Source organism: Cupressus sempervirens, chromosome 5 (assembly GCF_028749045.1).
Source record: "Cupressus sempervirens isolate cs-2001-9-10 chromosome 5, ASM2874904v1, whole genome shotgun sequence".
Classification (NCBI taxonomy): domain Eukaryota; kingdom Viridiplantae; phylum Streptophyta; class Pinopsida; order Cupressales; family Cupressaceae; genus Cupressus; species Cupressus sempervirens.
In genome coordinates, this window is record NC_143122.1 from 624819974 (window position 1) to 624892062 (window position 72089).

Here is a 72089-nt window from a genome sequence, read left to right on the forward strand (position 1 = left end):
TATGATTAGAAAATTAGAATATGCGATACATAGGAAACTTGACATTGCATTATTTGTAGGGATAGTTGCAAGATTCTCTATTAACCCTAGGGAAAATCATTTGATGGTTGTGAAAAGAATAATGAGATATCTAAAAGGAATAGAGGAGTTTGGTCTATACTATAAAAAAAATGAGAAATTTGAATTAAGAGCCTATACTGATGTTGATTGGGATGGAAACATTGATGACCAAAAGAGCACCAGTGGAGGAGCATTTTTCTTAAGCAATAGGCTAGTTACATGGACTAGCAAGAAACAAAATTGTACCTCACAATCTACTGCTAAAGCTGAATATGTTGCTACTGCTATAAATTGCACAAACATTGTATGGATCAAACAACTATTCAAAGGAATGAAGGAAGAGATCATAGAACCAGTGATACTTTATTATGATAATATAAGTTCTATCAATATATCAAATAATCTAATGATGCACACAAAAACTAAGCACATTGCAATCAAGTATCATTACTTGAAAGAGTTAGTTCAAGATAAAGAGGTGAAGATGGAATATGTTAACACTAAAGAGCAAATTGCTGATATCTTCAAAAAGGCATTATCTAAGGATGCTCATGAGTATCTAAGAGGAAAACTAGGGGTGATACCCCTATCAAAGGCTATCTAAGTAACAAGAGGAGTGCCTTACATCAAACAAGTTGATGTTCATATGTTACAAATTGATGTAGAGGATCTTACTTTAGGAGCTACTTAAAATAATCAAAGAGCTGAAACTTCAAATTAGTCACAAGCAAGGTGACAAAGGGAGAAACTGAAGAAACTAAAAAGCTTATATTTGCAGGATTGAAGATGATAAGCCTTTCCCATTATTGTCAAAGAGGGAGATAATATTCCTGATCAACAATATGATTGCTGATCAAAGAGATAATTGTTGAGATTTTTTTTCAGAGAAGAACACAAGTATGATGAGGGAGGCATAGAAATACAAGAAAGAGGGAGAAATCCTAATATCTACCTAGTAAGAGGCAGATATAGTTAAAGGGAGATATAAGATGAAACTTAGAGTGTGTTATAAAGAATTTTGTAACCTATTCAAGTTGTTGATAGACGGAGAGATTTCATTACAAGGAATTATTTTCTTTTTGGTATTGGTATTGTCTTACTATTTTAGCCTAGTCAGTTTGGTTGATCAAGGTGTTTACCATTTGGTTGATTTGGCTGATCAGTTTGTTTTTCCATCAATGCTCAAGAGGGAGATATGTTAGAATGGATTGAAAAAGCTAATCAAAGAGGGAGATTCCAAAGAGAGATTGTTGAGAACATATAAGTATTATCAATATGTGTAATGTCCTTGATTAGGACATTAGATTATAATTCCGATTCTGCATATATTTTCCATATTTTCTTTTGATATCTTCCTCTTACCTCCTTCATATTCTTTTCACATCCCCCTAAATGACATTTTCTCCCTAATACTTATATCCAATTTTCCATCAGTCGTGACTCTTCATAATTAATTGATTACATTGATTTTGTTTAATATACTCATTCATTAATACATTTTCACTTAATAAAGATTAGATTTATATTATATCAATTTATATATAGATGATATTTATTATAATTATTTGTATTGTATCCTTGTTTATTACTATTTTATATTTAAGTATATTATTATTATTTTAAACTTTATTAGGTTGATTGTTATTTTTTAGATCTCACTATATATTATTACTATATTAGTAATGTAGTGTTATCCATTAATAATATATTAGTATAATTTCATTTATTCATAATGAAATTGCAATATGACTTATATAGAGTCATTTACTCCAATAATAATTTAGTACATATTTATTAGAATATAGTTGAAATAATTTTGTATAAATTCATTAAATTAATTATTATAACTATTTTATTTTATTAACTTATTTATCTACATTATCATAATTAGGGGACATGACAGTCCACCCTTCCTTAGATTGCTTGTCCTCAAGCAATGATCATTTACACTAAACCTTTCTTGTGAAATCAATATACAAGTTATACACTAGGATGCAAGAATACATAAGGTATGCAATTAATGACATAATGCATGAAGTAAATATATGAGTACTTGCAGACACAAAGCATACACAAAGAAGACACATTAATGCATTAAGGCACGAAGTATACATGATGAAGACACACAATACACATGGTATGCAATTCTTTGATTGTGAACCTGCAACTACAAAATTGTTAATACACATTCATATACCTATACCAAGGAATACAATTAGTACATAAGTATACTTTCAAAGAAATTACTAGCTTTAATTACGAAAAAATAACTTCATTGTAATGTTCCTACTTCTAAGGGCTTATAATATTGTCCTATTTTTCCAAGGAATCAATTATTATATTATTCAATCAAAATAATTCTTCATATATGTTTATATTCATATCCTATCGATTACATTGTATGTATAGGCTAGGTCACCTGGGGATTGGATAAGCAAATCATATTAAAGACTTGACAAGACCTTGATCCTCGCCTTTCAAATGGATACCTTCCATCCCTCACCATGCCTAGATGTTATACCATACCATAGTTCTCGAAACATCATGGTGAGGTCCCATAGCTCGATAAACCTAAACCCAAGAGTTGGTATATACCCCTCTTGCCTTAGGACTCAGCCCTACCCTCTTACCCACCTAGTCTCTTACTATTTAATATAATCATCGTATCAATTTAGAATCATTACTTCTTAATGATTGCCTTGTTAGAGTACTCAGGTATTGTAGTGGGTTCCCATAGCTCGATAAGCCTAAACCCAAGAGTGGAATACATCCCTCTCTCGCCTTAGGGATCGGCCCTGCCCTCATACCTACCTAATCCTTTCCTCATTAACATGCATTTCCAATTTATCTTGAATCATTTTATTTATAATAATTGATAATTAATAAATAACTAAACATAATAAAATATAATTTCACTATATTAACATTTACATTCTATAGATCATTTTATTGTATCCTATATCACATTTACTTTCCTTTATTTAGTCCACTTAGGATCCCCTTTTAGTTTAATCCTTTTTGTCATGGAATGGTAGTTTGAAGACACCAAATAGTCCTTATCTCCATTTAATATTGTGTATTCAGTTTCTCTTTAACCATTTTATTTAGGATCATTAATAATTAATAATTTAACAAACAAATATTTCAATAAAATTATTGCACCTAATCTTAATATATAACTTCATTATTATTTTATTATTATTTATTCTTCCTTTGTATATTAACTATATATCTAAAATAAAATCTACCTTTCCTTGTTATTTAATTTTATTACATCTTTTATATCTATGTTTCCTTACAATATGAACCTCTCTATCTTATAAGATTCCACATTAATTGATTGATATATGAATAAATCATATATTTATTATACCTCTAATTCCTATGTTGAATTCCTTGTAGTAAAGGGAGTCCTTTTTAAAAATATTTATTCATATTACCTTATAAGATTACATACATAATAGGCATTATTTCTCATTTAAATATTTTCTTATAAGAATCCAATAAGGAAGCAAGACTAAGCATATGTACCTCTAATAGTATCTTCACCATCTCTCATAACTATGTCTGACTTCCTATGCCGAAATTATATGCTTGTCTTTTTCTTATTATCATCTTTTACGTGTCTTTCCTTCTATTCATTTTTTTGATGGGTTCATTTATGCTTTTCAATATATATATATATGCTAAATATTTTCGTTGCCAGGACACAAACCTGTATCTATTGGGTGAGAGCCGAGTAGAAGGAGATAAAGATAACTAAAAATGGAAATTAGAGTTTGGAGAAACACATACTGCCATTTAGAGAATATATCCAAACGTACATTTCTCCAACAATTCTGTTTTTCTGTTTTAATTTGGTAGGTTTGAGTCATGGTGTTAGAGAATCTGTGAAAACATGGGTGATGGAAAGAAGCAGATAAAAATATATGTAGTGAATATACATAAAATATAGGGATAAGGCACCCAATTGTATGTCTAACATTGTCTTTGCAATAACCATGATAATCTATATTTAATAGATTTACAACCAAGTTTAAACTCATTAGTGTGGTCAAATTAATATATCTGTTTGATCATTGTGAGGTATACACCTCTCTACATGATATGAACACCATTAACCATGACTTTTAAACCCATCTAATGCTCCACCATACCACATGTTTCTTCCAATTTGATTGATAGAAACTTAATGTATTATCAATTGTATTTTATATATTTTTCTATTCTATCATCAAAGTTCTTATATATTGCTCACTGGTTTTTTTTTAAAATGTGTATATGTATATGTGACATTTCTTTGCCTGATATATTTTAAATCATCCTTCCATAAATGATGATTTTCTTTATTGCTACTGTTCCACAGGCTAGTAGGAACATTCTCTGATACCACTGTAATGTCCCTGATTAGGACATTAGATTATAATTCTAACTCTGCATATATTTTCTATATTTTCTTTTGATATCTTCCTTTTATCTCCATATCCTTTTCATGTCCCCCTAAATGACATTTTCTCCCTAATACTTACATCTAATTTTCCATCAGTTATGACTCTTCATAATTAATCAATTACATTGATTTAGTAATTGATTTCATTTAATACACTCATTCATTAATACATTGTCTCTTAATATATATTAGATTTATATTATTTCAATTTATATATAGATGATATTTATTATAATTATTTGTATTGTATCCTTGTTTATTACTATTTTATATTTAAGTATATAATTATTATTTTTAACTTTATTAGGTTGATTTTTATTTTTTAGATCTCATTATATATTGTTACTATATCAGTAACATAATATTATCCATTAATAATATATTAGTATAATTTCATTTATTCATAATGAAATTACAATATGACTTATATATAGTTATTTACTCCAATAATAATTTAGTACATATTAATTAGAATATAGTTAAAATAATTTAGTATAAATTCATTAAAATAATTATTATAACTATTTTATTTTATTAACTTATTTATCTACATTATCATAATTAGGGGACATGACAGTATGCTTCAATCATTGTCTTGTCACTAATGTCAAACCTACTATTTGTTGGTAAGAAAATTGCTTATATGATTTAAGTACTATCACTTAGATGATTGATGAAGAGGATTTGATCAAAAGATGTAACAATAGCACCTAGAGGAAAGGTTGAGTTATGATTATGTAATGAAGTACAAGAATTAGTTAAGACAGTGATGACATGATGTATTGATAATCTACTTAAGGTTACAAAGGCTGGTTACACTAAGAAAGTTTAGAAGAACAAAAGTCACACAAAGTTTATCTACAAAGCTTGACTGAGTGGATAGTAGGTGCTAAGGAAAGTCAGTGCAAGCTGAGCAGAAAATTAGTTGGAGCCAAGTAAAAGTTCATTCTAGTGTATGTCGAGCAGAATAGTGGATGCCGAGTAAAGTTTAGTTGATGTTGAGCACTATTAAACTTTAGTTCATGCCAAGTAATTTCACAGTGGATGCCGAGAAACATAGTATGTGCTAACCATCAGAAGCAAGATAATGCCAAGCTACTGCATTATTCAAAAGATCATGAATTTGATGGATCTAAGCTGACAAGTTTGTTCTCTTGTAATCTGTGAGCTGGGTGGAAGATAAGGATGATGAGTTGGTGGCATAGACTTCAAGGTAAACCATTTTTAGGTGAATTCAAAGTGGATTCTATGAGAATTTTCTAAAAGAGATATGTAATGTGGGATAGATACATTGTATCCTACCTAATCCATCCTAACCCTAAATTGGACGATGGAGAATGAGTGGTAAAATATCTTAATTTCCTATTTATAGGAATGATTGGTCATGAAGCAAAGTTGTCATGTGCGAGAACCTAAGGAAGACAATGAATCAAGGGTTTTTCTTCATCAAGTGACCTAAGAGAAGATTGTATTGGCATGTTAGGAAAGAAGGCTTAAGGATATGTATGCTTGAAGGGTGAACAAGCTATCAAAACTGTAATGTATGAAGACCAAGCAAATTTGAAGACTGACTAGAGATCTATAATGTATAAATGAAGTTGTAAGTTGTATCAAATCAAGCCCTACTATTACTCTCTAACAATTGTATTAGTATAGGGTAAAATCCTTTGGATTAAGGTTGACCTAACAGTCATTTGTAAATTCTTTAACCAGGTGACATTCCAAGTGAATGGTCTAAAGTCCACTAACAAGGCTCACTCCTAAAAGGATGATTGAAATCCTTTTACAGGGTCACATTTAATAGTGTGTATTGTAACCTTTAACAAAGTTGGCCTTTCATAGGGCATCACTTCAGAAGAGTGAAAAGAGTAGCATGTTACTAGCGGTTTTTCTCAAATTGAGTTTCCACATAAATCATTATGTCAAGTGTGTTGATGAATCTGTTATGTTTCATGTTTTACATTTCTACAAGTTGAATAGACAATAACCTACAAGTTTTTAAGTGATTGCATAATCTTATGAATGCATGCATGATGAATAATGTTTTATGGGTTCACTAAGCTGTGAAAAGTTTTAGTTATATATCTAGACCTTGGGTAATCGATTCACCACCCCCCACCCCCTTTGTTATTCTAAAGTATTCCAAAATCCATGAGGGATGAGTGTTTGAAGTATGGATTAGATAACTATGGAGCACATATGATGGTTAGAAATAAATTGAAAAAGAATATGTATTTTGGCAAAAATGGCCAAAATCATACTCTCTAGGGTGGATTGCATGTGGGAAAAGATGGGCTTTTGTGGTTATGGTCAAAAATGTAGGTTGGGATGCATATGGATTTGTGCAAATGATGACTTTGGTGTTTAAACATGTGACCTTTTACCAAAATTGGGTTCTCTCAAGGTAGTTAGATGTAAAGTAATTTACATGTAATTGTCACTTGATGTAAACATGTAATTAGGTTCACATGATGTGATAAATGTAAGTGGGTTTGGAGGATGGAATTACATGTAAGTAAAAATAAATGCAATTGCATATATAGGAAAATGGACATAATATACATTGACATGTGTTGGTGAAAAGAGAAAGGATGTACAATATGCACTTGCATTCTTGGGAAAAATCCTTCAACTCTCTTCCAAAGAGGAAACCAAAACAACAAGCAAACAAAAAGAACAAATATACACAAAACAAAAACATACCTCTTGCTATTGACTTGGACATGACAAATACCAAGATGCTCTCTTACATGTAATTTCATTTTTGGAGTTTGGGGAAGTTTCAAGCACTTGAATAGAGAAGATCTCATCTCATTTAAAATAAAATTACAAAATATATGTCATGACTTTGAACAAATGGACAAAGATAATCCAAAATATTCAACAAAATATCAAAGTTAGTAAGAAAAGACAAGAAAGGTTGAAATCTTCTACTTACTTGGAGCTCAAAGAGCCAAATGTGAAAGATTAAGAAAATGTAATGAATGACTTTCCTCCTAATTTTAATTTACAAGCTTGCAAATATGATCCTCCAATATCAAATATATGTGTCATTTTTATATGTCGATGCAAAAACGTGATTCTTAAAACCTCTAAGTGTAAAACATTTTTGAGACATTCATGTATATGGGACAATTTTGGGTAAAAATGTGTCCTCTAGATGTATGAGTATGGTAGTTTTTGCATAAAAAGGTAAAAATATATATATCTAAAATGCATTAGTATGCATTAAAACTCAAAAATGTGCCCTCTAGATCCAAACACATGGGTTGGAAATACCATTTTCTAGGAGTTTTAAGCAAAAAAGTGCCCTAAAAATGCATATATATTGGTCATTTTTTACTTATGAATGTGAAAATGTCTTCCCTAAATGCCAAAACATGGATCCAAATACAAAAACATGGCTCCAAAATACAAAAATGTGGATGAAAACCTAATTTTCTGGGTATTTTTAGTGAAAATCTACCCTAAAAATGCATGTATTTGAGTTGTTTTTATCTTGGGATTAGAAAATCCTTATCTAGAATAGAATTTATATGTATTAAAATTCCCAAACACACTCAATGGAAGAATTTATAGGCTCAAAAAGTATACATTTGAAGGTTGGGAAAGAAAATCACACTCTAAAAGGGCAAACACATATTTGGAATGCATGTAAATGGAGTTGAAGGAGAAAATCACACTCTCCTAGCCCTATTGCATATTTTAAAATATACAATATGTAATATTCTTTGGGTCTTTTTGACTTGGAAGGAAAAATCGTGGACTTGGGATTCAATTACATGAGTTTTAAGTGCAAAATTGGATTCTCCAAGACACATTACATTTAAAGTTCATTGGTTAGAAGTGAATTTACATGAAAATGAACTCTTAGAAGTCTATTACATATTTCAAATATTCTTTACATGTTTAAAATAAGAATCTAAATATGCATTTTCATATTTACATGTTCTAGTGCAAATCACACTCTCAAGAAGCAAGCACATGTACAGGGTATTTTTCTACAAAGTGGACTCTAGGAAGTCCATTACATACATTTCTAGTGCAAATCACACTCTAGGAATGCATTTACATGTAAACATGTAATAGACATGTAAATTGAGTTTGCATAACTTAAAAGACCAATTAAGTACATGTTTAATTGATTTTTGAGTCAATATTACTTAATTGGGTCAAAATTTATATTTACACTATATAACTTATATAACACGTGTAGATATTATTCAAAAAATAATATTTAACTTAAATGTTTTAAAATAAAACATTAAGTATCTCTCAAAAATAAATTAAACTATATAGTTAATAAAGTCACTTAAGTAAAACTTTTAAAAGCAACTCAACATGAAAATATAACATAAAGTGCTCTATGGTCACTTAAGTGACAAAGTAACTTTAAAACATAACATAAAGTCAATTTCTATTATATTTTTCAAAAAGTGAATCTTAATATTAAAATATAACATGATATTTTAAATATGCGATCGGATCTAGAGAGTCCACCTTTTGGGCACTTAAATGACCATACCTTTTGACTTGTAAGTCAGATTAAGATCTAAGATATACCAAATCAAAGGGAAAATTGAAAGCAGGGAATTGAACAAAACCAAAAGACAAAGAAAATAAAAACACACTCAAAAACACAAAAATCACATTGAAGGCTTCAAAAAAAAAGTGTTCATTGATGGAAGTATAAACATGATAACAAGATATTGTGACGGGGCGGGGGGGGTGGGTGGTGAATCAAAATATTAAGCACTTTTACTTTTCAATAATTCATTCATACATTCACTAGTTTCCTTGTGCATGTAAAGCTTGTAAGAGTAAACTTGTTGTAATATGTAAATCTAATCTATCACATGTATAAAAATGAACACATAATACAATATTTGTTACCCAAAAACCCTCCAAGGTGAAGGTAAAACTGGGGTGGGAATGACATCCACAACTCTTCACTAATGTAGTAATAAAGTTAACATGATAGAATTACAATATTTGATCATAATATATGATCTACCCCATGAGGTGTCTACCCTATTAAAAGTGTTTGAGACTGCTAGGTCTTACCTTGTTAGAGAATTTAACACTTACAATAAAGTAAGGACTTTGTTAGGAGATTTACAAAGATCTATTAAGACCACTATGTTAAGAGATTTACCCTAATTCAAGTTGATTAAAAATGATTTAGTAATTGACTCTTGGTATGCTCTGTAAGATGATTTTGAGTCTTCTCTTTGCAAACTAATCCTCTCTTCTAATCTAATAAAACTTTTCTTCCCCTTTACTACTCTAATTAGGTCTCTTGCTCCACTAAAAGATAAAAAAACACTCCACTAACTTCTAATATGATCTTGATCCTTCAATTCACTATTCACATATTACTCCTTATCTAACATACTCTCTTCCTTTGATCTTGGCTCCTTACTACAATCTAGGTTAAAATATTCTCTGTCTAAGGAGTTTTGTAATGAGTTTTCTAGATGCTTCCATATCTTGCCTCTTCATCTGAATTGTTGATCACAAAACATAGGGATCTATGATCCACATCATAAACAAATAAAATTATTTGTAACAACCTCTACAAATATTAAATGTTCCTTCCATGTTGTCTTGAAAATGATTTAACTCAAAGTCTCTATCATTTCTAACTTTTATGTATACTTTGTATTGCTCGGCATTTACTATTTTTTGATACTCGACATTGTTGATGGTTGGTTTATATTGTACTTAACATGTACTACATAACTCAACACTCATATGCTTGATTTTCTCAATAGGTGTTGAGCTCAGCTTGTATAGAAAATACTTGGTGACCACACACTTACTCAGCTCCTATAGAGCTCGTTAGACATATACTTATGTACATGAATCAACCTACATAGAGTATCTTAGCCGGAGTGATGATCATCTGACTCTGACTAGCAAATGACTAATTATTTAACACTAATAGACAACAATGATTAGAGATACCAACAATCTCCCCCTTTGAGATTAGTGGTAAAAAACAAATTTTCATGATTACATCATTACAAATAAAATTTGATATGAGTACCCCCCTAAGTCTTATGACTTATGCCAAAATGAATAATGAATAAATAATGTAGAAATGAATATTTTATCCATATACACTATTTTATGACAACAAAATTCTCGCTTGTGTTTGAACACTTATGTCACGAATGATGGGGTAGAATGGGTGGAATAAAACCATATTTATCATTGAATGCCTGATGAGCTTGGGTGATCATGGAAAGTTCATGATCGCATGTAGTTTTTTTGGCTCCAAAATGTGATTTTGCAACTATAATCATGTAGCTAAGTCAATTAAGCTATCAAACACTAAAAGATTATGATCTTCTTTGATAAGATCCTGGACTAATCGCATCTCCCTTTGTATGACCTCTAAATGAGGTATCAACATCACTTAAATAGAGATCAATTTAGATCTCATGTTGTTGTCAGTTGATGAAGCTTGACCAATGTGGCTTGATCATTCAATAACTTAATGTAGTGATCTATAATAGATGGTGTTGACTATGAAATAATATTTTTGGATCTCTGCATCTCAACTTGAATCTGGTGTGCTTGTGCCTGAATATCATTTGTAAATCTTGGCACATCTGACAAAATGGTGTACAAATGTTGTAATTTCTATATAAGATCGGTCATAACCTATACACAATCTTGTAATTGAGCTTTCTTCTCGGCAATTGTTATGTAAACTTTATCCACAACCTTATTCTCAAATCTTCTTGCTGACCAATTCATTAATTTCTCATTGGATCCATATTACCAACATTTACTTGTTCAACAAATTTTACAAGCTAGGTAATAATTGGGGCTTTATCATCAAAATTTTGAATATCAAAATCATCAACAAAAATGTTTTTAACATCGTATAATACCTTCTTTTGTTTGTGCTCTCTTCTTAGCTCTTCTTTCCTTTTCTTTTTCACCAAAATTTCTTGTAACAAAATTATTTGTCCCAACATGATATTTTCCAAATCTAAATGTGTCATTTCAATTGTTTCATGAAGAATGACTTCAATATCTGGTGAGGTGTCTTTTATTTCTTTTCCTCTACTCGACAAAGGAGTGCTAATGTTTAGCACTACTTTGGGAGTTAGTGATGGAACTTCACCACTTAGTTGTGTTGGTGCTTTAGTGCTCGAGACAACAATGGTTGGGCTCAGTTTGGCTCTATGCATCTCTTTATTTTCCTCAATGTGAGGTGCTAAAATAGTTTAAATATCTAGACTTGTGTCCTTTATCTTAGTTTCTACCTCTTTGCTTATGAGCCTTAATTACATGGCCTCAGAGTGTCAAGGGTGTTGGCATATACTGGTGACATGCTACCTTGCACACTCAACACACCTGAACTTTCTCCACTATTGTGATCATTTCAATGGTCACAGTCTTAGTTCCTTTCTCTATATTTGCTCCTTAGTGGATAACCCAAAAATGCTTTTCCAAAGCAATTCATCTTGTTGTGCTACAACTTTCGTTTTATTTTTTAAAATTAAAAACATTCTATACTTAGAGAAAAATCTATTCCTATACGTTTTCGAAAATATTCCCTACTGATTTTGGGACAGATCATGCATAACTCTGACTAAAGTGTCAGTTCTTATCTTTTTATCTTCTTCTTTTGCTTGTTGCCATCTTCTTTCCATTCTATCATATAAATCCTTGGGAATTTTCTTTTCAATTTATCTTGGAGCTATCTTATGATTTGCAATCATATCTACAATAGCCTCTTCAAATTTGGTTCTTTCATTATTATCCAATGCATCATATTTTACAAATCTAGAACTGGATAATTGTGAAGATCTTTTAAGATTTGCACATACCTCATCAATATACTTTTTTTCCCCCTTTGGGTGGTACTTTGACCAATATGCTTCCCTTTGGTTTAGATACACTGAGCTTAATAGTCTTTAATACTTTTTGTTTTACAATTTACTCGGCACTAGCAGATGCCTTGGTTCTTGGCTTAGTTGGTGGTGGAGGAGAGAGGGGTGTCACTACTAGCTTCTTTTTAGTTCTTTTAGCCTTCTTTCTAGGTAGAGTGACAACAACTATGGTTTTACCCTTGTCTTCTTCTTCTTCTTCCTCTTCCTCATCACCACTATCTTTTTCTTCATCCTCTCCAAGACCTTGCACAATTTGCAAAGGTTCCTTTCCCTTGCCTAGGGTGCTTAGTTTTGCTTCTAGGTATTCAATCATTCTTTGCCTTTTCTTCTCCTTAGAAGCTATCATAATATTCACAGTTATTTTGGCCTTAATTTCCTCATATTTTCCAAAGGATTCAGCCTTAGTGTCTATTTCTTCTTTCAATAGTGCAACAATGTTTGTATTCACTAAGTCACTATCAATTTCATAATCAAAACCTTGTAACCAAGCCTTCTTTGACTTCACTACTTGTACAAATGTATTACCTATATCTATAAGAAAATATATGTCAGTTTAATACCTTGTAACCAATTCTTCGGGTATTCTCATTCTCATCTTCATTCTTTTCTTGAATTCCTTGAAGATAGTATCCATGATTTTCTTTGTTCCCAAATAATATCACTAATACTAGGAAAACATTTCTGAATGTAAAAGAAAATACATATAACAAGGGATCAAAGCTTACACATTGAGTTCTTTTCTAATTGTATTCTTTGAAGCTCGAAAAAATCATATTCATGTTCTTTCATTACTATCTTCCATGCTTCATCCACTGCCATACATGACACATTGTTCAATCTTCTTGACTGGTAAAATTTGTGAGCTATAACCCTCCCAGAAAATTTTATTAGTGGATCAGAAATGTTTGTAATGGAAAAACATCATCCATTCTAGTTAGCACTTGTTTTTGCCTCAATTTCCTTTCAACTCAGGCATCACATTGTTTTCTTCTTATCTAGGGTTGGATAGTCTATAACTTTGTGAATTATTTTCTTTTTGATCTCCACGGGTCCATTCTGAAACCAAAACTTCATATCATGGATTCTACTTAAAATAATATTAATCCATTCAATCTTTGAGATTCCTTGAAAATTCTAGGGCACTCGTTAACGCTTTCCTTTCAACAATGTTAAATTCATCCTTCAAGATTCCTTCATCACATAACTTCTCATATGCTTCTCTTATCTCATAATCTCCTACTTCTCTGATCTTACACATATAATAGCTCCTTACATCATGATAATAACTTTGAGCAGTATCAAGGATAACACATCCATTGAATTTCCTTTCGTTGCAATTTCTCAAATAACACAAAGCTTTGGTGGAGGACAAGCGTTAGGCTTCACCAATTGGATTTTACTAACCTCTTGGCTTGTTCCTACAATAAATGAAGCTATAATTTTATTTTCTAGGGTTCGAAGTCTTTTCTTTCTTCTCTGAATCAACAGACTAAGTTCAGATCTTCACTTATTTAATCTTCTCGTCCAAATCACTCTTGAAATCTTTTGCTAGTTACTCAAATCACCAAATTGCTCTGTGCTCTTGAAATATTTATGTAAGGTGTGAGAAAATATCTTCAAAATTTGATATATACCTTCTTTTGGTCAATTTAGGGTCTCCATTAATATTGTGTACTTAGGTAGGTGGAAGCCAACTATCTTGGTCAACTTTTGTGCTTTGAATTAGGTCTTTACTTAACAACTCGGTCTCTTCCATATCACTTGACCTATATACCAATTTTCTTCTGAAGTGATTAGTCCATGTTGTAATACTCAATCAACATAGACAAGTTATACTGATGTTCAACATGCTTTTATAAATCTATTCTTATGCATCTTCATATATGGAAATATGAACTTTGGCACATTTCATGTAAGGAATTGATGTATGATATATTAATTAAATATACAGTTCCATACATACCTTTCTTTCTTAGTTTGAGATGACATGATTACCTTCTCCATGGGATTCAGTGACCTCAACTCCATTTGCCCCACCATTTCCATCTTCTGCTTTCTTTTTCCATTTTTGATTCATCTCCTTCTTTACTTTTTTAATTTCTACTTTACCTTTACCTTTTTTTTTTGTTTGATTTTCTGAAAGTACTTGAGTCCTACAATTCTTGCTTATATGTCCAAACTTGTGATATTTGGAACATGCATTGTTAGGTGCATAACTTTGCCTCTGATTTGTCCAATGAGGTTTTGTCTATGCTTTGCATTCATATGCTCTATGCCCATACTTTTTATAGTTATAGCAATATCATTCAAATCTATGTGTGGTAGATGCATTCCCCATTCTTGACCTACACTCATGTATTTGATGCCCTTTTTAAAAGAGAATAACTAGTAAATTTAGGTTTAGGATTTTGCATACCATATTTTCTTCAACAAATGTTTGCAATATGACCAATTTTCCCACAATGATAGTATGTTGGTTTTCCCTTTGAATTTGCATTCCTCAGTTCTCCATTCCTAAATGATTCTCCTTACTCAGTGTATGAATGTCCTAAGACATCAGTACTACTAGATGATTTCATAAGTTCTTCAAAGTATTTCATTACTTCTTTTGGTTTGTTGAATCTCTCCATAGATTCTTTATTAGTTTTTAGTTCATTCTTTAGTATGTCCTTTTGTGATTTGAGATTTTTTATTTCCACATCCTTCTGATTCAATTCCTAATTTGCAAGCATCAGTTGACTCATCATGTCTAGTTGAGTGCTTGTGAGCTTTTTCACATCTGATATCCTTTCTTCAAGTTTGGTAGTCATTACTCTTTTGTCTTCCTCAACCATAGTCCTTTCTTCTTCAACTTTCTTCATTTTCTTAGTCACTTCACATAATCTTACTAATTGGATTTCATCTTCTCTTTTCAATCCTCTAATTTCTTCATTCAAGAGTTTATTTTTTTTAAGTAGATCTTTAGATTCTTTTTCATTTGGATTAATTGATTCATACAATCCTTCTGTCTCAACTTCTTCATAAGAAAATTGTTTATCCTACATAGCTTATAATTTCTTTCTTCTTTTTAGGGATTCATTCATATCTTGTATTACTTTCTCAAGTTTTTGTAGTATGAGTTGGATGCCAATCACCTAATTGTCAATAACCTTGTCTAGTTGATAAGCCTCCATCTCCAAGATCTAATCTACAAGTGATGAAGCTTCTATTAGAGAATCAAAATCTTTGATACCAATTATTGATTGGTGCAAGTATAAACAAGATGACAAAATACTAGGAGGGGGGGGGGGTGATTCAAAATCTTAAGCACTTTTACTTTTCAATAATTCATTCACACATTCACTAGTTGTCGTGTGCATGTAAAACTTGTAAGAGTAAACTTGTTGTAACATGTAAATTTAATCTATCACATGCATAAAAATAAACACATAACACAATATTTGTTACCTAGAAACCCTCCAAGATGAAGGCAAAACTGGGGTGTGGATGATACCCATAAATCTTTACTACTATAGTAGTAAAGTTAACCTATTAGGGTTAAAATGTTTGATAATAATATGAGGGGTCTACCCTATTATTAAGACTTCTAGGTCTCACTTGTTAGAGGATTTAACACTTATAATAAAGTAAGGACTCTGTTAGGAGATTTACAAAGATCTATTAAGATCACTTTGTTAAGAGATTTACCCTAATTTAAGTTGATTAAAATTGATTCAGTAGGTGACTGTCAATATACTTTGTAAGCTGATTTTGAGTCTTCTCTTTGCAAATTGATCCTCTCTTCTAATTTGATAAATATTTTCTTCTCGTTTAGTACTTTGATTAGGTCTCTTACTCTGCTAAAAGATAATAGAACACATCCACTAACTTATGATATGATATTTATCCTTCACTTCATCATTCATATATTACTCCTTGTCTAACATACTCTCTTCTTTCAATCTTTGCTCTGTACAATGATCTAGGTTAAAATATTCTCTATTTAAAGAGTTATGCAAAGAGTTTTCTAGATGCTTCCATATTTTATCTCTTCATCTAAATCGTTGATCACAAAACATAGGGATTTGTGATCCACACCATAAATGCATAAAACTCTCAATAACAACTTCTACAAATATTAAATATTCCTTCCATGTTTTCTTGAAAATGATTTACCTCAAACTCTGTATCATTTTTAACTTTTATGTATACTCTGCATTGCTTGACACTTTCTATTTTTTGATACTCAACATTGTTGATGCTTGGTTTGTATTGTGCTTGGAACATACTATGTAACTTGACACTTATATGCTTGAACTACTCAGCAGGTGTTGAGCTCAGTTTGTACAAAAAATACTTAGTGACTACACACTTGACTCCTATAGAACTAGGTACAAACATACTTATGTATATGACTTGGCCTATATAGAGTAGCTCAGTTGCAATGATGACCGTCTGACTCTATGTAGTAAATGACTAAGTGTTTAATACTAATAGACAATAATGGTTAGAGATACCAACACAAAGGATAGGCTTAATGAAATTTAAAACAAAAAGAACTTGACAAAAGCCTTCAATAAAAGGATTCACTATACAAATAGGTGTCAATTGGTTAATCAATGTTAGCCAATTAAATAATGGACTATCTTAGAGAAATGAAAAACTAAGTTGAAAAAGTTTCATATTGTTACCTACATTTTGTGGTGAAAAAATGTAGGACAATAGGTTTGACATAATGACCCTCACCTAAATTCTTCAAGTTAATCCATCCTAGCTCTCACCCTTTTATTTATCTATGGTGAAAAAACCTTATCTAGATAAGAAGCTCCTATGGAAGGAGTGTACTAATCATTATTTTAGAAGACAAGAAAGCCAATTAAGAGGAAATATATTTTGTTACTAATATCAATATTAAGGAAACCATTAAATTTAGTTTCAAATCTTAACACAAGGTTCCTCTCTTAGGCCTAGTTTGGGAGATTTTTGAGGCCTCTCTAATTGCCTAGTTGGCTACATTTTTTACCCTTAGGTACAAAAGCACAATGCTAACTCGACCTCTTGACCAACTTGGATGGATTAAACTAGGTTTTGTTGGTTCCTCTTTAGGGAAATAAAGTTGGGTGGGTGTCACTAGTCTTAACATAGATTCTTAGGGTAATCTAAAGTTGTCTTACAAGACCAATTTTTTGGTCCAAATTACTCACATGGCTAAGATAGATATTCTCTGCACTAATGCATCATAGTTAGATCATATAACTTCCATTTATCCCTATCCCCTTGTTTACACCCCAACACCCCCCATTGTGAACCCAAATTTAGTTGTTGAGATTTCCAACCAAAAAGATACATTTTCCTTTATCCTTAACTCGTCGTCCTCTAGTTCTTAAACTATAGTCAAACCTCAAAGAAAGGGAGAATTGAAAGACATTGGGAAATGTTGTGAAAATGTGATCCTTGAGGAAGCCCTTATGGTCTTTATGGACTCTTCTTCCTTATGGTATTTGAAGTTAGATTGGACCCTTATTAATACCCCACAGAAGAGAAAAAATGAGGCCCTTTAACCCTCACCTCCTCACAATATTTCTCCCCTCAATTCTATTATTCACTCTCTAAAGGATGAGTTACCTAGCTACCATAAAATTGGGACAAGGTTGCTCGAATTTGTGTTCTTTCTAATAAACAAAATGCAAGCATCAAGCAATTTTCAAATATTTTTATTTTTATTTTTTTACTTTAATTAATATCAGTTTCAAAAAAAAATTAAAAGATTACTTTTATATCTATCATTTCTAGATTTGTTTAAGATTCTAATAAAGATTTGTAAATTGGTTAGAATATAATTCTAAATATTTATATTAAGTGGTTCTTTGCAATAATAATAAGTTGTGAGTAGTAATGATATATATGAACAATTTGATTTATTTTTATGATTTCAAGACTAAATTTAAATTTACATAAAAGTAACATAAAATTTTAAACAAAAATTAAGTAGATAATGTCAAAAATAAATAAAATTAATAATTAATAATTATGCTAATAAAATAATTATTGATATCTCTCAAAATGTGATAAATATGTTTAAGATATATTACTAGAGTTTAATACTACATATATCTCTATATTTTACATTTTAACTCTCTAGTGGTACATAACACTAATTTGATTATAACTTTGAAAAATAATTGGAGACCTTTAGAAATATTTATATCTATCTTTAATAAAATAAAAAAGTAACATTTATATAATACCCAAATCTGAATTTTAATGTCAAATAAATATTGAAGTGATAAGAGCTAGGTTGGCTGCCAGTTGGGCTAGGGTTTTTCCCCTAGCCTGTTCTTGGTGTTTGATCTTTACTATTTTTTCTGTTTTATTTGGATTGCTAGCTACTAGACATAATTTGCATTGGTGTTTTTGGAAATCTTCTGCAGTCAATTTTGGATTGGGGTTTTATTGTTTGCATGGCATGGCCTGGGATTTCTTCTCCATTGGTGAGAACAGATGGTTCTTCTCCAACTATGCATGCAATGCGATCTGAATCATTTTATTCAAGGGAGAGCTCCAAGCTGAAAAAAGTTAATGGTTGTTTTCCGCATAGCCATGATTGCCCTGTTCTGGTTATTCCTCCAACGGCTATAATGGAGGACATTGATTATTGGACCAAGCATGCTTTGATATGCAAATTTCTTGGAATCTGGATTTCCCTATCCACTCTTGAGGCATGGATCCGCCGCTCGTGGCAGGTGGAAGGCGATATGGAGATTATGTTGGTAGGGAATAGTTATTTTTTTGTTGTATTCTCTTGCATGTCTGATCATGATCGGGTTTTTGAAGGAGGCCCTTATTTCTACAACCATGTGGGGTTATTTGTCAAACCTTGGCATTCAGGTTTTAATTCTGCTGAGGATCTCCCTTCAACAGTGCCAATTTGGGTTCGCTTGCCTTGTCTTCCCTTGGAATTTTGGCGTGAAGACATCCTTTGACAAATTGCTGCTTTGTTGGGGAAGTCGGCTGCGATCACACATCAATCCCTTGATAAAAAGGTTATTTCTTATGCTAGAATTTGTGTTGAAATTAATTTGAATAACCCATTACCAGATTCTTTGGAAATTTGTCTGGGGGATTCTTCTTGGGTGCAGCAGTTAGATTATGAATCTCTCCCTTTCTGTTGTCGGATTTGTCATGAGTATGGTCATTTATAGCGTCAGTGCCCCCGTAACTTGAGTTTCAAAGGAGTGGATGGTTCTACAGCTGGCAATGCTGGTGGTTTGGCAGATACTACAGGGAAAGGACAATCTCAAATGGCTAATACTACCAAGGGGATGAATCCGCAAGATGCTACAGGTAAGGGTAAGGCTCAAATGCAGGATAAGGATGGATTTACGCGTGTTCGCCCTCGAGCTAAGGGACCTTGTCAAAAGAGGCCTTTGAAAGAAAGATTATCTGATTTAGGTTTTAACCGCTTTGAGGTGCTGGATAGTATGGTTTTAGAGGAGGGTATTCCTCCTCCTATCTCTTCTGATCTAGTTTTCCCAGATGAGAGATCTGTTCCTAATGATGCTTGTGGGGCATCCCAAGTTGTAGTATATCAGAACTGTGAGGTCCCTGTAGCTCCTGTGACAGAGGCTCTGGTGACTCCCGCAGTGTTGGAGGATAATGATGTTGTTTTGGCTGACTTGGTTAAGGATGTGCTACCATCAGGTAAGGGCAAGGGATCTCCTCTCCCCTTGGGGTTGATGCCTCAACCCTTTAAGCGGGCTTCTTCTACTCCCCCTCTAAGGAGTGGGCGCAAAAAAGACCAAGAGAAGATTAAACTCACAGGAGATATATTGATTGAGTTTGGTGCAGTGAAACCTTTGGATTCTAATTTTCCCAATTCTACCCAATGATGATTATTCTCTCATGGAATGTAAGGGGGTTGAATAGAATCCCTAGACAAAAGGCTATTCATAACTTGGTGGTTGATCATAGTCCTGATGTTTTTTGTATCCAAGAGACTAAGCTCTCTATGGAGTCTATGGTCCAACATGCCTCTAGTATTTGGTCACATGGCCAATGCCAGTGTGTTGGGGCAACAGGTAGTGCTGGTGGTTTAGCTATATTTTGGGATCCTCAAAAAATTTCTCCTCTTGGCTGGATGTCTTCTCACTTAGCTCTCTCTATGGTAGCTTCTGCTCTAGACTCAGGAGAGGTAATCATGGTTACTAATGTGTATGCACCTATTGATCTTGTGGGAAAGGAGGAACTTTGGGAACATATTCAATATGTTAGAAATTTTCATCCTTATCATCCTTGGGTGTTAGTAGGGGAATTCAATTCAGTTTTAAGTTTGGAGGAGAAGCATGGTGGTTTGGCTAGATTGGGGCCTTCTTTTTCTCTTCTTCGGCAACACATATCTCTTTTGCATCTCTCTGATGTTAAGCCTTCTAATGGTCTCTATACCTGGAATAATCATAGGACTGGTGTTGCTGCTATCTCAGAACGTCTAGATAGATTTATTATTTCTTGCTTCTGGGTTAGTGGCACCCTTACTATCTCTTCAGAAATCCTTGATTGGAGGGGTTCAGATCATTGGCCAATCAAATTTTCTGCTATAGGGGCTTATGTTTCGAATCATCCTCCTTTTAAGTTCCAGTTGATGTGGCTTCGTGACTCCTCTCTTCATGATTTTGTTTTTTGTTGGTGGAAAGATGGTGCTCCTGCATATGGTACTGCAATGTTCTCATTTTCTAAAAGGCTTCAATATGTTAAAAGGCAGCTCAAGATATGGAATAGGGAATGCTTTGGGAACCTTCACTTTATGAAGAGGCTTGTTCAAGAAGATCTTGATGTCATCACAAGGGAGATTAGAGATCGAGGTTTCTTAGAGGATCTTGGCAAGGCTGAATCCCTTGCTTCTAGAGCTTTAGAAGAATGGGAACTTTGAGAGGAAATTTTTTGGAAGCAAAAGGCTAGAGTTGATTGGCTCCAGGAAGGTGATCGAAACACTGCCTTTTTCCATAAAACAGTGCAATCTCACCAGAATCAGAGCACTATCTCTTCTTTGGTTAATTCTCAAGGTATCCAACTGAATTCCTTGCCAGCTTTGTTCCAGGAGGCTATTTGGTACTTCTCTACCCTCTTCTTTGAGGACTCTCCTCCTACTGATAATGAACAAAATATTATTTGTCTTGTATTCCTTCCCTTATCACTTAGCAAATGAATGATTATCTCATGCGTCCTATCTCTTTGGAAGAGCTGAAGAAGGTGGTCTTTGGCATGCCTAAGGGGAAGGCTCCTGGTCCTGATGGCTTTCTAGTTGAATTCCTTCAACAATTTTGGGACATCATTAATCATGATTTGTTGGAGGTGGTTAAAGAATCCTATGCTAGCAAGCAGATGCTTCGATCTTTGAACTCTACATTCTTGACTTTTATTCCTAAGAGAGAGGGTGCTAATCAATTGGAGTCTTTTAGACCAATTGCCTTATGTAATGTGGTTTACAAAGTTATTACTAAGTTGATTGCTAAGAGACTGAAAAGGTGGCTTCCCATTATTATCTCATAAGAACAAGGTGGTTTTGTTGCTGGTAGACAAATTTTGGATGGGGTGGTTATTGCTACTGAGGCTATTCACTCTATGGCTACTTCAAGGGAGAGAGCCATGTTTGTTAAGCTAGATATGGCTAAGGCCTATGATAGAGTTAAATGGAGCTTCCTAAGGAGTATTCTTCTTTCTTTTGGATTTAGCTCTGACTAGGTGAGTTGGATTATGAGTTGTGTTACTTCTGCCTCTTATTCTGTTCTTGTTAATGGTCAACCTTCTCAACTATTTGGTGCTTCTAGAGGCCTTCGCCAGGGTGACCCTCTCTCCCCATATCTATTCATCATCATGGCTGAAGGCTTGGACAGATTCATTAAGCATCAGGTGTCCCAGAATTCTATTCAAAGCTGGTGGTGGGGTAATGGCTTACCTTCTCTTTTCCATCTTCAATTTGTTGATGATTCTACTCTTGCCGGTCTTGCTAGGATCAAGGAAGATGAAGCCTTTCGACATGCTTTGGACGTTTATTTGGCAGCTTTAGGCCAGAAAGTTAATGAGCACAAATCTTCCATTTACTTTTTTAACACTCCTGATTCTATTCAGCACAGGATTGTTGGTATCCTACGGTTTCAGATAGGATCACTTCCTTTGACTTAGCTTGGCATTTCTATTGCTGTTTCTAGGCAGCCACGTCTCTTCTGGCAAAATTTGATTACCAAACTTCAGGATAAGGTAAATCATTGGACTCATAGATGGCTTTCTACTACTACCCGGGTTACTCTTCTTCAAGCTGTTATCCAAGCTCTTCCTACTTATAGAAGCATGGTTCACACTGCACCTATTTACTTTCTCAAGGAGTTTGATGCTGTTTCTTGACAATTCCTTTGGAGTGGTAATTTGTGTAGTACTAAATGGAGCTTGGTTAATTGGGCAACTATTTGTAGGCCTAAAAAGGAGGGTGGTCTTGGTCTTCAATCTGCTCTATTGAGTAGTCAAGCTTTGGCTGCTAAACTTTATTGGCGATGGTGCTTTGGACAACATCAACTTTGGGCTCGTATTATCACTCATAAATATTTTCATGGTGCTAATCCTTGCTCTATTTCTGCACTTCCTCTTTAAGGTTGTGGCTTAATGGTTTGGCATACTTTGAAGATAGGTGCGATGTTGGTGAAGAGGGGTTTGTTCTGGATATGTAAAGGAGGTTCTTAGGCTTTGTTTTGGTCTAATGCTTGGGATGGATTACCTTCCATTTTATCCATATACCCTCATCTTCAGCCTCTTTGTGACTCTTTTCTTTCCGCTGGATGGGATAAAGTGGCTCATTACAAGACTCCTTATCAATTGGGACTTGTTGTTGGTTACAGATGGAAGCATTCTTCTGATTGGCCTCCTGGAGGTACAGACATGGATCGTCAGGAGCTTTCTCAAATTTTGGCCTCTAGAGAGTGTTCTTCTTTGCTTGGTTCAGATGTTTTGGCTTGGGGCAGTACCTTGTCTGGTAAATATCATGTCTCTATTGGGTATCAAGAGATAACTAGACAATTATTTAGGGATGCTGAGGTCCCTTGGTGGAAGCAAGTTTGGAATAAAGTTTCTTGGTCCAAGTGCAATTTTTTCATGTGGCTAGTGGCTCACAACTGTTGTCTTACCTGGGATAATCTTTGTAAACGTGGATTTCAAGGCCCCTCTTATTGTGTTTTGTGTGGTACTGGAGAGGAGTCTGTCTCCCATCTGTTCTTCCATTGCTCCTATTCTACTTAGATATGGCACCTTTGGTGGAGTGCTTGGGGTTGCTCTTGTCAGCATGCTTCCTCTTTGCCTGAGTTCTGGGCCCGCTTGGGTAGTGCTCCCTCCAAGTCTTCTTCTCTCCATGCTATTTGGATTGCTGGCCCATCTTTCATGCTTTGGCATATCTGGTTGGAGAGGAATCATCGCATATTCCAAGATGTTTGGCTTGGTGTTTTACATCTTTGGTGGAAAATATCACATTCTCTTCAGGAAACTATTCTTGTGAAGTGTGAGCTTGATGGGGGTATGGATCCGGTTGATCTTGCTATCTGTAATCACCTCAATTTTCATCTTCAGGATGGGGCTGCAACTCATAGGTTTCCTTCTATGTCCAGGCAGTTTCACCATCAAAGGAAGGGTCGGGTTAACCGAGATGGGCACTGGACTCCTCCTCCCTGTGGAGTTCTGAAAATTAACACTGATGGTTCTTCTCCTAGGAATCCTGGTCCGGTTGGTATTGGTGGAGTGGCTCATTGTAGTTTTGGGGATGTTAAATTTTTCTTCTCAGTTCATAAGGGTGATTATACTAAAAATCTCATGGAAGCTTAGGCTATTTTATATGCTGTGGAACAGTGTTGCTTGAGGGGATGGAGTAAGATTATCTGTGAGTCTGATTCCCAGGTGGTGGTGAACATGCTTTCTTCGCAAGAGCTTGAGGATGTTAGTTGGCAGCTGGCCACTGTTGTTAAGCAGATTCTTTTCTTCTCTTCCTCTTTTTAGTTCATTAGGTTCACGTATATTCCTCGTGAATGGAATAGAACTGCTGATTGTTTAGCCAAATGGGCTTCTAGTCATGATCCGGGTTGGAATATTAGGGATATGAGGCAACTATCCTTTGAGATGGTGCAAGAATTTGATGATCTTGTTTCTCAGGATCGAGCTCCTTGTTGAGCTCTCCTTGTTGTATTCCTTTCTGTCTTAATAAATTTTTGCCCCTCTTTTTGCAAAATACCCCAATCTAAATTTTATAAAATAATGTCATTTTTTGGTTAGTAAATTATAAGTTCATATATATATATATATATATATATATATATATATATATATATATATATATATATAAAGTACAAGGCATTTGACACCATTACCAACTCCAATCTAACAAAATAGAAACATTACTAACAATAAATACCTTCTATAATAGCTCAAAATTTAATATACTAATTATTTTAATTAAAAGAAATAATTTACGTTATAATCTAGAGTATAAACTAGTAATAATGAATATAAGTCTATCAATAGATGCAAAATATTAATAACATTATTAATTAGATAAATAAGTTAACAATTATATTATTTAAAAGTCGTTCATAATAATATGAATATATCAATTGATACCTGGATGACTGCATTAATTTATTTCAAGATATTTTAAGAATATTTTACCATCCTATTAAAGAACTCTCAAATCTAAGGGTAAAAAATATATGCACATAATATTTTTTATAAACACTAACAACTCACATGCATAAAAAATCATCAACATAAGTTACATGAGGGTAAGTGCATAAAGATGGCATGTAAAAAGGAGAATATAAGTGGTCACTTCCCCCCCCCCCCCTAAAATTAGGTGAGCTTAAACTTGGAAGAGAAATTTGACTCTTACACACTCAAAATTAAAAGGTACAAAAAGAAAAATAATTGTAGTACTTTGAATTTAGCTTATAAACTACCAATATTTTGCTTTAAAGGATAGGTTAAAAAGGTCAAATGCATTGCACTAGAAAAATTGGTTTTGATTTTTTCTTTTAAAACGTATCATAGTGTATGGCGTGTAAATAGAGATAGATAAGAGTGAGATCTAGAAGTTATATTCTATTCTAAATAATTTTTTGGTCAGGTATTTTATGATTTTTTGAACCGGGTTCCAAGGGTTCCACGACAATTACTATGATATACTATGAGCCATTAGATAATTGTATGATATCATGTGTTGACAAGTAGATGATTATCTATATGTTATGATGTCATTTATATTTATGGATTTGCTAACATAAAAACCATATATCTATATTTTTATAAATCATGTGGATGTTTTACATTTCTATTTGATGAGTTTATTATGATGAGGGATGAAGTCATAGTCATTTTCTTTTGAGAGCTACATAATCTATTGATCCCTACCATTTGCATATAGGTGTGTGTGTGTGTGTGTGTGTGTGTACATATATGTATATATATATGTGTGTGTGTATATATATGCATATACACACACATACATGTGTGTGTGTGTACATGAGAGAGAGCATCAATTTCTTTGAATTTATAGGATGAGTGTACCCTATCACAATATCTCAATAGTAAGAGAGGAGATCTAATATACAAGTTCAAATACCAACCTAAACTATCATTTGTCATGAAATAGTGCACTAGTATCTGATTGATTACCTATTTGAATTCATTAAGGTAATGTGAATTTATGAACCCTTCCTTTCAGCATGCTTATTGTATTTTGATTTGGTTAGTTTTCCTTCTTGTTGTATTTCATGTAGTTTGATGTGGATTTTGTATTAAAGAGGGTTAAAAAATTAATTAAGATTAATTATGTGATTAAATAAATACATCTTATAAAATATTGAAATATTAAATATATGAATATTAATTATTGACAGAGAATTAAATACGTACATATTTTATTAAAGGGACTTAATCAAAAGTCTAAAAATATAAATTATAAATTTAATTAAATAAAATATAAATTAATATTAAATCCATAAATAATATAATTGATATTTAAAATTTCAAGATGCAGGGTAAGTGCAAGAAGTTGGGTCTCACTTTTGGGCAAAAAACGAAATTGTTTTTCCTATTTTTGAAATTTATTGTCAATTGATGTCAAAACTTGACACATTTAGAGATTGAATATAAAAAATTTTAGAAATAAAAATTGTAGTTTTCAGAATCTTCTTTTTGAATATGTAATTTATTTGTGTACCCATATGATAGATTTTTTTTTTTTAGTATGGATCTTTAAAAGCTACTTTTTCAAAATATTTGTTTCAGGACCATAGCACACTCATATATGAACACCATAATTTGACACAAATAAATAATTTTTTGTAAATATTTTTAAACAAAGTTAGCTAACTCACCAAAGATTGATGATAATATTTTTTCTTAATTTTTTGATTATTAATTTTTAATTGGCTATAAAGGTAAATTTTAAAAACCTCTCATGTAGGAACACCATAATTTGACAAATTTTTTTTAAAACTTCAAAAGAATTGAATGTAGATTGATGACATAAAATAAAAAAGTTATTAAAGTTTTAGTGAACATCACTAGTTTACATTTAGGTACTACTTTTGATTAAAAAATAATACAAAAATAAAAATGAAAAATCATAACAATATAAAATTTATATTTTTGAAATTAGGATAGTGAGAGCTCTAATGGGTTTTTGTTTCGTAAAAAAATTTGATCAGGAACACCCTCTAAAAATTATGGCAAGGCATGAATTTGTTAGCTCAATGTCTTAGCCAAATCTTGAGAGGTCAAGGCATAGGCTTGGTCTCGCCAAGCTTATCTCAAACCAAAATCTGAGATAGGAAAAAAGAATCCCACCCCATGTTGTAAGAAATAGGCACCCATTATTTGAAATTCAAAAAATGGGTGACTGTTTTGAAAAATTAAAAGTGGCATTTAAAATCCCAAAAAAAATAATTTTTTTTTAAAAAAAGAAATGGGTACCTGCTTTTAAAATTAAAAAATGGGTACCCATTTTTTACTTTTACAAAAATGAGTAACTATTTCTAAAAAAATCAATTTTTTATTTTTTCCAAAAAATGAGTACTTGAAAATAAAAATGGGTACCCAATTTAAAAAAAAACAAGTGCCCATTTTTTCAATTTAGGATCAGGCATCCGAGCTAAATATGGGTACCCATTTTTAAAAATTAGGTACCCATTTCTAAAGAGGTCTCATTCTGCGGAATTGACTTCCATGAAATTGCAACCCAACTTTGTGCATTCACCCTACATATTAGTAATATGCTTTATATATTAATTATAATTAAAATATTTCTATTATTTTGATTGATAATGAAAATATTTATATTGATAAAAAAAATTACATTTAGTTGTATTGCAATTAAAGGCTAAAGTAGATCCAACCATGAAACTAGTTCCTTGACCCACCAAGAAACCAACACATTGACACAACATTGGAATAAAATTAAAATGTTATTATAATGTAATTTAATTATGCATTCAATTTATTATGAATATAATTAATAAGGTTGAGTTGAGAGTATTAAGTGAAAAACAATTGATAAAAAAAAAATCTTTTATTAATTTTAAGTTGAGTTATCTTATTTTAGAGTTTGCATAATTTAGATATCCTAGTTTGATTAGGTTTTCTATATTAAGAGTTATTTTGTCATTTTGGATACACATGTTTATCAAGTTACTTTTTTCTAGATTTTTAAAGTTAAAGAGTTTATTCAAAGCTTTGATTTTTAGATTTTGAAATTGGTCTTTGTTGTTTCATATTAGTTTGTGGATTGAGGTAGGGTTTGAAACCTCTTGAATTTTTTTGTGTGAAAATATTGAGGTAACAATTGGCCTTAATAAGGGGTATTATGTTATAAAAGGTCATTGAGTGTGTGTGTGTGTGTGTGTGTGTGTGTGTGTGTGTGTGTGTGAGAGAGAGAGAGAGAGAGAGAGAGAGAGAGAGAGAGAGAGCATCTTTTACTCAATAAACATGGACTAATTTATAATTTTCTTTAAAAAAATATACATAATATTTAAGCATTGCATTAGAAACATATAGCGCTTAAATTAAATACATAATATTTGAATATATCATAAATAAATTTAAACATCTAGCTATATGTCCATTTATATAGTTCATTTAAACATCTAATCAAGTTCTATTAAGGAGCATTATGTTGAATAATAGGCCATATTAAAGGTTTTAATGTCATAATATATAAGTCCTACTTAGAGATATTATATCATAATAGGCCTTAATAAGAGTTCTTAAATCCTAAAGGATCATCTTAAGGGGTCTTGTGCCATAATGGGTTCTACTAAGAAGTTGTATATTATAATAGTTCATCATAATGGATCTTATGTAATTATAGGTCAGGTTATATTGTGTCATAATATTTAGGTAAGTTACTATGTCATAATAGGTCATAGGATAACATTTTAACATACAACTATACATGTACATAACATTGGAAACATCTAGATCATCTAGAAATCATTTAAACATGTCATACATAAATGTAAACATTTGAATATCTAGCTATATATATCCATAACATTTAAATATATGTAGCATTGGAGTTAAAATGGGTCCAAGGATGTGTGTGTGTGTGTGTGTGTGTGTGTGTGAGAGAGAGAGAGAGAGAGAGAGAGAGAGAGAGAGAGAGAGAGAGAGAGAGAGAGAGAGAACATTATTGTGGGAGATGGAGAGGGGGGAAGGGGAGTTGTAGGGAGAGGGGGGAAATGGAATGTGAGATGGGAGAGAGAAGGTAGGGTTAGAGAGAAAGAGAGAGTTAGGGTAAGGAGGAAGGGGAGGGGAGAAGGGAGGGTGAGGAGAGTGGGAGTAATGGGAGAGAGAGGGATGGAGAGGGTGGGGAGTGATGATAAGGTAGAAGTGGAGATGAGAAGGGAGAGAGAAACAATGAGGTGGGGGAGGGAGGGGAGAGGAGGGTGGAGAGGGAGAAGATGGGATGGGGAAGGGAAAGTGGGGAGAAGATGGGAAAATGAGGGAGAGGGTGGGAGGGAGAAGGCAAGGTTGGGGAGGAGAGAGAGAGACAGGTGGTGTTGGAGAGAGAGAGAGAGAGAGAGAGAGAGAGAGAGAGAGAGAGAGAGAGAGAGAGAGAGAGAGAGAGAGAGAGAGAGCGAGCGAGAGGTGTTTAGAAATTTTTTAAGTTTATGAACATTTAAAAGGTTTTAGTTATATGTCAAGGGTATACATTCTATCATTTACATATTTGAAGGGTTTACATGTATTATTTTTCATTATCTATCTAGGGTGTTGAGTTTTAACATTTTAAATATTATTTCATGTTTTGGAATGTTTCACTAACTAAATGAAAACTTAGAAAAGATCTTAAAATTAAATGTTTTCCTACACAATTTAAAAAAAAGAAATCTTAGACTTTAATTTACAATTACATAATAAACAATATAAAATAATTGTAAAATATTTCTTTTGGAAAACAAAAACAAAAAAGAGTAAATAATATATATAAAATGTACATTATTAGAATGCAAATTTTTTTACAAAAAGGGCACTTGTACACTCTAAATTGCTAAACCATTTTTTTGTGTGTCTTTGTGTGTGTGTTTGTATATATTTGTAGGTGTGTGTATATATACATATATGTATGTATGTATATACATGTATATATACATATACATACACACACATATATACATATGTATGCACATATATTGGTACAAGGGCACCTAGGTAGGCTCATGGAAGACCTATGACTCCTAGGATATTTTGGCTTGTTGTGCTAGCCACACCACTGGGAGAATAATAGGGCTAGCCTAGTCCTAGGTTGAGGTGAGTTAAGGTGTGAAAGCCTAATGAGGCCTAAGTTGCTCATAGTTGCTCAATGAGGTCAAATTGAGAATCTTTGTGTTTAGTAGGATAGAATGGTCAAATGAGTGTTTTTAGAACCTCTTACATGTTTTGCATCCATTTACTACTTTTGGCAAGGTTTGGCAACCTTTAGAAAATTGTTAATGTTGTCATTGACAACATTGACAACTTTTTGTTTTATTTGAGAAACTTTGTAGTTAGGAACAAATAACTATCTGAAAAAGTTAGGTGTTGGGATGTGTTTATAAGGTCATCCTTGACCTTTTGACAGGTTTGGAAGTTCAAGAAAATTTTGTGTGTACAAATTGAATATCAAGTTCATAGTTACAGTTTTATGCTTTTGATGATCTAGATGATGATGCTCACAATCTCTTTCTGTGGTTCAAGTAAGGTGCTAGGTTCACCTTCATAAACATAGACAAAGTTTTTATAATCTTTAGGTTCTTTCTTTCATTCTTCCTCATTTTTTTCTACAAATTCATCAACTCTAATATTTCACTTTCTACATTTTATTAGTATTAGAATTCAAACACTCATATACCTTCCTTTTAGTGGAGTATCCTAGAAATATGCCTTCATCACTTTTTGTATCAATTTTACCTTTCCTCGCATCCTTCAATATATAACATTTCCTTCCAAAAAATTTAAAATAATTGGCATTAGGTGCATATCCATACCATAGTTCAAAAGGTGTTCATTGGTACCTTTCTTCACTTGAACTCAGTTCAACATATAGACTACAATACTTGCAACTTCTCTCCATTACTTTTCTTAAATATTCTTCTCCATAATGACTGTCCTTTCTCATTCCATGATTAATCTAATCCTTTTTTCATCTATTCCATTCTATGGTGGTGTTCTAGGTGCACTCATTCATATCTAGGTTCTATTGTCATTGTAGAGTATGTTGAACACATCTGATATGAATTCACCTCCTCTATCTGATCTTAAGAACTTTAGAATATTTCATGTTTCTTTTTCAAATATAGCCAAATACCACTTAAACATTTGAAATGAACCAAATTTTTCTTTTAGAAACATCACACTCATCATTCTAGGAAAGTCATCAAGAAATAAAATGAAATATTTTTCACCGTAATATATTTGCACTCCAGTAGGACCACACAAATCAGTATGAACCAATTCCAAAATATTATCAAAATAATAATTCATTCTCTTGAAACTATACTTTCTCATTTTACCCATATTTTTCACCATAATAGATTTTCACTCCAATAGGACCACACAAATCAGTATGAACCAATTCCAAAATATTATCAAAATAATAATTCATTCTCTTGAAACTATACTTTCTCATTTTACCCATTTGACATTGTTTGCACATCACTTTATCAAGTTTTCTCAATCTTGGCAACCCTCTTATTCTTTTCATCTTACTAATTCTTACCAAATTATCAAATTTCACATGACATAGCCTCTTATGCCAGCACCAAATATCTTCAAATTCTACAAATAGATAAGTATCTTCATATAGGTCTAGATAGAACAAATTATCTCTTGTTTGATCACCACTTCCAATTTCTTCACCACTAGCATCATCTTTGACTTCCTATTTTGGAATTCAACTTTGTAGCCTAAACCAATAAATTGTACCACACTCAACAAGTTATATTTTAAACTATTAACCCAATATGCATTATCACATTTGATCTTATCATTCACTATAATTGATCATTTTCCTTTCACATAACCTAGTGCATCATTTCCAAACTTAACACTACTTCCATTATAATGTTATAACTTTTCAAGTTTAGTTTTTTCACCAGTCATATGATGTGAACAACCCCTATGAATTATCCATATGTCATTCTTGTTCCAATGTGAAATTAATGCAATTTTCTCATCTTCATCAGATTCATCTTTCATTGCAATATAAACAACTTCTTCATCATTTTCATCAGTATCACTATCAAAACCACCTTCTTCAACAATATAGAAAGATTTCTTACCTTTTCCTTTGTATTCCTTATTACCTCATTTATTTTTTCCTTCTCTTCTTCCTTTTTATTTTCTATCCTTCCTTTCCTCCTCATCTCTGTCAAGACATCTTGTAGCAATATGACCAAATTTGTTACATGTAAAACATATAATAGGGAGTTCACTTTTGTATTTTCCTTTTCCTCTCGGTAGCCTTCTTGCCAATAATGCTTTAAGATAATCAAGATCATCATCTGATTCACTATAACTATCCACAGGTCTACTTTTCTTCTTCCTCTTAGGTCCATCAAGGGTTAGTTGATACTTGAAAGCACATTCAATACTAGCATGGAAATAATTATCAAAATTTGACAATTCAAATGCATCAAGTCTACCAATTAGACTATCCAAGGTCATATCATTACCATGTGTACATCTCAGTTCTTAAATTGTAGTTACTCTAATTGTGTATATAGAAAGTAAAGTCCTCAATACCTTACTTATCACAATCTTGTCAAATATGATTCCTCCTGTTCCTCTAATAACATTCACAACCTCCTTAATTCAGCCACAATGTTGAGCAACAATTTCACCTTCTTTCTTTCTCATGTCATCAAATTTGTCTCTTAAGCTTTCAACTTTAGCTCTCAACACATGTTTCTCTCCACCGTGGATTTGTGTCAATGTGTCCCGTATTTTCTTTTTAGTAATGCATTCCTTCACATCATCAAATTCAATATAGCTTAAAGAAGATGATAGATCTATCAAAATTTGATTGTTCTCTTTTTTCTCTTGCATTTGTTCAATAGTCATAGGTTTAGGAACCTCAATGTGTTCATTTTTTAGATAGTCTAATGTAGAATTTCTAACTCTAGATAGATGCAATTTCATTAGTCCTTGCCATGTTGGAAAGTTCTCCTTGTTCAACTTAGGTACCTCTCTCTTGTACATCTTGATCTTTAGCTTAAGTCTTTCAAACTTTCCTCACAAGAAGCATATGCTCTTATTCCAATTGTTGAAATATTTAGAATAATTGAGATTGGGTTGAATCAATTATCCTTAGGTCTAAATATACCAATTCAACTTTCACTAAGTTCAAAACAACTTAAATAATTTCATTAAAACACTTGATCCATATAGCAACACACCAGCAACATAATATTATGTTCATTACTTAAATCTCTATTCAGTATATGTTGACCAACAATAAATATCATGCATCACATATATAACATTCACAAATAAATGACACCAGGATTTAACTTGGAAACCCAATTTGGAAAAATAACCAAGTAACATGCTATTACTTTCCACTTTTCTAAAGTGAGCTTGGTTAAGATCCAACCCTATTAAAGTTTACAAAACACAATGCTAAGTGTGACCTAGTTAAAGGAATTTGGATCATTCCATTAGAATCTCACATTGATTAAAGGATTTACAAAATTATTGTCAAGTCAGCCTTGATTAATGGATTTTGATTGCCACAATAATTAGAAAGTAACAATAGGTTTGATCTATAAAACACAACTCACTTTGAAAATTTGGATCTCCATTAGGCTTATTTATTGGTTCATTGACTAGACCTCATTTACATCTCCATCACTAATCTACTTGGTAACCCTGCAAGTAATCACACTTTACCAATCTCTTCACTTCTCCTCTTCTACTCTATTCTTCACAAGTTGTCCTTAAGATCTCCAATCAACAAAAAAAAAACCTTAGAGAACATCTCTTATGCCTCCTCAAATAGGTAATTTTTGATCTTTTACTTCTTAATAATCTATGTAGATCTTCTGGTTAGGTTAGATCCATTGAATCTATCCATCATTTTGTCCTTCTACTCCTTTCTTGATACTTATAGAAACTTCTCTTTAAATCCTTGGCTTTTAATCACATAAAAAAATGGTTTCAAGCATTAAACATGCCGACTCATCTATTCTTATCATCCACACATTTTGACTAATCCAAAAATTCAACTATGTCAGCCTTAAACTTGATTCTTTCAAAAATTGTAACTTTGTTGACACTCCTCCAACACTGTGTAGCTTGGTCACTATTGTTCTATCTCACTAGTCAACTTCCACTTTCTCACTCAATCATCACTACGCTCGGTTGCTACTATATTTTGGTTCATCAACTTGCTTGGTCATAACTAGCACTTGGCTAATACTTTTTTTCTTGGCTAGTCATAAGTTCCTTAATCTTTTGTTTGAGCTCCTTCATTGAATGACCACAATTTACTAGGATTTTCTTTTGTTTGACTCAACACTTCTATACATTATATGATGATTGAATGACAAATCATCTTTTCAAAGAATAAATGATCAAGTGCCCATTGTAAATTGGTCATACTTGCTCCTCATCACTCAACAACATCTTTAGTTCATCTAGTTATCTCTCTTTTCAAATACTTTTCATCAATCAATAGATATGGAACTTTACACTATTAGTAAGTTTGACGTCAATGAAAACATAACAATTGTTCCAATAATAGTTTCCAATATTTTGTTGACAAAGATGAGAGTTGAAGTTCTTGGATTTGAAGTACTTGTATCAAAATTTACCCTAATTTCACTAAACCTTGGAAGGCTTATAAGAACATTGTGAATGATGAACAAGATAAGTGGATTGATTATTTAATTCAAGAATTCATGTTGTTTAGAGCAGTTCAATTGTGTATACATAGAGGATCTACGAGGGAGAATGCCATTAAAGAGAAACATAGTGGTCTAATTACATGACATTTTTTGATTGATAAGACATTAGAGATGAATTTAGAAAGACACTTTTAGCCACATATATATAAGGAAGTTTAGAATATGGTAAGAGGTAGCAAGATATGTCACTTGTTGCTAAAGGAAGTAGTCAAAATGTTGAATTATATACACTTTTTCCTATTCCTTACATACCTTGGGTAGATATCATCATGGATTTCATTCTAGGATTTCCTAGAACTTGGAGAGGTAATTATTATATCTTTGTAGTGGTTGATTTTTTTTCTAAAATGACACATTTCATACCTTGCAAGAAGACACTAGATATTGTAATGCCACACTAAACATAAATTGAAAGATAAGAAACAAAGAACAAATACCATACTCGCAATCATTTTTATATATTAAATCATCTTAATACAAGTACAAATACACAGATTGAATCATTCTTAATCTGAAAACCTCAATAAGAAATATAATATCATCCATATATGTTTCCATAACCATAAAAAGAAGTTTATGCTGTTGCAACCAAACTTATACTTTAAATTCAAGTTCCCATATAACTATTTGACGAAATGTCATGTCGGATATTAACCGACAGCAAGATCTAAATTTCTAATTATCAAATGAATACTTTATAACAATGATAGAATTCGAACCATATTGCATTTCCATGAAAATGACAGTCGATAGCTTTACTATGCTATTAGGCATTATACAACTCTAAAATCATTTTAACCTTTTTAGTACCCATTTTATAATCTTGGAGGTCAAACTCCTGTTTTATCCCTCCAAGCCCATACAACCGAATAAACAATGATAGTACCTTAAACAACATACAAGTGATTCTATGTTACAACTTAAACCTTAAGTCCATACAATAATATGAAATTGTAAACACATAATGCCTACTGATTTAACTCAATTATACCACATAAAAGCTCAAACAATTCACACAAACATATACTTACATAAACTCTTTTACATACAACTGAGCTCAAACAAACACCATTATATTGAAACTGTCTCCTATGTTGTTAATCCTAATGTCATTACCAACAGAAGTCACATATAGTTCACTTTGTTTTCCACATCTTTTCAAACAATGTTTCCAGTTAGCTAATTCATAAAATAGAGTAACTGTGCCCTCAAACAGTCATGAGACTACAACCTAATACGTGCACATGATTGTGGCCGAACCACACATACCAATAACTCGAGATATGGGTTCTATCCAATCTCGGCCCTGACAAAGCCAAAATACCAAAACCACATACAACTAATTGTCTCAAAATGAGGCCCTGACTGGGTTTAACACGAACAGAATAGTATAACTAGGGCAGAACCTGAATATAAAACTCATAACTATACCCAATACAGTATTCCCATACTCCACATCCAAAGGTGGGTATCTACAGGGCATTGCACACAGTGCCTTGCTCTGCACATATCCATCTTTGAATGTAAATTCACATTATAAGATCAATAACCATTTGCAAAATGCTAATCGATAACATAATAAAATTACAAACAGAAAGAGAGTAGGGTAAGGAATTGCCCCTACATGAGTAATGAAGATGGAAAACACTTCTGCAATAAAGGTCGAAGCCAAAGCCCAAAAACCCAAGTCCAAACTGCACTTCCACAAGACAGAGATTGAAGAACTTGCTTGCAATAGAGGAAACTATTTCCAACAACAAAACCCGAACAATGTATCAAATGATCTGACTGTAAGCAAATTCTCAAATCTCTGTCTCATAAACACAAAATCTCTTTCCACAAGACCCTCCATAATGCCGATTTCATAGCATCAAGGGCTACAGATGCTTAAAGATCAAAGCAATGCGGCCATATTTTTGGCCCTATCTCAAAAGATAACCCACTCAAACAATGAAAAGATCAACAAAACCCATAAGGCCATAATATCTCATTAAGACGCAACTACCAAATTCATTGCACTAAAGTTCACCACAGAGCAGTGGGTATGGCAGTTCCATTTCCACTGCCATAAGTTTGGCAACGTTAAAATGCAAATATCCCATTAAAAGATATGCTTCGAAAGAAATGCAAAACCCCTTTGGTCTTTTAGTTAATAAAACCTCCTTCCAAATACTAATAAAATAATTTGATATGCCATAAATCCATTAATGAAAGGTAATAGCCACGGGTTTTAAGCCCATTCCAAAAATACAACACAAAAACATATTGAAGCCATTGGTATTTTAAAACTCTAATCAAATAACCAAAAGAATATATATATATATATATAAACAAGAGAATCTTTTAATACTTATAATCATTTAACACAACTGTAACATAACATCTTAACAGAATATAATTCTTTTAATTTATTGAATCAGATCGAACTGTTTTATAACAATATGCCTAAGCAAGGAAAACTCTTTCTGCATATCATAGATTTAACATTGGCAAATGAATAACCTAGCAATGTTTGAAAATTAAACACACCATAACAATCTGAAGTAAAATTTCTAACATAATTCCTAACAGAATTATTAAAAAGGTTTACACAACAATATTGTAAAAATAGTGAAATCAAACATAGAAATCTGAGATAGCAATATGTTATGAAATAACACATGTCCCAAGACATTAACACCAAGTTCAATAGATAAAAGGAACGTATCATCAGAAAGATACTATAACCACAAAATCCTGATAAGTAGTAAAGTCCAAAAATAAAAAAGTCAAGCATGACAGATATAGTGCACAAAGTAGATTTATTTTTCAATGGAATTGTGAGACTTCATGGATTGCCTAAAACTATTGTTTCTAAGAAAGCTACTAGTTTTACTATATATTTTTAAGACACTTTGGAAGAATTTGAATACTGATATTGAGTTAGTTGTACATTTGATTCACAAATTGAACTTGTGAACAAAAGTTTGAGTAATCTTTTGAGATGTTTGATTGGAGATAAAACTTCTACTCGAGACTTGGTTTTGGCACATGATGTGTTTGCATACAAAAATTTAGTGAACAAAAATACTAAGAAGACTCCTTTTGTGATTTTGAATTGCATGAGACTTGAGTCCTAGAGGACATATTGAGTTAAGGGATTTCGATACTAAAGTGAAGAATAATACTTAAGTAGAAGAATTTGCAAACATTATGAAGAATTTTCATAAAGAAGTAAAGAATAATCTACATGGCACTAATAAATGATATAAATATAAAAAAGATAAGAAGAGGGGACATAAGACTTTTGAGGTTGGAGATGAGGTGATGGTACATTTGAAGAAGAACATATTTCTAGTTGGCACATATAGTAGTAAGTTGAAGATGAGAAAGTTTAAGCCTTGTAAAATATTTAAGAAATGTGACTATAGTAATTCTTTTGATGTTTAATATCCCAAGGATATGGATATTTCACCCATGTTCAATATTTCTAATGTCTTTGAGTATCATGAATTGGATGAAGAGATAGATGATAACCTTGACTATCCTATGAAGAAGACAGAGGGAATTGAAAATATTTTAGACACCAAATAAAGTAAAAGTACCAGAGGAAAGGATTACAAAGAGTACTTGGTTCAATGGCAGAATAAATCTATTGAAGATAGTTCTTGGATATCAAATTTGAGTCGGATATTTATGATACTTCTTGGAGCATTAGGGCTTCTTGATGTAGACATCAATTCTTATTTACCCCAACTTTTTGATTTAGAAACATCTTGGATACTTTGGTAATCTTGCATCAACAAAAAAGAATATTTTATTTTATTATTCATGTCTTCTATCTAGAAGGAATAGTCATTGTTGTTTGATTTTTCTCTTTCCACCAAGTTAGCTCCTTAATGTGGACCTATCCTAAGCTAGAAAAAACTAATTCTATTATTTGTGGTAGTTATCATTCTCTTTGTTCGAGGTATTATTATTTCTTTCTATCTCAAGTAACATGCATGTCTAGCTTGAACAATGTTTTGTTTGGTATCATGGCATTTTACGTGCTTAGGAACCTCTCTTGGATCATGTGTCGACCTATATTTATCCCTGTAGAAGTTTATTTTCTTGTTTATAAGGTCATTGAATTCTCCTTTGGGGTAAGACCCATATTTTGTAATAATATGCATGACAAGCCAACTTCTAGTCTTGTTGGATATATAATTAGAGATCTAGGATTAGGAAAAGTACAATGTGTTTGAAATATAAGAGGAGTAACTAAGAGGGGAGGGTTGAATTAGCTACTGCTAAAATAAATCCTAGATCCCTTAGATATCAATACAAAATATAAACTCTGCTGAAACTGTTATTAGTCGGTTAACACTAACAATGTGTTGTAACTTGGCAAGCACTATAATATCAATTGTTACTCGGCAAATATTGAACATGCAGATCTTAAGTTATTAACTATGTTTAACATTAATTAACCTAGTCACATACAAATTAAAGAAGTAGCATGAATACAAGTGACACACAGATTTAACTTGGAAACCCAATTTGGGAAAAACCACCAATTGCAACTAGTTACTAATTTTCACTCTTCTGAAGTGATCCTTGTTAGGAGCCAACCGGGAAAAGGTTACAAAACACATTGTTAGGTGTGACCCTGTTAGAGGATTTAATCACCCTGTTGGGAGTGGCCTTATTAGAGGTCTTTAGACACTTCAACCTAGAAATGCCACCTTTTTAGAGGATTTGGAAAATAGTTGTTAAGCCAACTCGGTTAAGAGATTTGATACACTGCTACAATGGTTAGAGAGTAACAATGATATGACACGGTTGCTAATGCAACTATATTGCTGATTTCAGATCTCAATTCTAGCTTGAAAACTTGATCCTTCCTAATCAAATTAATCTTTGCCACCCAACAAGGATATTTTTCTTATCCTTCCAATTCATTTTTTCTAAGCATCTTTTTATATTCCACACATTCTCTCACATTCAATCCTTAACTTGACCTTATACTTATATCATTAACATTGTCAAGTTGGCTTGAATACAACTTAAAATAATTAATATTCATCTCCTCAGTCAGATAGAACCAATAAACAAATCCATTAAACTCAATATGCCAAAACAAGAAAATCCTTTATTAGTCAACCTTGCTCGGTAGATACTAACACTAAAAAGATTTTCCTATGTTAACTAAGTGAACTTGGTTAACACTGCATCTTTGCAAACTTCCTTTGGTAACTGAGTAAGCTCGATTAGCATTGATTCCATCCAATTTTCCTTTGTTACTCGAGTAAGCTCGGTTAACACTCAACTTCTGTGTAATTCTCTTTGACACTTAAGTGAACTTGATATACACTATCTTCTAAACTTGGCAAACAATGGAATGCACGATAGACACATGAAATTGACTTCATTGCCCAAGTGAGCTTGACATACACTGACTAGTAAAGATATGACATTTTGTGCAACTGCATCAACTACAATATACAATTGATCAATTATTTTCAACACAATGAAGTTACATAGAAGGAAAATACTAAGTTTTGGCTTTATAGTTGTGAGTTCTTAAGCTTGCAGATTGTAATTTGGATGTATATGATTGCAAGTAGGTAGTCTTTATGCTTGGCATGTTCAATGAAATTTCCCCATCCTTTATGTATTGATATCTCTATAATTTCTTATCATTTCTCCTATATTGGTTGGCTTCCATGTTTAATGCTAGTAAGGGTAGCTTAGGAATGGGTTCTTTTCCCTCCTTTCTTGTGTTACCTACCCTTTTGCACACTATCATGGTCCAGTTACCTAGATATCAAATACGAAATTTAGTACAAGGGAATTAGAGTGAGAACAAGTGCACCATGAAACAAGATGGACATAGTAGGACTTTGGATATGAATTTTATTGTTATTAGAATGTCAAAATCTACTATAATTTAGATATCAAATAAGAAATTTAGTACAAGGGAATTAAAGTGAGAACAAGTGCACCTAGAAACAAGATGGACCTAGTAGGACTTTGGATCTAAATTTGTCTATTCTTAGAATGTCAAAATCTACTATAATTTTGGATCTAGGATTCTCAAACTCCTATTTTGTAAATTTCACTAAAAAGCACAAGGGAAAAGTTGATATTTCAAAATGACCCCAACAGCTCCAAATATGATGAAATTTTAGGCCCTAGTGCGATCCTATGACTATGTCTGTTCTTGGACCATTTTTAAATCCATAACTCTACAACATGTTCTCACACACAAAAAGAAGGGGAAAAGGTTATGGAAAGGGGTTTACCTTGGTCAAACCTCTATTTAAGAATCAACCTTGAAATTGAATTGAAATTACATAAGAAAGATTGAAATGAAATGTAGATTTATAAAATAAATTGCCTTATACCTTGATGACTCAATGCCTCTTTGGGTGTGATCACAAGTGTTTATCTAATAGCTTGAAATCAATAAAAACCCAATAGGAAATCATGAAACAAAACCCTTGATTAATGGATGTCTTAGTTTCTACAACAATTAATGAAGACGAAAGACTTAAGACTTGGATTCTTGATTGAAGAAAAAATCTTGAACTCTACTTGCTTGATTGATTATGGATGCACAAATGGATTGCTTCTCAATTGTAGACATATAATAGATAGCTTGTGCTTGATTGATTGATTCCAAATTAGGGGAGGTAATTTCATTTCTACTCATTAAGAAGCTCAAATGAAATTAAGTTGATTACGAAACTCAACCTTAGAGGAAAACCTCGACATAAAACCTCAGGCCAAATTTTGGCCCAAAGAACTAGGGATAAGTCGACTAGGTAAATCAAGCTCAAATTTTACTAGAATGTGAAGGAAATATTGAATAGGTCCTAGGTGAAGAAACAAATTATTTGATCGAAGAGAAAATAGAAGAGCACACTTAGAAATAAGTCCAAACTATATGTTTTCCACAAATTGTATTAATTTGAAGGTCAAATAAGAGCTAGAAGAGCTTGAAAATAATGTGGGAACTCATATGTACTAAAATGACACTAAAAATGAGTAATTAAAAAGGGTGTCTACTTTTTAGGTCGATACAAGTTTAATGTTAGCTGGACAACTAATTTTTGTTTAGGAATAGTTTACTTTTGTAAACAAATTATGGTGTTGGGAAATAAATTTGATTTAGGATTTATGTTTATTAAATTTAAATTATTTGATGTATGGACTTTTTGAAAGATAATATATGCTATTAAATTGATCAAATATGGGAAAAAACTCATTTTTTTCCTGAATTGTGTACACTATAGTGAAAGGTACAAAATTAAATAAGGTATAGTTTAACATTGTTTGGGATAAGACTATGAAGAGTCTAGTTTATGCATATATGCTTTAAGATGGTCCTTATAAAGAACAACTCCCTTAATTTAACCCATTTTATACATGCATATAATGCTTAATCCTACAACCTATAAAAAATATTGAATAACTTGAGCCTAACTATCACCAATTTGTAATCAACTTTTAAATGAAGAAGAAATTATTTTATTTTATGTTTTTATTTATTTATTAATGTTTATTATCAAATATGCATCATTTGATGCCTAAATGGTCCACTTACCTAGATATTAAATAAGAAAATTAGTACAAGGGAATTAAAGTGAGAACAAGTGCACCATGAAACAAGATGGACATAATAGGACTTTGGATATGAATTTGATTGTTATTAGAATGTCAAATCTACTATAATTTAGATATCAAATAAGAAATTTAGTACAAGGGAATTAAAGTGAGAACAAGTGCACCTAGAAACAAGATGGACATAGTAGGACTTTGGATCTAAATTTGTCTATTCTTAGAATGTCAAAATCTACTATAATTTTGGATCTAGGATTCTCAAACTCCTATTTTGTAAATTTCACTAAAAAGCACAAGGGAAAAGTTGATATTTCAAAATGACCCTAATAGCTCCAAATATGATGAAAATTTAGGCCCCAGTGTGATCCTATGACTATGTTTTTTTTTGGACCATTTTTGGATCCATAACTCTACAACATGTTCTCACACAAAAAAAGAAGGGGAAAAGGTTATGGAAAGGGATTTACCTTGGTCAAACCTTTATTTAAGAATCAACCTTGAAATTGAATTGAAATTACATAAGAAAGATTGAAATGAAATATAGATCTATAAAATAAATCACCTTATACCTTGATGACTCAATGCCTCTTTGGGTGTGATCACAAGTGTTTATCTAATAGCTTGAAATCAACAAAAACCCAATAGGAAATCATGAAACAAAACCCTTGACTAATGGATGTCTTAGTTTCTACAACAATTAATGAAGAAGAAAGACTTAAGACTTGGATTCTTGATTGAAGAAAAAATCTCGAACTCTACTTGCTTGCTTGATTATGGATGCACAAATGGATTGCTTCTCAATTGTAGAAATATAATAGATAGCTTGTGCTTGATTGATTGATTCCAAATTAGGGGAGGTGATTTCATTTCTACTCATTACGAAGCTCAAATAAAATTAAGTTGATTATGAAACTTAACCTTAGAGGAAAACAAAACCTTAGGCCAAATTTTGGCCCAAAGAACTAGGGATAAGTTGACTAGGTAAATCAAGCTCAAATTTTACTGGAATGTGAAGGAAAGTGAAAAAGAGTGGGGGAAAAAATATATGTTGTTACAAGGTGAGGAATGATCCTAAAAGAAAAATATATTGAATAGGTCCTAGGTGAAGAAACAAATTATTTGATCGAAGAGAAAATAGAAGAACACACTTAGAAATAAGCCCAAACTATGTGTTTTCCACAAATGGTATTAATTTGAAGGTCAAATAAGAGTTAGAAGAGCTTGAAACTAATGTGGGAACTCATATGTACTAAAATGACACTAAAAATGAGCAATTAAAAAGGGTGTCTACTTTTTAGGTCGATACAAGTTTAATGTTAGCTGGACAACTAATTTTTGTTTAGGAATAGTTTCCTTTTGTAAACAAGTTATGGTGTTGGGAAATAAATTTGATTTAGGATTTATGTTTATTAAATTTAAATTATTTGATGTATCAACCATTGGACCTTTTGAAAGATAATATATGCTATTAAATTGATCAAAAATGGGAAAAAGCTCATTTTTTCTTGAATTGTGTACACTATAGTGAAAGGTGCAAAATTGAATAAGGTATGGTTTAACATTATTAGGGATAAGACTATGAAGAGTCCAGTTTATGCATATATGCTTTAAGATGGTCCTTATAAAGAATAAATTCCTTCATTTGACCCATTTTGTACATGAATATAATGCTTAATCCTACAACCTATAAAAAATATTGAATAACTTGAGCCTAACTATCACCAATTTGTAATCAATTTTTAAATGAAGAAGAAATTATTTTATTTTATCTTTATCTTTTATTAATGTTTATTATCAAATATGCATCATTTGATGCCTAAATGATTGTCAAATTAAAATTATAAAATTTCATATGCATCATCATAACACAATGATTTGTATTTTGTTACCACTATAAAAACCTCTCAATGTAATAAAAACATATGAAATATCAAGAAAGAATGAACAATCAATTACATAGCATAACCTTAACAATGTAAGTTAGATGCATATCTATTTTTTAATTGCCTTCCTATATGGACTTTGTGGGGGAGAACCCCACCACCACCAACAACCTTCACCCCCCCTCCCCACCAGCCGCCAGCCCCCTCCCTCTCGTCCCTCCTACCTGCCCCCTCTGATCTCTTAGGTTTGAATACTTAAGACAATATTTCACAAACAATTATTTAAAGTTGGCCTTCTCAAATTTAGCTTCGAATTCTTCACCAGATTTAAGGTTCATGTGAAATTGAATATGATAGGATTGTACATTGTTAAGTTAGATCTATAGACACTCATTTAGATCAAACAACTTAGATACAAATGTGCTACCTCTAACTTAAAAACTTGACTATAACTGTAATTTACTACAACATTAAAAAAATGGTTGTATACACTTTAAATTTTTTATTTAAAATAGAAAATATTTTAAAAATCCTTTAACAAACCACTTTACGTAAATAAAAGATTCAACCCTAACAACCATAAAACCAAGATCAAACAAGTGCAAACTAACCATAATCAATCTCTCACCAACTTTTACTCAAATTTAGCTTTGAATTAGTCACTAGAATGAAGGGTCATATAAAATTGAATATGATGAGATCTTGAATTTTTTAATTAGATCTATAAACACTAGTTTATGCCAAACAACTTAAATACAAATTTACTAGTTTTGGTTGACAACTTAAAACTATAGTTACAATGTAATAAACACTTACAATATTCTTTAAAATTTAAATTAAAAACCATTTCTAATCCCTTCAATAAACACTTCTCGTAAGTGAAAGTCTCAACCATGAAAAGCCAAACAAGTGCAACTAAACGATAATAAATCTCTGACCAACTAAACATAGAAAAGCCACAAGAGGCGACAAAATAATGATTTACAAAAGAGGCCTCACCAGCAATTCTATACATGCAACTGAAAAAAACAAACTACTAAATGCACAGGTGAAAATAAATAAAAAGCTAACTATAAAACAATAAAACAAAGATCACTTCTTCTCCCGAATTCAAATGGAAGACAAAATCTATTGCATAGAATTTTCTCTCTATACATAAATGCTTACATATAATTTTTATAACTTCGAGTTGGGCACAAATGAACCCAAAAAAAAAAATGACTCACCATTAATCATAGTTCAAAATTGATGTCTTCAACAAAATAGGTAGAGACGTCAGTTATTGTTTATATATCAATCATGAATTATTGGATTTGTAAATTAGATTAATATTAAAATTTATTGATAATAGTATTGTAAGATTTTTGTTTTTTTAATTAGTAGGTATCCTTGTGTTCATATGTCAACCATGAATTATCGGATTTGTAAATTAGATTAATGTTAAAATTTATTTATAATAGTATTGTAAGATTTTTGTTTTTTTAATTAGTAGGTATCCTTGTGTTTATCCAACATATCATATTTTGAGTATTGAAAATTTGGATTTTGTTAATTAGATTGAGGGTTTGTTTGGTAGTGGGAATATGACTGGAATAGGCATATGTAAATTTTTAAAATTTCAATTTCTCCGTTTGAGTGCATCAAATCAGAATTGTGAGTAGGAATATGTATTCCAAATTTGGCCCAAAAATGGGTATTTACAATTCCACCTAAATAGGTGGAATTGGAATACGTATTACTATTCTAGTTTTATTTATTTTAGAAAACATAATTTTTTGCATGAATCCCCATCAAATTTTGACTAAACCAAACAAGAATAGGACTACGTATTCTTATTTTCTATTCTGAATAACAATTCCACAATACACATTCCTATTCCCATATTCCTGCAGCCAAACTGACCCTTAATGATAGTAATGTTGTTTGATTTTTTTCTATTTTTCTATTTGTTTCTTATTTTTTATTTAGTATTTCATATTATGAGTATCAAGAATGAGTTAGGGTAAGATAAATCCTATTACAGGTGAGGTATTTTTTAATTTTCAGAATAGAGTTGAATTGGAGACCAATAGAGATAAAATCTAGTGTACAAACAAATAGTATTGTGAGACTATTGGTAAACATCACACACTAAGGAGAAACTTATGATTGAAAAAATGTCGGTCAATTTTTAATATTTAACACTTTTAGACTACGAATCAAGTCTTAGTGTAATGTTTAAGTCATCCAAGATTATAGTATTTATGTAGAGATATTAGATCATTGATATAAATTTTCTGATATCAAAGTGAAGTAATGAAATAATTAAAATACATATTTTGGAAAACACTTTAGAATGACCATTTTTTACCATTAAATTATATTTATCTTCACTAGTCAAAATCAAAACTATAACTTAAAATAATTTAATCAAATTATATAATTGATAGAACATAATTGTATCCCCTTGCAAAAATAGTTATGCAAAACTTATAACTTAGATGCAAATGAAGGGGAAAAAGCCTATGACATGCCATTTTTCTTTAACAAGAAATCATCACAAAACATATTTCAAACTTTTGAGTGGTCTAATAATCTTGTAAGATTTTTTAATAATTTTTACATATAGGTTTAGTATTTCATATTTAGATATCTAGAACGAGTTGGGGCAAGACAAATCTTCTTATAGGTGAGGATTTTTTAAAAAAAATAGAGTTGAACTAGAGATCAATAGATAGCAAACTCATTGCACAAACAAATATTATTGTGAGATTATCAGTTGGTCACCCTTAAACATCATGCACTAAGTAAAAATTTAAGTTTGAAAAAAGCAAGGCAACTTTGACTATATAAAACTTTTATCTTAGGAATCAAGCCTTGGTGTGTTATGTTTAGGTCATCCAGATTATCAAAGTGTCTAAACATATTAGATCATCTATATAAATTTTATGATATCAAGGTGAAGTAATAAGACAATAAATTTTTTTTTGAAAGACACTTTAAAATGATAATTTATTGACCATTCAATAGTTTTTATCTTTACTATAATAGAATGATAAGTAAAAGCAATTAAATCAAATTATATAATCGATAAACATAATCATTTTCCCTTGCAAATATAGATATGGAGAACTTACAACATAGAGTTAGATACAAATGAAAAAAAAAAAATGCTTGTAAGAAGAATGTTGATAGCGTTAAACATTGCATACCAAGACTTGATTCTTAAACTAAAAATATTAAATAATCAAGATTAACTTACATTTTTCTAATTAATTATTTTATAATTCAATAATTTTAGAAATTTTTTATTTTATTTTTATAAACTGTCTTTTTTCCACAATGGTTCTTTATTCTCATGAAGGATAATAATCCCTTGGAATAATTATGGGTGGCCATGTTCATATGGGTATAATTTGTGTTCAAACACATGCCCAACTTTAAATTGACAAAACCAGACAGAAAGACAAGGTGTGGATAGAAAAATATTTGATGGAAAACTAAACATTGAGTATTAAATATGTGGGGTTTGTCTCTGTGTAGAAATGTCATTTCATGCCGCTCATGAACTTTTGTTCTCTTCTACGTAGACAAAAGTGTGTTCAAATCCAATTGTTTTTATTTAACATTCACCAAGAAACAAAGAGACTCGTGACACACATGCACCAACACTTGCCTCTTCCTCTAGTCAAAGAAAACCTAAAATATAGCTGGCTTTCATGGTGGCAAAAGTATGTCCAAAGATTTTCTTATTTTATTTTTTTGAAATGAGTAAAGAAGCACATTTTTTATTCTAATGTTTGCATCATCTCATGAATTAGTCTAGTCTTATTCTTTGGGGTGTCAGAGAATAAAAGAAATACTTAAGAATCTTTATTGGGTCCTCAGACAATTGATGATATTGAATTCTATTAAATTTGATTTTTTTGGGGTTAAGTGTGAAAAATTGGGCCACAATCCCAAATTCCTTCTTATTTCCTTTCTTATTAGAGAATTAAGAATAATATTTAACTTGGAGATTGGTAAAATAATTGATGAATAGACACAAACTTCAATCTCTTGTTTGTGTGAGTGAATAAGAAATTGTTAAGAATTTAGGGTATTGAATTCATTAAATGAAGAATAGAAAGATGTGACATAATCCTAACTTCATCATCATTTTGTTTGGAATTGAAGAAATAATTTGAATTGAGTGCTAAAAATTAGAGTATTGAATGAAGAATTGAGATATGTCATACAATTTCTAACTTCATTTAGATTCAATTTAGGTTGGGGTTTGGTATATAATTGATGAATGAATACGATTCAAAATTCATTGTTTAATTGTAAAGAATTAAAAGATGGTTGAACAATTCTATCTCATTTTTCATATTTGTGAGAATAATAAATAATTCTGCTAAGGTTGGGAATTGAAAAATAAATTATATATATTTTTATATGTGAGAGAATTTATAGGAAGTTCATAATAAGAATTAGAGATATTCAATGTACCAAGTTAAAAATTCTTTGTTTAATTTAAAGACATAGAGTATTCAATTCATTAAATTTAGACTTTTTCAATATGAAGATGGAGAATTAAGAGATTGGATAGAATCATAAATTTATCCCCCTTTTTTTTTTCTCTATTGGAGAATAAATAACAATAAGGCTTGGATCAGAAATTGGCAAATAATTGAAAGACTGGCACAAGTTCAATCTCAACTTTTTATATTGATGGTGAATAGTGAAAATAATTAGATTTAAGTTGGAAATTAGTAAAAAATTGGTGTTTGGGTATATAAGAGAATTTGTGGGAGAAATATAAGCATTAGAGGATTTCAGTGCACAAAATTAATAAATTTCTTATTTGAGAATGAATAATTGAGAGGTGGGAGAACAATCTCAACCTCCTCTTTTATATAATATTAGGGAGTGACAAATAATAAGACTTAGATTGGAAAGTGGTTAAGCAATTTGTATTTATTAGTATGTCATAGAATTTATAGAGTACATAATAAGAATTGAGGGATAATCAATGCACCTAACTATAAATTTATTTATTTTAAGTGTGAAGAATTGAGAGGTGAGAGCTAACTCTCCACCTCATCATTTATAATAATATTGTTGAGAAGTTATAAAAAATAGAACAAGCTTGGAAATTTGAAAATATTTTGATGATTGGATATGTGAGAGAATTAATTGGAAACATGTCAAGCATTCACAAATATTCAATGTTATGATATCATAATTTTTTTGTTTAAATGCAGAGAAATGTGAATTGGAAGTACAATTAAGACCTCATCTATTATATTGTGGAGGAATAATGAACAAGTAGGCATAGGTTGGATATTGGTAAATATTTTGTTTCTTGGGTATGTGACAAAATTGTAGAGAGCATGATAAGAATTAAGGGATATATTAGTTCACTTGATTTGAACCGGAGAATTGAGAGGTGGGGGCATAATCTCAACCTCATTTTTTGTATGGTTAGAAATATTAGATAAATAGAATTTAGTGAGAAATTGGTAAATAATTTATTATTTGAGTAGGTGAGGGAATATATAAGAAACATGATTTTAGCTTCAATTTGGGAGGGGGTGATTAAAATAGTCTAGATTAGATCTAAAAAAACATTCCTTGTTGCTTTGAGATTAATAAATATTCACTTCTTAAAACAAGAGCTCTGTTCGAGCATGAGTCCCTGCCTATTGTGTTTAATAGAAAATAAATAAATATTAGAATGACTAATTTGTATAGAGTAGGTCCAAAAAAAAAAACTTTAGAACATAATATATTTGTTTTTAAATATTATTATTATTTTGATACAACAAAGATGAGTATATAAAATTAAGTTATATTAAAAATTAAAATCAATGAATATATATATAGATACATGTATAAATTGTGAAATAATATAATAATTTCAATAGAATGTTCTCATGTTTATGTTTTAAATTATTTTATTCATTTTCTATATGAATTTAAATTTAAATTTATAAAATTAAATTCATATTTTATGCAAAATTCTGTTGAATTGATCAGAAAAATCAATATAATTTTTAACACATTTGAATTGCTATTAAAATAGTTTTTTAAAAAATCATTTAAACCCTAAAGTTTATATTTTATTTTTTAATAAATTTGATATATAAAATAAAATTTATTAAAATAAAATTAAAATATTACTCTTAAATAGTAATCAGACATGTTTCTATCAATATTTTAAATCAAAGTTTAACTCTATTTCTATAATGGACTAATAAAAAATTCAAGAATAGGTCTGGTTTGGTGACATTTTCAGAGTATAGTATTGATGATGATTGTATTAAGTTGATAGGCCATTATTTAGTGTCTTGTAAGAAGACATTACCAAGTACCATACCCTAGAGTTGTGCCATCATTTAATTTGTGTTCTATTGATAAGAATGTTATTTATTGCAATTAATAAATACATACTTATTGCTTCTATTTTGGATTTTTTTGAGTTTGAATTTTTTTTTAGACCCAGAAAAATTAGTATTGTCCAATGAGAAAATAAAAATTTGTGAACTAAAATTAAATTTAAAAATAAAACTTATACAAACTTTAGATTTTTTAGGCTGTAAAAATGTAAAATTTAATAGGTTAAAAGTAGTGAAAATAATTGTTCCCTGCCTATGAAAAAATAAATAATAATTATTTTTTATCAGGAGTTTGAATGTAGATATTTGAAATTAAATGGTGTTTATTTTTCACTTTACTTAATATGACATTTCAAATGACCCATTATTTCTTCTTCTTCATGGTGGATTACTTAGTCATCAAAAATTTAAAAAATGGGATCACAAAAGTTAGATTGAAAATATATACATGGCTTAATCCTACATATCTATATTTAATTCATATATTGTGGAAGACTAATAATTAAATTAAGAAATTCAAAAAATATCATCTTGACATAAGTATTTGATGTAATCCCATTTTATTAAAATTATAAACCAATTCAAGAATTCATAGAGAAAAGAGACTCCAAGAAAACTTTCCATCCCTACTCAAGATTAAGATGAAAACTATGGAACCTGCCCATAGTCTCACGCAGGTGAACTTGGAATACTAACACAAATATTTGAACTATTTAAAATATTCACTACAATTGAATTATAATTTTTAAACTTATAAATTTTTTTAAAAAAATTATACTTAGAAATATGTAAAATAAAGGAAATCATAAGTAATTTAAACACATGATTTTTTTAAAAAAATGTTCATTATTATTATATTATAGTTATTGTCTCCAATGAATTAGAAGATAATTTTGATTGTGAAAATGTTATTCATTCTTTTTGATGAATTATTATACCAATTTCATATATTCTCCTATAAGTAAGAAGACAATCAGTTTGTTATATGTAAAATGTAGATTGGACTTGATTATCTATTATAGATTTTAGAAACTATTGTATTGTTACATGAGTGGTGTACCTGGGAATAATCACTCTTTGTCCTCTCATAATTAAGGTAGATTTAAAATTCCATGTGCATAGCTCGAAGAAATTTTGGAAGGATTAGGCATTACATATAGCATTTAGCACCTCCAAAAGCATCTAGACAAATAACCCATTTTCCCGATGTTAGAACTCTATTTTTAAAATGGCATTTTGAAATTCCAAAATCTTTAATGATCATTAATTATTTTGTGTCCAAAAATGAAAATATATTGTATTAAATTTAAATTGTTTGATTGAGTATGTAATGTCTTATTAAAAAAGTACAATGAAACAAATTTATTTATTTAATATTTTCAATTAAATTATAGTTTTTTGAATTGAGATTGAGAATGACTAATAAATTTTAATTAAATAGTTTTTATAAATGATCATGATAATTAAGTATTATACATTTAGTTTTTATGGTAACTTGAAATTTCAAAGCCTAAATATTATCATTAATGTCTATTTATTATTCATTTGTACATAAATGTAAAATTTTAAAATTTAATGTATTGTTATGTATTATATTAAGTTTAAATTACAAGTCTATAATGCAAAGATGTCTTAGGTTTAGTCTACTCTATCTTAACAAATAATAATAATTAATTTTAATTTCAAAAATTAATAATGATGTTATTAAATAAATTTATAATTATATTAGTTAACTATTAAATATTCATATTTTTAACAATTATTTCTTATTTTATGTAATTAATAAAGATAAATATTTATCAAGCTTATAGATTTCTTAATAATTTATTTTCTAATAAGCTATTTAAGAAAATGTATTATTTTTATTATAACTAAATCAAATTAAATTGCAAAGTTATCCATTTTTTATTATATTTATATTGTTATATGTATATTAAGAACCACTTTTTAACCCACTTATTATATGCATTTAATATTTAATGATGGTTTGTCATAAGATTTTAATTTTTGCATTTGTGAAATGTTGCTTACAATAAAAATATCAATAAATGATCAGTAAGAGGTCCAAATAAGTAGTTCAGAGCATATATACATTAAAAAAATATGATTACACATGAATGTTTTGACATATCTTAATGGAGATCATAATAAGAAATCATATTTTATGTAATAGATTGAATATTATATCAAATCAATTATATTATATTCTTCTACTGGTATGTTGATGGTTTCATAAGTAACTTTTCTTTTTAATAAAAAGTTGTATAGTCCTAATAAGTAAGCACTTAATTTTGTGTTCATTTTGGGGCCATTTAGCCTCCTTTAGTGTGTTCCTTATGTTAGAATCTTACATTGAACATGACTATATACATAATTTAAATCAAGGTCCTAACTTCTCCTTCAAACTTCCTCAAAATTATAAGTTGCATCTAATTTCCATACAGAATCTCTCATTTAACCATCCATTCACATAGTTCATTTCTATCTAAGGCCTCATTTTAGAATTTATGATTGATTTCCTACTTATCCTTCCATTTTTCTAAAAAATCTACAATACATATCAAATCCCACAATATCCACCTCGAAAATTATCCTTCCAAGAATAGCTCAACTTGGTATAACTAATACTGATATATGTCAACATCGAGTGACCTATGTCGGTATAGATTGAATCACCTTTAATGTATAGTTTGGGGATTTAATTTTTGTGAGTTTCAGGCCTGATGCAAAGTATTATTTCATTTTCCCACCTAGTGTAGTTGGGCCTCACAAATTTGGACCTTGGAATCACTCTAAGGGAAGCATTCCCCCTTATTTTCATATCTCATCTCAAGAAATTCAACTATAAGGCATGTATTATGCATTCAAGGATTTTACTTGAAAGGAAAGATAAATATTTGGAGGCTATCATATGTCATCCATCAAGCATTCATGATTCTCCCTCCATAGATCTAGATTATTCCTTCATAGGAAGAAAATGAGTTGGTAATCAACAAAGGAGATCTACTTTAATCCATTTCATTTTTCCTCTTGTCTTCTTCAATTTAGCATTGAGGAAAATTATAACCGTATAGTACTTACATAAGGTTTTATCTTACATAATTTAGTTTTGTTCTTATGTTGAGCCAAAAGCTATTACATTAATATACTTGATCACATGCTAAGTACAATTGTATTTGCATGGTATGATATACTTCATTTTTGTTTATTATCTACTTTGTAATAGAATTTCCCTTATTTATTTCAAGTTAAGCTCCTAAATATGGCTTGAACAAATTAAGTTCCTTCCCCTAATGATTTTTTTTTCTTATGTGTAGGTGTAGGTTCATTGAGTTTCAAATTTGGGATTGTAGATATGGAGGAGTAGTTTCAATCTCATTCCTAGGACCTTTAGACTCAACCCTCATATGTATAGGTTGAATTGATGTGGTCAATATTAGTATAGGTGAAACTAGGTTCAACTTGTTCTTATAGATCTAAATTTTGATAACAAGAAGACAAAACCTTTGGTTTTCTAGATCTTGATCTATTTCAAGTTTGATATAGTTTGACATGATTTCTATAGATATGAAGTTGCTTCTTTTGTACTAGAACTCAAGGTGATGCAATCTCCAGTTAGAAAGACCTTAAAGAGATCAACCCATTTGTGTAGTAAGAGTAAAGATAGTGGAAATAACAACTATACAAAGAGAACCAAGTGAGACAAAACTCATTCATAGAAATTAGATATATGAAGGTTTGACAATTAACCATCTTACACACTAGGCTTGGAAGTGCCTTCTTACTTACAATTTTTTTTTCAAATAAAACATTATCAATGGATTTCCTTAAGGTACATTATTATTGATCATAAAGGAAATCTTAGTATTGTCTATTAGTGAAAAACACTTAGTTAAATTTTTAAAAGGTAGAGTTGATAACATGAAGAAACAAGCACAACTGAGTGTCAAAAGTTATCTATACTGAGTTACATAGTTTGAGTATATGAGTTTGGAATGACACAAAATCTTATATAAATTATTTCACCAAGCATGAATCATGTTTCTAAGCTAGAGGAACTAATCAAGAAGATAATTATGTTTGCGTTTATGCATCATTATCCCCTATGCAGTATGATGGACCAATCATAAAATTGGAAAGGTCAAGCGACAAAAGGGATGAATGTGGATCATTGACTATGATCTAGAAGTTCTTAAGATGACTATTTAAGAAGAGTTCCATGACTAAATTTTGTAAGCTTTTTTTTAGTTAGAGGAATACATTTATGTGAAGCTGAAGGAGAATCAACAAGTTGTAAAGCAGTAAGGCGTTTGAGCAATGAAGTGAGGAGATATTGTAGATTAGTCACATTGAGGTTATTACTTATTGGAAAGAGAAGATTTTCATCATAATATTAGTGTAAATTGAAGGATCAAGGTACCATTACATTCTAACAAGTGTTACATTTTAACATACTAGTCCTAATAGGCCTATTGTAAATCTCCTAACAGAGTACTCAATTGTGAAGTTAAATCCTTTTGCAAAGGTAGAATTAATATTATTATTACCTTTTAAAAAATAAAACCCCTCATAGGGTGGACCATGAGAAGTGATCAAATTTTATCCCTAATAGTCACTTTGTTACTATAGTAGTGAAAATTTTGTGGGTGTCATCCCCACCTCAGTTTTACCTTTACCTTGGAGAGTTTTCGTGTTACCAAATCTATGTTGTGATTTTATTACTTTTTTATGTGTTTTATTCATGCTAGTAGATGGTAGATCTGGTATTACATGTTATTACATAATGCTACATGGTTAAGGCTAATGAGGCTAATGTGGTGAAAAATGTTTAATATGATCTACATTTAAAAAGGTAAAAGTTATTAGAGATCCTGATTCACCCCCTCCCTCTTAGCATATCAATTTACCATTACATTTCCAACACATTATATCCCAATACATAAGAATTATAACATTGAAGTTGGCCTCAAGATCCAAAACATTCCAAATAATAGGAAATGTATTATGACAAATATGTTTGATTCCAAATCATAAGGAAAAAGTAATATAATACACTTGAAAGATTGTAGTTCTAGATTTAGGTCCTCACATGATCCAAGAACATAATTTAATAAACCACTAGAGATCCATGATCATGGATATCCATCACAAGTTTGAAGTCCACCAATGGTCATGAAGATTGGAAAGAACATGCTACCTAAGAGAAGACAAATCATAAATTGAGAAAATGAACCAAATGGGTTGTAAACCTAGGAATATAACTAGGTCTAGATCATACTTAAAATATCCCAAGTATTTATTTGAACAAAATAAGGGTCACTAAAATGATCAATCAAATTAGAAAAAAACATGAAAATTTGGAAAAATTGGACACAATGTTTTTGATTGATGGAAGGTTGCTCTAAACCCAATATGACACTACATTAGACACTCAAGGTTGATAATAAAGTGATTCCCCCACTTTAATGTCTGAGAAGAATCTAGAATATCCAAATTAATATGAGAAATCCATGAATAATCCTCCACTAGTATGTTCTTCAATTTTATCATATACAATTTATATCCTTACCTCTTATACTATGCCCAAGTCTTCTCTTTAATACTCTCTCTACACTATCCAATTACTTCTTAGGATACTGTTATTTGATATCTACTTCATTACATGTGAATTTAATTCAACCACATGATACTTTTACAATGTAAAATATTTAACATAGTTGAAATATTTTATCCTTAACTAACTCAACTTCATAAGAATTTCCAAAGAGAATCTCTTTAGAATCCTACAGGTTCCAAACTTCTTCATCTTCAATTTTTTTATCAATCCCAACCAAAAATATTTCTTTCTTCAATTAAACCTTAATTTACTCTCCTATTCAGAAATTATTATGTCTTCTAGCTCTAGATCAAACTTATCTATATATTTATAATTCGTGCTTTCAAAAAAATATTTAACCTCTTAATGCAGAAATGTCCTCATGTAATTCAAAAACTCCTTCACATTAGAAATCCTCTAATATTGGATCTTAAGGTCTCTTAATTTTTGAAATCCCTTAGATCTCATGCTAGTAACTACTTCAAATGGTGTTTTTCATGTACTCATATTCACTAAACTATTACATGCAAACTCTTCTTGTTCCAAAACCAAATCTTAATTACCAAGATTATCTCCAATCAAACTTCTCAAAAAATTACCCAAACTCCTTTTTACCACCTCTATTTATCTATTATTTTGTGGATGAAAATAGAACTAAACTTCAAATCAATATCTAGAACGTCCTCCAAAGTAAACTCTACAAGTACAACCAAATGTAATATCTTCCCATGAATCCTTGGACACAAGGATCAAACGTAGACTAACATTTTTTTTTTTTGGAAGAAAGGTTTTAACATCACATGTAACATATATAACCCATCACAAGTTGAAGAATAAAGACAGTAATCAAAGATTTACAATACTTTTACTACTTTTGTAAGATCAGTTGCCAAGTGATCAACATGCAAGGTTTGTCCAATTTTTTGGATTAACATTTCATTTGATGTTCATTTAAAAACCCAAAATATAATTCCTACATGGTTAATCACACAAGTTAATTTTTTGAGTTAAAATGCATCTAGTTAAATATTTTTCCAAGATATGAAGGTTGCATATAGATAATTGTACAATGAAACTCTAGAAGGGAAATGATGAGGCATCCATGCTTGTACAATATATCATGATGATTCGTATGAAATGTATTACTATACGATGAAATTCCATAATAAAAATGAATAATTTTTTTATCATACAATAGAATATTCTATTATACAACAAGCTACCTATCTACCCATGGAGATAGAATAAACAAAAATAAAGCATACAAATCCTCCACACTAGGGAGTACTATAAACTAGCAACTTGAGGATGCACACAGTCAAATGCTTCATGAACATGAAATGTAATTCCTACTATCATCTAGAACATCTAACATCTCAATCATATAATATAATCAATTACAGAAGATAAACTACATCAAGAGCAAATTATAAGAACAGGGGGACAAGAGAAGAGAGATGTCTAAGGCAAGGTCACCATAGGAAAAAGAGCATCCCTATTCTCTAATCCTTAATAGTGATATAATTATAAATGTTTCCCAACCCTATGGAACTCAAAGGCCCACCCTAATATGCTTTTGGAGATAATGACCCAACCATAGTCACAAAAGACACTAACACTAAATAATATTATACATATACTAACTGATGCATGACACAAGAGAAAATACATGATCATGAACACAATGTAGTACTTCAAGTCACAACTCAAAAAATGTTTATTTTATGGTAGGAAGTTATTATAAGGAATAGAATGATTAAAAAAAAAAATTAATCCAAAAGTTGGTAAAGAGGAAGTACAATATGTACCCATAGGAGATACATTTTTTTCAAGAATGAGTTTCAAGATATCCTATCTAATGATATACGTAATGGATTTTCACTTGTAAGAAAAATCAGCTACATATGAATTTGATTCAAGGATCAATTTTTCCAAATAAGACATCCCATAGGATAAATCCATTAAAGATTGAGCTATTTAGCAAGAAAGTTACAAGATTAATTGGAGAAAGGATTGATCTGCAAAAGAGTTTAAGTCCATGTATTGTACCAACAATGTTAGCACCAAAGAAAAATGGAGGATCTAGATATAGATTCTTGAACTATTAGTATGATTACTATAAACTACAAGTTTCCTTTCCAAGGATGGATAATATTGGAGATTATTTGAGTGAACTTGTGTATATGTCAAGGTATATACGTAGAGTGGTGCTACTACTAAATCATGATTATAGAATGAGATGAGTGGAAGACAACATTTGATACAAAGGAGGGACTCGATAAGTAGTTAGTCATGCCTTTTGGGATGACTACTTCATTGAGCACATTCATAAAAATGATGTGATGAAATATTTTTTGGGAAGGTTTCTTATTGTTTATTTGTACAATCTATTCAAGAAAATGCAAGGGTTGAAGAAGATGAGAAGATCTATCTAGGAATATATCGAAGCGTTATATTGACTCCTCATAAGAATGGGCCATGAAAAAGATGACAAGAAAACCAATACCCATTACCTTAATGGGTTAAGGCTAAGTATTAACTAGGATTTGAGCATATATGACCAGTATTGAAGAGGTGTACCAATTTTATTTAAGGGTGGAACAAAAGTTGAATGAGAAGTTTGAAATAAAGTAAGGTGGAAGAGGTTGTGGTGGAAGATCCAATAGATGGTCTTATGGAGGTCCAAATGAAGATTTAAAAAGGAATGATCAATCATGTATAAGCCAGAATTAGAGGGAAATAATTTTAATCATTCTCACAATAAAAATAACAAAGAACAAAGAAGAAGAGGAAGAGGAAAATTACTGGGAAGGGGGAGTTTTGGTTGGACTTGTTTCCTTTATAGAAAAGAATTAAATAGAGCTTACAAGTGTTCCCAATATAGGGAAGAACAAATAAAATAGCACATGGAAATACATGAGTTGCATATGTAGATGTAGATCCATTAAGTCATCACATTCTAAAGATGTTGAGAGAGGAGAAGTTCTTGTTACCATAAGAAGTTTTTTGCATGATGAGAATGAACCTAAGAAAAGGAATTTTTTTTCTCACAAGGTGTAAGTTTAATGATAAAGTATTCACAATGTTGTTGTTCATAGTGGTAGTAAAAATAATCTTATGGTTGATAAGTTGAAGTTAAAGAGAAAGAAGCATTTGAATCTTTATCAGATTTCTTGGTTTAAAAAGGATCATAAGGATTTCTAGGTCAATGAACAATGTATAGTAAATTTCAATATTGGGAACTACCATAATGTGGTGATGTGTGATATTATGCATGTGGATATTTTTTGTCTATTTTTAGGAAGGTCCTCAAATTTTTGATTGGTGTGTTATACATGATGTGTATGAAAGTACCTATTCCTTTGAAAAGGATGGAGTCTAATAGAAAATATATTCATTTAAGGAAACAAAGGAAAATATATGTAGTAATGCCCCAAGTATGTTTAGTTTATGGGAGGAAGTTCTTAAAAGGAATGAGGCATGAGTATATGTGTTTTTCTTTGATCCCAAAAGTTGATAAAGAGGAAGTAGAAGATGTACCTACAAAATTTATAGATATATTAGACAAGTTTTAGGATATTGTATCCAATAATGTACCTAACGAATACCATTGGTCAAAAAGATTAGTCATTGGACATATTTGATTCTAGGTGCCAATTTTTCCAAATAAGACATCTCATAGGATGACTCTAGTGGAGAGTGAGCATAGAAACATGTATAAGTGTGCAAGAGTTATTCTAGAAAGGATTGATCCAAGAGAGTTTAAGTCCATATTTTATACCAACAATCTTAGTACAAAAATAAAAAGAATGGAGGATCTATATAGATTATTGATCTATCAATAAGATCATTGTCAAGTACAAAATTCACTTTCCAAGAATGGATAATACTATGGATTATTTGAGTGGAGTTATATATTCCATAAAGATATATATGAAGAGTAGATATCACCAAAGAAGGGTTAGAGAAGGAGATGAGTGGAATACAACCTTCAAGATAGTGGAGGGATTGTATAAGTGGTTATTCATAATATTTGGGTTAAATACTACACCAAGCACATTCAAGTGGCTCATGAATGAGGTATTAAAAGAGTTTTTTGGTATGTTTATCATTTTTTATTTGGATGATAATCTTATCCTTAGTAAGACATTGAAAGATCATATAATGAATATTTGTATGGTGTTTGAGAGGTTAAGGGAGGAGATTTTATTTATTAATCCAAAGAAGGGCATTTTGTGAAGAAGGAATTAGTGTATCTAGGGATTTTAGTTTTCGTAAATGGTCTTAAAAATGGACCCAGAGAGTATAAAGACTATCCTTGAATGGGCTAATCCAAGCAGTTCTGTTGAGGTATGATATTTTCATAGTTTGGAAAGATTTTACAAAAATATTGTAGTATTTATGGATCCTTGGCTGAAATAATGAGAAGGGGCAGGAAAGAGTTTAAGTGGTTTGAAGGAGCATAAAATAGCTTTGAATTATTGAAAAGAAAATTTAGAGAGAATCTTGGTTTAGAACTTCAATGTTTTAATAAGGTATTTAAAATATATTGTGATGCTAGTGGTAATGTTATTAGAGTTATTTTGAGTCAGTAAGGTAAGCCCATTGCTTATTCTAGTGAGAATTTGAATGATGTCAAATGAAAGTATTATGTTTATGATCAGGAGTACTGTTATATAGTTTAGGTGTTGAGGAATTGGAGACATTATCTTTTTCCTAAACAATATATTTTATTTACTAACCATCAAGCTCTTCAACAGTTGAATAGTAAAGGAACCTTGAATAAAAATAATTGAAATGAGTTGACCTTTTGCATAGTTACACTTTTATTTTAAATTATGGGAGTGTGAAGTCTAATAGGGCTATGAATTCCCTTTAAAGGATACATTTTTGTTATAGAAATGCATATTGAAGTTGTTGGACTTGTACCCAGAGGATCCTATTTTTGGAAAATCTTGTAAAGCTTGTACAAAACCTACTCTAGACATAACTAGATGATTGGAATTTATAATCTAGGATGGTGGTTTTCTCAAAGGAAATCAATTATGCATTCCAAGGAGTTCCATTATGAACAATCTCATCAAATAGAAGCATCCAAGAGGGATTGCTAGACATTTTGGTCAAGATACAACTATTTCTCTTATTACTGAAAATTATTATTGGTCGACCAATATTGCAACAACATGCTAATAATTTTGTACTAAGTTTCATATTATGTTACAGGAAAAAAGGAGTCAAGCATAATACATGGTTATATTAGCCAATACCTATACTAGAAAAATCATGGGAGGATATTAATATGGAGTTTGTTTTTGGTTTACCATGGACTCAAGTAGGGAATAATTCAATATTTATGGTGGTAGATAGGTTTTAAAAGATGACACATATCATCCTTGTAAGAAGACTAATGGTAGTTGTCATGTGGCAAAATTGTTTCTTCTAAGTAGTGGTATGACTATGTGGTCTACCAAAGAGCATTTCCAAATTGAAACACAAATTTCATTGGATAGTTTTGGAGAATATTGTGGAAGAAATAAAAGATAGCTTTGAAATTCATCTTAGCACACCATCCACATCCTGGTGGATAGACAAAAGTGATGACTAGGAGTTTGGGGAATATGTTGTGATGTTTGGTTGGAGATAAGATAAAAGGATGGGATTTGATTTTACTAGAGATATGATTTGCATACAATAATCATGCCAATAGGAGCACTAGTAAATCTCCATTCCAAATCTAGAATATGGAGGTAATCATATAAATTCTTTGTAACTAAAGAATTTGGACAAAGGGGAGATGGTGTCGAAGCTAAATACTTTGCAGAACACTTGAAGGATTTACATTAGGAGGAGAGGAAGCACATTTCTAAAATGAATACTTAGTACAAGGATAAGGTAGATAGGTAAATGAGGCATAAATAATTTATGGTTAGAGATGAAGAGATGGTTCATTTGAGGAAGGAGATATTTCCAATTAGAACATATAATAAGATGAAGATTAAGAAGTTTGAACCATGCAAGATACCGAGGAAACATGATTGAGGAAATGCTTATGAAGTAGAGTTTCCTGGGATGAACTCAATATTTCACTAGTGTTTAGACCTAAAAAAGTATCATAAAGGAAGTGTTAAAGATGAGGCTAAAGAATGCTAGAGTATTCCAATAAATACTTTAAATATGGAGGAAATAGAATATATCTTAGATATTCATGTTGGAAAAAGCATAAAAAAACATGATGCATGAAGAATATCTAGTCAAATGGAAAAGAAGACATGTTGAAGATTCATTGTGGTTGTCAAGAGAGGAAGTTAACAATATTGATTTTCTTCTATAAACCTAAGATAATACAAGATTATTTCTCAAATTGCCCTCGATGTGTAAAATAGGGGCATCTTGGATGTAAGCATAATCTTGCATCACCTAAAAATATTATCCTGTTTATCAATAAGGCTTATTCCAGGGCAGAGTATTTCTATAAAATTTCTAATTTCAATTAGGTGGTTGATGGATCTCAAATGTTCTAATTATTTAATGGAGGTTCACTTTGGTTATATCATCCTTCCAATATAGTTTCATTGCAAGATCAATTCTAGTTCTTAATCTATATTGGAAATTTTTCGATTTTGGCAAAAGGGTAGAAAAAATTTGAACTCGAGTTTAAAGGCTTTAGAGGCTCTAAAATGGGGTTCAAACCTTGGTAGGACTAGTACTTCCAACCTCAAGGCAGTAGAGAAATGTCATTTCAAAAATGAGGTTATAATAGCCAATTGTGTCTACTGGCAAAGATTTAAAGTCTCTAAAAGTTGCACTACTAAAAATATAAAAGTAAAATTCCTATATCAGTTGAGTTTTGAAAGTTATTTGGGGCCTATTCCAATGTAATAAAATATGAATAATATATTTTACAAATGGTCTATTTCAAAGTTTTATCGGAGCTAATAGAAAGAAACTTCCTTAATCCTTTTAATTGTTTGGGTCTTGTAATTTTATGTCATTTCTCTATTATGTTGTGTGCGTTTGTATTGATAAGGGGGGTGTCTTTCATCAATTTTTAGGTCTTTCATAATAACTCTAGTAATACAAAACTAATGTTTAAATATAGTACATATTGAAGATGTGGGTACCGAAATAGAATTGGTATTATTACATAGTAAATTATGTTGTATAATACATTAATAATCAAATATCTAATGTGGTTGTTAGTCATGCTTGGAAAAAAAAATTAGTATTGGAAGGTCTTGGCATCAAATATTAAGTTTGAGGCTATTGTTTAGTGAGATTGTGGTTTTGATTATTTAGTACCACTTTGTAGTTTTATATAACCTTGGCTTATAAAAGTAGTCACATAAGTGATAATTGAGGTTGGCTTGTTAGACCTTTAACTTATTAGCTAAGGTTCGATTAAGCATCTCCTATAGTTTGAATATACATGAATAATAGAAGAAAAGATTTTGATGTGTGCTTGGATGCTTTCCTTTTCTTTTCATGTGAAAAAATGCAACTAGTATGATTTACAATTTTGTGTGGATGTTCTACAAGTTTCTTTTAGTAGCATTTCTTAATATAATTCATTAAATTGTATGGGTGGTTTTGGATTATAAGAGTTTGATTTGATGTTATCTTGTGGAATTTTTGTTACTATTTTGTATTTTCATCTTTAATTAGGGATATATTAAAAAATCTACATAGTTTCATTTTCTTTCATTTACCATATTATCAAAATGTATTCTTATAAATCCTTATCTCCAACCTTAATATAATTCATTTTCTTAGATCAACATCTAATAACTACCTATTGACCATTGTGATTCTCCTACCCCTACCATCATATAGCCTACATTCATAGACCATTTAAACCATAACCTCTACCAAGTCTTGACCATATATTGGAACAAACTGAATTCATTATATAACCTCAACCTAAACCTCAATCCCATTGTGTATGCCCATAGTTAAACCTCTTCTCAAATCCAACCTGTTACCTTAGCTCATATTTGCATAACTATTTTTACACCCTAAACTAAACTCTTATATAATTTAATTTTTATTTTGTTAATATATACCCAAAAAAGTGAAATAGGTCAAGTATTTCTAGCTCATCATACCTTACCTTGTATGCCTATTACCCTACTATTACTCTTCTTCTGGATCATCCTACTTACTCTACCTTGGTATGATTGCATAAAACATATTCTAGTTTATCTCTTTAATAATCTTATCATTGCTTAGTTTTAGATCATGTATATTATCTATCGATTTAATTTTTTTTAACTACATTTTATTATCCTTTGAGAGAGGAGTTAATCATACATTACCTAATAAAAAGATAAAGGAACAAAAATACAATAGATTCTATATTTACGTTTAGATTAAAGAGAAAATATTAAACAAACCTTCATACTAGGAATTATGCACAAATCATGTAACTAATATTGTGAACAACAATTGATATGGGTCTATGGTATATTAGAGTATTGAAGGGTGATTATGAAATCAATAACAATAAAATAATAATTTTGAGTGGTAATGAAAATGTTAAAATAGGATAAAATAATTTTATATGATATTTTATAAAATGATAGTAAAATTTACAAATTTCTTTCATGGACTACTATATTTAGAATAATAATAATTTAGTTAGATAGATCATTGAGATAATACTAAAAGCATGTTACAAGACATTTTATCATGACCACTTGAATGAAAGAAAAACATATTTTTATTTCAAAAAATTGGATATACGCAAAGGACACATGATGGGTGTAATTGTAAACAAATATGAATATAAATATATATACATATATATTATAAATATATGTAAAATTTTAAAGATGGCTATGTACTAAAATTGTAATTGAAGATGTATTATATTTTTTAGAGTCATCTTTGTTTTAGTTCTTACTCTTTTTATTTTATTAATTTTAGAAAAATTATTTGATAAATGTGGAAGGTAAAGTCAAAGAGGTTCTAGAGATAACGAATTCTTAAATACTAGCAATGATTTTCTTTGTAATAAATAATAGACAAGAAAGATGATAGATCATAAGAGTGTGATCTGAAATGTTAATGCAAAAGCTTTCGCGTGATAAAATCTAGAAACTCAAACAATAAATAAGTATTCATATAGAAGATTAAAGACACCACTTGGAAAATGGATATGGAAGGTATTGTGTTGAATTTTTATATAAGTAGTCAAGAAAATGATGCAATAGTGGGGGTTAAAGATGATCCCAAGAAAAGAACTTGGGCTAGCCTAAACAAGAAAGCCTCTAAATCTTCTGAAGCCATCAAGTAGATCAAGGACACTAATAAGAAGGTGACCATCATTGGGAACCAAGCTACGGAAGCTCTAAAGGAGCTTGTTTAGCTATGTTTTTCTTTGTTATTAGGGGGACTATTTTGTGTTTTGGTTGCTCTCTATTTTTTTGGTTATTGTCTCTTCACTAGTTTTTGGGTATATGATTGGTTCTATATTTTTGGTGAGTAATGCTTTAAACAATGGTACGATTATTTAAAGTCTTATGTAATATGTTGTTAGGGATTTTGTGTCCCTGGTTAAAACTTGCCTTACCTTATTCCAAAACTAAGAGATATTTATTTTTCTAAGTCTCATTTTTATCAATACTTATAGTGTTAGTACTAGTTGTTATCATCTTGCATGAGAAAATAGATTTATTATTCATTACATTAGTCTCATTTTAACAAATTACTTGTATTGTCAAGTACTAGTAGTCATTATGTTTATGTAACAAAAAAGTAAAAACATCAAATATTCATTTTCAAGAATCATGAGTTTAATGACTAGTTGTAGTAGTAAGCACTAGTAGCCATTATATTTGTATTGAAAAATAAATACAAACTATTCATTTTCACGAGTCATGTCAAGAACACAACAAATCACATGATGCTACATAAGTTTATTGGTTGCCTTGACATAAATGGTCTCAAAATTTCCTTAAATAAATTAAATAATAGAGATAGTTACCTTGATGCACATGTTCTCAAAATATTTTTACATAACTCAAAAAAAAATTTAAAAAAATTCATTTTCCAAGTCTCATTTTTACCATTACTTGTATAATGTTAGTACTATTAGTCATCATGAAAAATATGTATAGAGTATCTATTTTAGTAGTCATAGTTTAACCATTATTGCATTTTTAAGCACAAGTATCCATTATGCTTGTCCTAAAAAATAGAAGCACAATATTCATTCTCACCAATCATGATTTAACCGAGTTGTCCTACTAAGAATTTCTAGTCATTTTCCTTGTACTAGAAAACATACAAGAATTATTCATTTTCACAAGTCATATCAAGAAAACAACAACTCACATGATGGTACATAAATCCATCACGTACTTTAATGCACATGGTTTCAAATGTTCTTAAATAACTTATAGGCATCAACAATTATCTTGATGCACATGGCTTCAGAATGTTCTTAAATAACTTATAGACAACACATGATCTTGGAATGTAAAAATGGAAACATAATATTCATCTTCACCAATCACTTTTAACCAAATTGTCCTACTAAGAATTGGTGGTCATTTTGCTTGTACTAAAAATGGACACAAAGTATTCATTTTCACAAGTCATGTCAAGAAAATAACAATTTACATGATAGTACATAAATCCACCATTTGCTTGTCTTAAATAACTTTTAGACATCAATAATTATCTTGATATACGTGATCATAGAATATTCAAGTAAATAACTTAGAAATACTGATAATTATCTTAATATACATATAAATGAAATATTTTTAGATAATTATCTTGTGACACCTGTTTTCCAACTAGTTTTGGATAACTTAAAACGTAAGAGATATAAGATTACATCAATAATCTAAAACTCAAAAAAAAAAAAAAATGATTACAATCGGTCACCCTTAAATATCACATACTAAAAAAAAAATTGAATTTGAAAAAATAAATCAACTTTAACTATTTAACAATTTTTAACTTAGAAATCCAATCTTAATATGTGATAGTTAAGCTGTAACAATGAGATCTTATCTTCTACTCTTTAATTTCACAACTCATGCCTCACATGCAAGAAGAGTGGTGTGTACGTTCTCATATATTCATTAGTGTCTAGAGAAAGACTCTTAACTCACGTTATCATGCAATCCAATTGCATGTGAATAGATGAAAAAAATCAGTTGCACGTCAAAATGGGGCTTTACGTGAAGGAAATACACTGACATATTTTCAACTCAGGGCTGAAAAGCTTCTTCACAGTAATGCATAACGACGTGTGGCATGAAAACAACCATTGCAGTAACATGCAAGCTAATTTAGGGTTAACTGTAGAATTATTGCAACGCCAAAGTCATTTTTGATCCGGTAATATTCTTTGAGAAACCTGCAAATTCTAAGCAAATCCCTTTCTTAATGTGGAGATGATAAAAACTATGGAAAAGACCAAATGATTTATCAACTTGTGGTGCAGAAAAGAAGATGACGACTGCTATACAGCCGCAAAAGTCTGAATAAAAACAAGGAGCAGCAATGTGAATCAGAATTGGCCAGACACCATTTTAATGTCATAGCATCCAATGTCCGTGCTACAGTACAAATAAATCTCGGTCACATTAAAGTCAATCATAAGCCTATATTTGGCCCTTTTTTAAATGGCATTTACATATATATATGATCTTAATATTTGAAATTTTTGAATTTAATTGTATATATTGTTTATTGATGTTTCAGTTCTTATTCAGAGGGAAATGAATTAGGGATTACAGATATAACTTGTAAAAAAAGTGAAGTGTCATCAGGACAAAAGTTATATATTATGTAATCTATTATTATTGTTTCATTAGATTCAAATAAGAAAATTTAATTGAGAGACTGACAATTTGTAAATTGTGATCATGTAGGTTGTTATCAATTATTCATAGTTTTTTTTTTATATATAAACATTAAAAGTATTAGCAAATAGAATGAGTCCATCTCTTTGTATAGAGATTTAATATAAATGAGCCACATTTTCTAAATTTTTAACTTAAACCCAGTTCACGATACTAGAGAGAGTAACATATGAAAAAAGGAATGGAATGGAAGAGTAATTTTAACAAAAAATAATAAGAATACAAATAAGAATTAAAGAGAGTGAATAATGGATAAGTAATACTATCCTTTGAGGAGAATATCTCTTAATCCTTCAAACAAAATAACTTAATGAAAGGTGATTGAAAAAATAGTATTTCCTATGTTTTGATGGTTTAGAGTCATTGAAATGATATTTGTTGGAAATGATTAAAAAGAATAATGGAACTGGTAAAGAATGTTTTGAATCATTGATTTGTCATTGATGTCAAACTTGCCACTTATAGGAATGACAATTGCTTTAGTGATCCAAATACTATCAATTGGTTGATCGACAAGGAGGTGGCAATCAATAAGATTTAACTAGAGCACCTAGAGAAAGGTTGAAGTTATGATGATGTAATGAAGTATAAGGATTAGCTAAGCCATTGATGAAATAGTGTATTGATGACATACTCTAAGACACAGAGGATGGACACACTAAGACATATCAAAGATGTAAGGATTAACTAAGCTCTAGTTAGTGCCAAACATATTCTCAGTTGAAGCCGAGCAAGTTCAACTTAGTGTGTGTCAAGTGATCTTCATGTGCCGAGCAGTCTTTAGGTGTCGAGTGAAGATCAGGTGCCAAGTAACACAGAATCCTTCAAGTGCCGAGTAGTAGAAAAAGATAATGGATGCCGAGTAAGTCTTCAAGTGTCGAGCAAAGTAGAAAATGCTATAGGTGTCGAGCGTCAGTAAATAATAATAGAAGTTGAGTAACATAGAAGGAGTCGAGCATCAGTAAACCAATGATGCCGAGTTGCTACATTATTTGTTAAAGTCAAAGATTTGCCAGATTAGCAGCGATAAGTTTGTTACATCAAATTTTGTGATAAGGATGATGAGTAGATGTCACCGAATTCTATGTAATCCATGCAAACCATTTTCAAGGTGAATGTAAATGGATTTATCATGAAGTTTCTAGAAGAAACAATTTGGAGGGAAAACAATATCGTTTTCTCAAGAGAAAATTAAGATTTGAGTGAGAAATCGAGAACAAAACTTCTTTATAAGGAGTTACAGGTCAAAGATCAAATGCGCATGCATGAGAGGGAGTTGGTCATAAGTGTGGTCATGCGAAGAAGCCAAGAGGAGTAAGAATAGAGCATTAAGACTCTGAGTTGATCAAGCGACCATAGAGTGCTTTGGCATAATGAGTGAAAGAACTCAAGGAGACAGATCTTGAAGGGTGAATAAGCTGTCAGCACTGCAAGGGAGGAAAGCCAAGCAAAGAAAAGGACTAAAGAGTGATCTGAAAACTGCAAGGTTGAAGTTGCAATCTGTATTAGGTCAAAACCCTTCTAATACTTTCTTACCATTGTATTAGATATTGAAACCCTACATTGCTAGATTAGCTTAATAGCTACGTGGATAAGCCTCAGGAAAAGGATAAAGAGATCCCTAGGAGAAGGACAAAAAGATCCTCAGGAGAAGGATAAAGATATCCTTAAGAGAAGGATAAAGAGATCCTTAGGAGGAGGATAGGAGATCCTTAGAAAGGGATGAAAGATTCTTTTGAGAAGGTGACTGTAAATCTCATGGACTTGGGTGAGCCTAACAACTCTATGTAAATCCTTTAACAGGGTGACATTCCAAGTTGAATGTTCTTAAATCCTTTAACAAGGTCACATTTAACAATGTGTTGTAGCCTTTAACAAAGCAGACCATTAGAAATGGTTGAAATCAATTGCGTAGTTATTTTGTGGGTATCATCCCCACCCCAGTTTTACCTTATTAATCTTGGAGGGTTTCTGGCTCATCAAATCCTTAGTGTTATGGTGTGATGCATGTTTACTTTTCATGGTTGTTTAATGTTCAATTTCATGCATGATAATTTCAATTAAATGCCATAAAATATTTGTAGAAAAAGTTGTATTGGACATCATTGGACCTTGGATAACTGATTCACCCCCCCTCTCAGTTATTCCAAAGAATTCTAACAATATTTTTCTATATTCATCACATTAAATTGCAATCTCAATGAACAAACACGAATTCAAGGGCTAGTAATCATTCTTGATTTATTGTACATGGATAATTAACTCTAAGGTCTAGTGCATAAGGGCAATGTCAAGTAATCATTCTTGATTTATTGTACATAATTAATGAACCCTAAGGTCTACTGCATGGAAATCTTTTGGTAAGTTTTAATATATAAATTGAATTAATAATAACATAATTTTTTAAAAATATTTTTATTTAAATAATATGGAAATGTATTGATGTTAGTCTATTAAAACAATAATGTCAAATTAGAATGCAATGTAGTTTATTATAGTTTGTCATTTTTTCCATTGTTTTGAGTAGAGGTTATTAATTTTTATAACATCTATGTTTATTTTAAAATAAAAATATACATAACTTTTAGTCAAAATATAACTCAAACATGTTTAAATCAAAGTTGCAGATCAGAGATCAACCCCTGATTCATCCTAACAAGTGAATTGGTCAAATCCTTTAACCAGGTGGACTTAACAATCTTTTAATAAATCTCTTTACCAATTGTATACTTCATTTTATGTTTGTAAATCCTTTAACAAGGTAGACCTCATAGTTCTTATTGCTCCTAATATGGAAGATCACCAGAAGTGGTCAATTATAAGCCTTAATAGGTTAGCTTTGTACTGTATTACTAAATCTTGTGGGTATCATGCCCACCCTAGTTTTACTTTCTAATTGGAAGGTTTCTAAGTTACCATATCATGTGTCAAAGTGTTATGAATGTCCTATTGCTTTTATTCTTTCATGCATGCAATTAGATTAGAATAATATATGAAGGATTAATTGGTGAAGTGAGTTAAAATTTTATTGGCTCCTGATTTACCCCTCCCCTCTCAGTAACCTAGACTACCTTATACATCCAACAATTGGTATCAGAGCTTTTGGTTGTCGCAAAAGAATTTTAACTACTTGAGATAAGATCAGAGGCAATGGAGGTACACAAGCTAGATAGGCTATTGAGAATAAAAAGTTGTATCTAGAATTTGGCCATTGGACAACTCAAAAAAGAAAAGGGGAAACTCTCTCAATCATTGAAAAAAATGAAAGATCTTGCAACACAAATGGATGACAATCTCTACATTGAAGAAAATTTTGAAGACTTATGTCTAGAAAGAAATTCAGATGAAGCTAATGTAGCAATCAAAGACTTATTAGAGAAGAATTACAATCTTCAAGAAGAAGTAGAAAGCTGAAAAGAGAGAAAGAAATCCAATCAGTTAGATTATGTGAAGTCATGGAAGAAAAAGACAAAGCCAAAGAAGTGATAGAAGAAAAGGACAATAAACTTCAACAATTATCCCTTCAACAAGTAGACTTTATTGATCAATTCAATGATGCAAATCAAGAGCTTATCAATCTAAGGATAGAGAATGAAAGACTACAAAATGATCTTAGCATTGAAAAGAAAACCAATGAGAGAACATGATGAAATATTAGGAAAGTATGAATCAATTGAATGAGCAAAATCGGTATAGACTCAAAGGCAAAGATGGATTATGATACACAAAAGAAGGTGAATCATCTTAGCAAGGATCTCAAAAGAACAAAATACTTACTTTCAATCATTGCGGTAAGATAGGTCATAAATCAAACAAATGTCAGAGCAATGGCAAAGTAAAATTCAATGGAAAGTGTTATAGTTTCAATAAGCAATGACATAGATCAAATGAATGCACAAAGAAACCTAAGTTTGAAGAAA